Source organism: Carcharodon carcharias, chromosome 8 (assembly GCF_017639515.1).
Source record: "Carcharodon carcharias isolate sCarCar2 chromosome 8, sCarCar2.pri, whole genome shotgun sequence".
Taxonomy (NCBI): domain Eukaryota; kingdom Metazoa; phylum Chordata; class Chondrichthyes; order Lamniformes; family Lamnidae; genus Carcharodon; species Carcharodon carcharias.
In genome coordinates this window covers 76,931,533-77,003,621 of record NC_054474.1, presented here as the reverse complement: position 1 = coordinate 77,003,621, position 72,089 = coordinate 76,931,533, and the positions used below count along the sequence as shown (strand labels likewise).

The 72,089-nt window shown below is 44.1% G+C and overlaps 1 long non-coding RNA gene across 1 annotated transcript; it reads right to left on the bottom strand.

Annotated features, from left to right (window-relative positions):
• Window positions 1-36,498: 36,498 nt before the first annotated feature.
• LOC121280833 lies at window positions 36,499-70,716 on the bottom strand. Its single transcript, XR_005943719.1, has 3 exons — window positions 70,696-70,716; window positions 68,598-68,677; window positions 36,499-36,548 (listed from the first exon to the last, which is right to left on the bottom strand). It is a non-coding gene; the product is annotated as an uncharacterized LOC121280833 (long non-coding RNA).
• Between the last annotated feature and the right edge of the window lie 1,373 nt (window positions 70,717-72,089).

Here is a 72,089-nt window from a genome sequence, read left to right as displayed (position 1 = left end):
GCCTCTGGCTTTTTCCAGGGGTCAGCAGGGGATCTTTTTGGAGTCTCCCAATCAGCTGTCCATAGTTGCATCAAACTAGTGACAGAAGCTCTGGTCAGGTGGGCATTGACTTTCATTCACTACCGTTGAGACGAGGCCAGCCAGGCTGAGTGAGCCGGAGGATTTGCAGTGATTGCTGGGTTCCCCCGCATCAAGGGTGCAATAGACTGCATACATGTGACCATCAAGGCGGCAGCAGGTGAGCTGGAAGCCTTCGTGAACAGGAAAGGCTTGCACCCCATGAACGTGCAGATAGTGTGTGATCATAGGATGCAGATTCTGTAAGTCTGTGCAAGGGACCTTGGCAGCTCCCATGATGCTTACATCCTGAGGCATTCCTAAATGCCGAGGCTCTTCAGTGCTCCAATACCACTGGGTGCATGGCTGCAGGGTGACAAGGGCTATTCCCTCAAAAGGTGGCTCACGAGATCTCTACACCACCCAAGAACAGAGGCCAAGCAGCAGTATAACAGGAGCCATGCCTCCACAAGGGCGGTGGTTGAGAGAACCATAGGTTTTCTCAAGATGCGCTTCCGATGCCTGGACCCTTCAGGGGCCGTACTCCAACACCCCCAGATCATGTGCCACTGATAGTGGTTACATGCTGTGCTCTGCACAATCTGGCACTGGAAAGGGGGACCCAGTGGAGGAAGAGGATGTTGACGCAGCAGCACAAGCAATAGATGATGAGTCCAGTCGTAAGTCTGAGGATGAGCACAGTGAGGAGAACGCTGAGGGAATAGACACTGACCTGGGTAACCTCCAGGGAGGCAGGGACACCCGGGATGCTTTGATCCAACGCTCCTTCAGCTAACCCAGCAAATAAGAACCACCATCACATGCCAGTGCTGCATGCTCCATACTCGACCCCTGCCAGGACCATTTCCTTAACCAACAACATAGATTCTGTGCCTGTGCAATAAAGTTTCAGGAGACACACATCCAGCATTACATAATGGTCTTCCCTGCACCTACAGAACAAATGAAGCATACAGAGGCCAACAGCACAAAACAACATCTCATTTACTTGTGAATGTGAAACATTGCTGAAATTAACATTAACTGGTGTTTTCCATCACATCTTTAAAAATGTAAAGAGAAATGGGGGAACCAAGCGTCACCCGTGATAAGGCCATGTTGTGCTTAAGGTGCTTTAAGTTTTTGTTTGCGGGTGCTACGTCTAGGCGCTCCACCCTTGCTGGCACCAGCATTGGAGAAAGCCTGCTCACTCTGCTGTCTTATTGGCCGAAATGACCTTGGTGGGCATCCTCTGGCCCATGGAGCCTGTGCTGGCCCAGCCTATGAGGGAGCAGCCAGTGCAATGGTTAGCATCTCCCCAGTTGCTGCAGCTTCATCAGATGCCACGGTCACTGGCAGACGGACGGAGGAGCTGCTGCCCTCATCCAGAGCGCCCTGAGAGGAGTCCGCAGAGACAAGTAGCTTGTGCGCCAACGTGAGGTTGCATTGGCACTCCCTGCTCACCATTGATGGACAAGCACCTAGCTGGGATACAGGGTGCCCAATCCATCTCCCACATGGACACTGACCAGCTGAGGTCATTGCTCGTGTGAGGGCTTGCAGGTCCGAGTGCATCCCCAGGGTCCCCTGATTGAGCTCCTGGAGGAACCTCTCCATGTCTCCATGGAGGAGGCATGCGCTTGGTCCTGAGGGTTAGTGCGGTGGTCATGCTCCACAGGGATTCCTCCACAACAGACACCACGGCAAGCATTCCCTCATGTATCTCCACCAGATCCTCCTGCACACCCTGCTGGACATCCAGCATCTGTTGCCTAATGGATGACTCCAGAGGCCCATAAACAGCCATCGACTGAGCATTGTCCTGGTCTCCAACAGTCCAACTGCCGGCGCCCTGGGCACTCTCTTGCCTCCACCTGCACCTCAAGCGAGTGTGAAGTGCCCTCACCAATGTACACCGAGATGCTAGATGGCGATCTTATGCCCACCAAGGTGCTGGTATCTGCACTGGTGCCTGCTTGACAGAGAGGGTGTGACACAGGTGCATAATGAGACTGGTGATCTTCAAGGGTCAGGGGTGGGCCTTCAGGCTTCTCATAACAAACGGCTGCTGGTGAGCCAAAAAGGGATAAAAAGGACATGTCATTGGTTTAAGTCATGAAACTGTCACTGTGCATGCCAGGCACCCTGGTGAGACAGATATGCATCATGGTGCCCTCATCTTTCAATTATCAATGGGGAGTCTGGGTTCCAGGCTCACATCAATATAGAGACTACACTAGAATGGCTGCAATACCCAACATTCTCACCTCAGTGCACCACACTCTTACCTTCATCTGGCACCCCAATCTCACCTTGGCTGCTTGACCGAGGTGCATGGTGCCTCTTCAGCTCCAGGGCCTTCTGCTCATATTACGAGAGGATGAGGAGGTGTGGGGGTCCCCCGTTAGTCCGCAACCTCTCAGCATTGTTATGGCATGTTTTTCACTGAAAGGACAGAGGAGCATTGATTAGTCCATTCTATACCTGCAGCGCCATTGCAACCTGGCCAACCCCACCTGAGGAACACCTCACAGGGCTCAGCTGATTCATGACCCTGGAGCCATTGTGTGCTCAGTCCAAGCAGCCAGGGCTCACCCTCTTGGCCAGCTCCTGCCTCATTGACATTTGGCACTCACACTCTAACACCTCTGAGGTCCATGGGGTGGGGATGGAGGGGTGGAGTTGGGCAGCTCTTAACTGTTCTGCAAAGTGACCCATGCCACCATGGCATTCACCCTTCCCAATCGCAGCAGATCGTTGATCCGCTTCCGCCACTGGACCATGTGCGCCTCACCATGGCTGCTGACCTTGGATGCCACCTCCTCCCAGGCCTTTTTGGAGACAAGGGTTTCTCTCCTCGCTGCCACCTCCTCCAGGAGGGCTGCGAGGCACTCGTCCAAGAAACGCGAGGCCGACCTGCCCTCCTGCCTGTTGTGTCCAACCGCAATGGTTTCCATTGACCAGACTTCAGCGTCCTTCCATGACAGCCTTCCAGGGGCTGCTGAGGCTGCTTTTGAATCAGCTGCCGGTGAGGTTGGGGTGCCAGACAAAGGCAAGAATGCAGTGCACTGAGGTGAGAATGTCGGTTATTGCAACCATTGTAGTGTAGTCTCTGTATTGACGTAAACCTCGAACCAGGAGTCCCCATTGATAATCAAAAGACAAGGGCACCATGATGCATATTTCTGTCTCATCCAAGTGCCTGGCATGCACAGTGACAGTGTGATGACTCTCACTAATGACATGTCCTTCTTCTCCCTTTTGGACTCACCAACAGCCGTTCGCTCTGAGGAGCCTGAGGCCCACCCCTGACCCCTGAGGACCACCATGCTCAGCACGCACCGATGTCACACTCTCTCTGTCAAGCAGGCACCAGCGCTGATACCAGCACTTTGATGGCATAAGATCGCCGTCTAGTATCTCGGTGCACATTGGTGAGTGCACTTCACAATCGTTTGAGGTGCAGGCACAGCCAGAGAATGCCCAGGGTGCCAGTAGTCGGAGGACTGCTAAGGACCAGGACAATGCTCAGTCGGTGGTTGAAGATGGGCCTCTGGAGTCATCTATTAGCCAGCAGATGCTGGATGTCCAGCGGGGTATGCGGGAGGATCTGGCGGAGATACATGAGGGAAGGAGTGCCATGGTGTCTGTTTGGGAGGAGTCTCTGTGGATCATGACCACTGTGTTGACCATCATGGCCAAGAGCAATGCCTCCTCCATGGAGAGAGTGGCGACTCTCATGGAGAGGCTACTCGAGGGACACAATCAGGGGTCCCTGAGGATGCACTTGGACCTGCAAGCCCACATATCACCAAAGACCTCAGCTGGTCAGTGTCCATGTGGGAGATGGATTGGGTACCCAGTATCCCAGCTAGGTGCCTGTCCATCAATGGTAAGCAGGGAGGTCCACAGCTACCGCACGCTGGCGCACAAGCTGTCTGTTGTCTCTGCAGGCTCCTCTCAGGGTGCTCTGGAAGATGGCAGCAGCTCCTCCGCCCCTCTGCCAGTAACCGTGGCATCTGTTGAGGCTGCAGCGACTGGGGAGATGCCAGCTGTGGAACTGGCCACTCCTTCACAGGCTTTACAGGCCAGAGGACGACTGCCAAAGTCATCAAGAGCAACAAGACAGCAGAGTCAGCAGTCTGTCTCCAATGCCAGTGCCAGCAAGGAGGGAGTACCTAGACGGAGCACCCGCAAATCTAAATGTAAAGCACCTTAAGCACACGACAGACTTATCATAGGTGATATTTTGTTCCCCCGTTTTACTTTAAACTTTTTAATGGTCTGATGAAAAACACCGGTTTACGTTTATTTCAGTTATGTTTCACATGCACAATTAAATGAGATCTTATTTTATGCTTCATTTGTTCTGTAGCTGCAGGGAAGTGATGATGGATTGTGTCTCTTGAAACTTTATTGCACAGGCACAGAGTGTATGTTGTTGACCAAGGAAATAGCCCTGTCTGGGGTTGATTATGGAGCCTGCAGCCCCGGCATGCGGTGCTGGTTCTTATTGGTAGGCTAGCTGAAGGAGCATTGGATCAAAGCATCTCAGGTGTCCCTGCCTCCCTGGAGGTTGCCCAGGTCAGCATCTATCCCCTCAGCATTCTCCTCACCGTGCTCGTCCTCAGACTCAATATTGGATTCATCATCTGTTGCCTGTTCAGCTGCATCAAGATCTTCTTCTTGCACTGGGTCTCACTTTCCTGCGCCAGATTGTGGAGATCGCAACATGCAACCACTATTGGTGACAAGCGCTCTGGGGGGTATTGCAGTGCACCCCTAAATGGTCCAGGCATCGGAAGCGCATCTCGGGAAGACCTATGGTTCTCTCTACCACCGCCCTGTTAAACCATTGTTCGGACTCTGTCCTTGGATGGCAGAAAGACGTCATGAGCTACCTTTTGAGATGATAGCCCTTGTCACCCAGCAGCTATCCACCCAGTCAGGCTGGAGCACTGAAGAGCCTTGACATCTGGGAGTGCCTCAGGATTTGGGAGCTGCTTGGGTACTTTGCACAGATTTGCAGAATCTGTACCCTGTGATCACACACTAACTGCATGTTCATGGAGTGGAAGCCCTTCCTGCTGACAAAGGCATCTGGCTCACCCACTGGTGGCTTGATGGCCACATGTTTGCAGCTTATTGCACCCTGGATGCGGGGGATTCTAGCAATCTCTGTAAAGCCTGTGGCTCGCTTGGCCTGGCTGGCCTTGTCTGTAACGTAATGAATGAAAGTCAATGCATGCTTGAACAGAGCTTCTGTCACTAGTTTGATGTAGCTATGGACTTCTAATTGGGAGACTCCACAAAGATCCCCCAGTGAGCCCTGGTACGAGCCGGTGACCTTCAGAGCCACTGGCATGGGGTGTCCATCCACACAGCTGGAGCTGATCTCAGGGCCGATCCTCTGACAAATGGAGGTCACTGTCTCCCTCGAGAAATTGAGCCTCCTTTGGCACTGCACCTCAGATATGTTGAGGTAGCTGCATCGCCGCTTGTAAGCCCTGGCAGCAGGATAGTGCTGTTTTCTGTAGCCCCTTCGGCCTTGGACTGCCAGCTGGCCCTGCCTCCCTTGTGCCTGCACCTCTCCTCCCACAGGTCGCTTCCCTGGAAGCTGCACTGGGACGCCTGGCCTCCTCCCCCCTTCTGCCCCTCTCTTCCTCCTCAGAAAAGGTGCCACCAGCAGAAACCACAATCCCCATTACTAGGGTAATGGAAGGCTGCCTGATACCTGGAAGGGCTAAATCATTCGGGGGCCTGGAAGACAACAATGAGTCCTGAAATGAAGCCTAGAAATGCTTAGAATGCAGCGAGATGAAGCTGTCTCGTTCACAAAATCAATCAGCAGCACATGATCTCCAAATCTCCTCACTTCTCATATTGACAATGCTGCTGACCCTTTTTATCCCACCCGTGGGTGAGCTTTTGCAAATTGTGGCCTGCCCGCCTGCCCATTTTGCCTGTGTAACGGCTGAAAATTCACACAGCCTATGTAAACAATGAGAAAATTGGTGTGTCAAGAGCGTTAACTGGCCTCTTAATTAATGGCTGGTGCGCCTCCATCTCCATCACGCACCTGCCTAGTGAAATATCGCGAGAGTGCATGTTGACGTTGGCACGCTTGGCTGACGTCCACACACGTTATTTCATGCTCGAGTGGGTCAGGCATGCGTTCACACATCCAGTGAAAAATTCTGCCGTGTGTGTGTCTTAATTGGATTAAAGCCAGCTGGTCTAGAGGCTTTGATGTATAGAAAGAAGTAGATTTGAAATGGTAATTCGATAAACATGGGGAAGTTTAGAAACATACATGTCAAGGGGGTACTTTTGCATTTGTTGAATAAACCATTCAAGACTGTGGATGAAATCTTGTACCTATCTAGAAGATGCCAAACAATGTGTTTATTTTTTTCAGCTTACTAATAAAATTGGTGGAATCGAAGGATGTTATTGTTAGAAGAGGTAAAATTGAAATCCCAGTGATACAATGGAAAATTTCCATTCAAAGAGAAAGATATATATAAAGAAGAAAGGAGATTGTGTGTAAGGCAGAAGCATTGTAAGATTCATCAAGTGTGAGAAGCCTCCAGCCTGCAAACCTCAAGTCTGTCTGCAGAGACCCAAAGCTGAAAGAAACTCATTTTGAATGTGACTGTCCAGGTTGTGCTTTGTCAGGTGTCTCTTTAAATGTATGAGTTTTACTGCTGCCTTAATGGGGTGCAACTGCGGGTCAGATTAATTAGGAGATTTTTGTAGTTATTATAGTAGTAATTTTGCAGACATATGTTTGTGCTTACAATTTTTCTTGTATTAATAAATGTTTAATTTAGTTTTATTTAAAACCTCTTGTGACTCATTCTACTGAATTCAAAGCCTGCATCTCGAAACGTGCAAATTGCAAAACTGGGTTATGACAGTTGTTTCAAGTTTCCCTCTGGTACATGAGCAAGTCAGCCTTTACCGTTGGCTGTGTCATAATAACTGCAAGGCATGGAGAAATGAACAGAGGACCTGCCCCCTGGGCAGATCACTGCTGCTCTCTTAAATAAACTTGTCTTACATGATAATTCAAAATGTGGAATGAATCACTAAAAGGACCCAAAAACACAAAGCGCAGGATTTTAGGGTCAGTGGGCAGCCACGATCGATGACCCCGGGAGCGGCTGGGAAATGACTGCCACCTGTGATTGGCCCCTGACTGCAATTTCATGCTGGCCAATTAACAGTCAGCATGAAGCGCGCTGAAATGCTCAGCACTGCTGGGGAGAGGGCGGGAGGAGGGCGAGCGCTGAAGTCAGCACAGGCACAGGGGAGCGCTGACTGAAAGCTCCCTAAAGGCAGAGAGCTGCCTCAGGGAGGTGAAGAATTTAAATTCAATAAAAACAGTTTTAAAATTCCAGAAAAAATGCCCACGCATCAGAATGAGTCACGTAAACTTATGGATGCTGATATTTGTGTCCAAACATTTTTATCTTTTTTAAAATAAATCTCAGAAACTCATCCTGCCCTTGGGTGAGGTTTCCTGAAAGATGCAAAAGCTGCCTGGGAGATTTGCCCACCTACCAACTGTAACTTTGGATGGGCAGCGAAAAATCCCAGTTAATTGTGCCGTTAATGGGCTTAAGAGCCCTCTTAATTGTTGGTGGGTGCGCTGCCTACATGCTCCTGCACACTGAGCGAATAACTCTGGCCAAAGGCCCAAATTTTTGCTATGATGGAAAGGCTATGAAGGTCATGCTGAAAATCCTGGAAATGGCCAGAAATTCTAAGTCCCGCCCTGACATGGCATTTCTTATTTTCGCAGGGGCGGGATTGGAGTCAGGCTGGGGTTTGTGCATGCACAGTTTATGGAAGTAGCTGGCCATTTACATCACCAGTTGTCTTCACTGAAGTGGGATTTTGGTAGGCCAGGGATGTGAAACCTGGCCAGATAAGAGGAGGTCTGAACTTGGTGGATTCATTTGGATAGCCAAGGTACCCCTTTGGAGAGGTACTGTATCCTTTTGGATATGGTCCAGGGACATCTTTGGGAGAGGTAAGGCACCCTTTTGGAGAGGTAAGGTAGTCTTTGTTAAGAGTAAACATGATTATGTATAAAAGGTGCATAATATCATTGGAACTGTCAAGCTGTAAAAGAACTGACAAAACTGCCAAAGTTGTCATGGAACTTTCAAAGGATACCAGGTGAGTTGGCATGGAGGGAGGGAAGAGAAAAGGATGGGGGTTGGGGGCATGGGTTGGGATGTGTTGGAATGGGGGCTATAAAGGGCCATGTGGATGTGGGGAGCATAGGGGGTACAAAAAGTCAAGGGGTGGCTGGGGGCATGAGGTGGCATGACAGTATGAGGTCCATGGGGATGCGTACAGAGGCATGTGTTGGCATAGGCTAACATGGATGGTGCATGGGGAGTGTATGGGGGTGGTGAGGGGTGAGGGCTGGAGGATTGTTTTTTGTTTGAATCTTTTCAATAACTTAAACAAGTGCCAAAGCACATTGGCAGGCCTTCTGCCCAGCCTGCCTCTGCACCTGGCAGCCTTTGCACTCATTCTGGGGGGCCCTCCAGCCTGCTGCTACCCCCCACCCACCTCCCCCGCCGCCCCACCCCCGCTCCAGAACTAAAATTGGAATTGCGGGTGGCAATCCTTCGAGGTCAGGTTTGCAGAGCCGGGAATTCTCCTATCTCTGCACACCCAACCTGAGAGCGAAAATCTGGGACAAAGTGTCCTTTGTAAAAAGCTTTATTATTTCACTGTGAGATCAGAACTTTTTCCACATAATGTTTTGAATCAATAAGCTCAAAGCTTATGAATGTTTTAATTTAACGTAGAAAGTGATTTCCAATCATAGCCCTCTGGGGCTTCAATCCACTGAGTTTCATGCAGCCTAGTTTTAACTTACTTTATGTGCCAGACAGAGAAAATAAGATCCATCGAACCAGCATCTGGATCTATTTCTACCACAAATGCAACAAATGGAAAGACTTCATAATGAATTCAACAGCATAAAAAAATCCCAGAAAATGCTCCGAATACTTCAAACATATTATAATTCTACATAAATTGCAATTTGGTCACATAGCGGTAATGTTACTTGACTGGTAATCTGGAGGCCTTGACAACTGCTCTGGGGACATGCATTTAAATCTTGCCCCAGCAGCTGGTGGAATTTAAATGCAATTAATTAATAAAAAATTGGAATTAAAAAAATGCTAGTCTCAATATTGATCACCATGAAACTATCAGATTGTTGTAAAAAAGGCATCTGGTTCATTAATGCCCATTTAGGGAAGGAAATCTTCCATCCTTACTTGGTCTGGCCTTCATGAGACTCCAGGCACACAGTAACATGGTTGAATTTTAACTGTCCTCTTAAATGGCCTAACAAGCCACCCAGCTGTATCAAATTGTTACAAAAAAGTCCGTAAAGAATAAAACTGGTGGGAACCACCTGGCATCGAAATAGGCACCAGAAATGGCAAATGCACACCCTTCCCAGTCAACCCTGTGAAGTTCTCCTTACTAACACCTGAGGCCTTGTGCCAACATTGGGAGAGCTGTCCCACAGATTAGTCAAACAACATTCTGACAGTTATATTCATCGCACCACACCTTACAACCAATATCTCAGACATGGCCTCAGGTAAATAGGGACAAGGAAAACTCCTGCTGATTACCACCTACGACCTTCCCTCAGCTGATCAATTAACACTCCTCCATTTTGAACACCATGTGGAAGAAGCACTGAGTGTGGTAAGAGTAGGATGATAGACAATCCAGAGTAAGGAAAATTAACTGGACGAGAGCCGATTTCAATGGGGCAAGAACGGAGCTGGGCAAATAAACTGGAATGAAAGATTGGTGGGAAAAACTGTAGCTGAACAATGGGCTACCTTCAAAAATGAATTGGTTTGGGCACATTCAAGGTATATTCCATCGTAAGGGAAAAGGAGGGAAAACAAATCCAGAGCTCCCTGGATGAAAAAGGAGGTAGAAATTAAGATAAAGAAGAAAAAATGCGCTTATGACTGTTGTCTGGTGGAAAATACAATTGAGAACCAAGAGGAATACAATAGGTTTAGAGGGGAGGTGAAAAGCATATTAGAAAAGCAAAGAGGGATTATGAGAAAAGGCTGGCAGCCAACATAAAGGGGAATCACAAAGTCTTCTATAGACATATAAATAGTGAAAGGGTGGTAAAAGGAGCAGTAGGGCTGATTAGGGACCTAAAAAGGAATTTGCACATGGACAAAGGCACCATGGCTGAAGTATTAAATGAGTACTTTGCATACGTCTTTACCAAGTAGGTAGATGCTACCCAGGTCATGGTGACAAACGAGGAAACTCTATCTCTAGAAGGGTTCATAATTGATAAGGAAGATGTGTTAAATAGACTGTCAGTACTTAAATTTGACAAGGCACCGGGACTAGATGAGATGCATTCAAGGATTTCAAAGAAGTAAGAGTAGAAATTGCTGGGGCACTGGCCATAATCTTTCAGTCTTCCCTAGACACAGGGGAGGTGCCAGGGGACTGGAAAATTGCAAACATTACACCCTTATTCAAAAGAGGTTGTAATGATAAGCCCAGCAATTACAGACCAGTCAGTTTAACTTCAGTGGTGGGCAAGATTCTAAAAACAATTATTCAGGATTAGAATTAGTAGTCACATGGAAAAATATGGGTTGCTAAGAAAGAGCCAGCATGGATTTCTAAAGAGGAAATCATGTTTTAACTAACTTGCTGGTGTTTTTTGATGTGAGGTAACAGGAAAGGCCGATAAGGGTAATGCTGATGATGTGGTGTACATGGACTTTCAAAAGACATTTGATATAGTGCCACATAATGGACTTGTGAGAAAAGTTATTGCTCATGGAATAGAAGGGACAGTAGCAATGTGGATACCAAATTGGCTGAAAAATAGGAAGCAGAGAGTAATGGTCAATGGATATTTTTTAAGCTGGAAGAACGTTTGTAGTGGAGTTCCCCAGGGGCCGGTATTGGGATTCTCATTTTTTCTGATATATATTAATGATCTAAATCTTGGTATGCAGGGGGCAATTTCAAAGTTTGCGAATGATAGAAGCTTGGGAGTGTTGTGAACTGCAAGGAGGGCAGTGTAAAACTTCAAAAGGACATAGACAAGTTGGTGGAGTGGGCAGATAGGTGGCAGATGAAGTTCAATGCGGAGATGTGAGCGGTGATGCATTTTGGTAGGAAGAACATGGACAAACAATATAAAATAAGGGGTTAAATTTTGAAACGGGTGTAGGAGCAGGAAGACCTGGGTGTGTATATGCATAGATCATTGAAGGTGGCAGGACAGGTGGAGAGATAGGTGCATTCAATAAAGCATATAGTATCCTGGGCTATATTAATAGGGGCATAGATTACAAGAGCAGGGAGGTTATGCTGAATTTATATAGACACTCATTAGACTGCAGCTGGAGTATTGTGTACAGTTCCGGGTGCCATACTATAGGAAGGATGTGAACACATTGTAGAGATTGCAGAACAGGTTTACAAGAATGGTTCCAGGGATGAGAAACTTCAGTTACAAAAATAGAATGGAAAGGTTGGGACTGTTCCCCTTGGAGAGAAGAAGGCTAAGTGGAGATTTGATAGAGATGTTCAGAATCATGAGGGGGCTGGACAGAGTAGATTGGGAGAAGCTGTTCCTGCTCGTGAAAGGATCAAAAATGAGAGGGCACAGATTTAAAATGCTTTGCAAAAGAAGCAAATGTGATGTGAGAAAAAACATTTTCAGACAACGAGTGGTTCAGGCCAGGAATGCACTGCCTGGAAGTATGGTGGAGGCAGATACAATTGAGGCATTCAAGAGGGCATTAGATGATTATTTGAATAAAAACAATGTTCAGGGTTACAGGGAAAAGGCAGTGCATTGGCACTAGGCCATGATGCTCATTTGAGATCCGGTGTAGACATGATGGGCCAAATGGCCTCCTCTTGAGCTATTAAAATTCTGTGATTCTGTGAGTACAGAATGGGTTGGGGGGAAAACTTTCAATACCTATCACCAACCTTAGCACGTTTATACCAATACCGATTGAGCTGGGCAAGAACCGAAGGACATATCTGCCAGAATGTTTTGATAAAAGGTCACAGCAACCTGAAATCTTAACTATTTTTCTCTCTCCACAGATAGTGCCAGACCTGCTGACTTTTTCCAGCATTTTCTGTTTTTCTTTCAGATTTCCAACATCTTCATTTTGCTTTTTCACACATTATCATGACCTGGGAATATATTACTGTTCCTTCACTGTCACTGAATCAAAATCCTTGAACTCCCCTCCTCACAACACTGTGGGGGTACCTACATCAGATGGATTGCCTTGGTTGAAGAAGGTGGCTGACCACCTTCTCAAGGGCAATTAGGGGTAGGCAACAAATGCTGCCCACAAGTGAGTGACACATACATCCCATGAAAAAAATAGAAACCAAACTTTCCAAAGTTCCACTGCCTGCATCCTATGCTGCTCTAACTCCTGCACCCCTGTCCTCTCGCTTTCCATCAAGGCTGCGCTTGCTGACGCTGCAACTGCAGAAGGTGCACTCCCTGCACATGAACACATGCAGTGTCAGTGCCTGTGATGTCACTGACAGTGACGTCCCAGGCAGCTGCTTGTTGCTTGTTGGCGTAGATTAAACAAAGACAGAAAAGAACACACAACACTGTTTTGGTGCCCTCTCACTTCCCTGCTGTCTTAGCTGCTCCCTCTTGTTTTTCCCCACTCTGTTCACCTTGCCCCTGCTCTCTTTACCATTTCCTTCACTCTGCTGCTTTCTTCCACTTCAGCTGCTTCCTTCACCCTTTCCCCTTGCTGCTTCCCTCCCGCTCCCTTTATCGCTTCTGCCCAGCTCCCGGCTCCCTTTGCTACTTCCCCTCGTCGCACCCTTTCACTTTCTTCCCCACTTCCCCTCGCCATTTCACCACCCCCCGCACCCTTCACCACTTCTCCCCACTTCGCCTCACCCTTTCACTTCATCCCACTCCCAACCATCCATTTTGCTGCTCCCATCATTCGAATGGGAGGGAGCGGGGAAGGGATGTGGTGAGGGGGAGCAGTAAGGGGAGTGGAAGGGAGCAGGAGGAAGTGGGGGAGCAATCCCCTCCACCCCACGTGCTACTGCACTCCCACAGCCCTTCTGATTGGTCAGCTTCGAATCCCCTTCTGCAGAGCCTTAGGCTGCCTCAGCCCAACATTCAGCACCCCCCCCAAACCCCATTCGCTTGCTGCCTCTCTACTCTCCTTACAACCTACTTCTGTTAGCATGCCTTTGGATTTTTAAGCATATCTCTTATTATTGACTTTGTAAAAGACACAAAGCGATATTTGATGTTCTTTCCTTAAATATAACAGTGGCCACATTTCAAAGTACTTCACTAGCTATGCAGTGCAATGGGACATATGAGGCACGATACAAATGCAAGTTCTTTCTTTTTTAATAAGACACGTTAAATATAATGAGTATTCATTTATATTATTCTCTGTCTCTTCCATTTTCACACTAATGGCAATTGTTAAGATATTCAATTACTTCAGGCCCATTGTTCTACTTTTCTGTTCTGGAAATTGATTGGTATGAAATCAAGATCTCATTGCAATTATTATGTTGCAATTTGCCACTTTTTAAATTTTGTTTCAGTAGTTCTTCAGCAGTGCCTGAAAAATTACTTCATAAATAACAGTAATTTTCCACATTTGTTTTAGGGTCTGTTGTACACTCAATAGAACCAACAATGACGTTTTCCATTTTTATGTTAATTAAATGGCATCATGACTTCAAGGCTCACTAATACTTGCAGTTAGGCATATAAATAAAAATGTAGCAACTGGCCCTGCTCAAAATACCAAAAAGGTTTTAAAAATTATATTGGACACTTTATTCACAATAATAAATTACTACTACTTTATATACGGAGAAAAGCAAAAGACAATTCAGTACAGTGCTGAGACAATGCTGCCTTGTGGGATAGAGAACATAAAATTAGAGAGGCATTTATGAGAGAAATCATGGTGCACTTTTTCACACAAAAGGTGGTGGAAATCTGGTACTCTCTCCTCCAAATGGCTGTGAATGCTGGACCAGTTGAAACTTTCATGTCTGAGATCACCGAGTTGAATTAGGTAAGGATATCAAGGCATATGGAGCAAAAGTGGGTAAATGGAGTTGAGGTGCAGATTAGCCATGATCTAATTGAATGATAGAACAGGCTTGAGGGAGTGAATGGTTTATTCCTATGTCTATATTTTTACAAATGGTTTGTGAACAAATGCAAATGGCTAACCAAATGTTGCATACCGTTATAAGTATTAAATGAAGACTGGGAGCAAAACAAGGTTACACAGGGTCTTTAAATATTACAAAGTATTGGAACAGAAAGGGAGCACTGCAGGTTTTTATGCAAAATGCATGTAAAAGGAGAACAGAAGATATTCACTATAAGATCACCGCTGCCAACAGCTACCTTGAATACACCTCTTCCTACCCAATTTCCTGTCAGGATTCTATCCTATTCTCCCAGTTCCTCTGTCTCCTTTGCAATTGTTCTGACAATGCCACCTGCCACCTTTGGGACCCTACCCAAACAATATCCACATTCAGTGAATGGTCCTCCACCATTTCCATGCATGATGCTGTCTACAAGCACATTTTCCTCTTCCATCTTCTTTTGGCATTTCAAAGGGACCATTCCCTCCAAAATGCCCTGGTTCATTCCTTAATCATTCCAACACCCACTCCCCTCCGCATGTCACCTTCCCATGCAAGCATACGGTATGCAGCACCTGCCCTTTAACCACTTTCCTTTTGACCGTCTAGTATCCCAGTAATAATTATGGTTTTATTTAGTGTGCAGTGTACCTTTAAGAATAATACTTGGTAAGGAAGATTGCGTGATCTGTAGTAACCAAGTAGCACGGGCTACCTCTAGAGGCAGTGTAGAGATAGAGTTGGAATTGAAAGCACATGTGTAGTTGTTGTTGAGTACATTGTAAATAAACTTGATGTTTCCACCCAAGAAGTGTTTGCAGATCAACTCTATCAACAATAGTGACAACTTGGCCACCCTTACAACAAACTGGCAATGAGGATAAAACAGGACTGAACAGGAGGAATCAAGTTAAAAAGAAATCAGCACTGTACCTCGCCCAGTGATTGTAAGGAGCAAGCTCAGTTAGAATAGAAGAAGTTATCCCCTCTCAGAATGCCACTATTTGGGAGAATTGATCCTTCTGAACCAGCCACATTGGTCTCATTACATAAAACGCCCCATGTTATTTTTTCAAGCGAACAAGCTTACAGGGAAGAGAAGAGGTGAGCAATCCTCTCGAGTACTTGTAGGAGCAAAACCTACAGTTTGATTCGAAGGTTGATAGCAGCCAGTGCCCCAGATTTGAAGAATTTCGATGAATTAGTGGACCTTGTAAAGGGTCATTTTCAACAAAGCCCTCAGTCACAATGCAGAGGTTCAGGTTTAATTTGCAAAATAGAGCCCTGGGTGAGACAATTGCATGCAACATGGCAAACTTGAAGCAGCTAACAGAACATTGTGAGTTCGGTATGACTCTAAACTGCATATTCAGAGATTGTTTAGTGTGTGGTGTGGAAGAAGACTATTCAGAAAAGATTATTGTCTGAAGTGAATTTTGATTTGTGAAGATGCTGGAGATAGCACTGGCCATGGAAAGCACAGTAAGAGTTTCAAAAGCAATACAGGGTGTGCAAAATGGCGCCGTCCTCCACATTGGGCAGGAAACCCCAGCCAAAAAGGGCACAAAAATGCAAGACTCTGCCAAGAAGCGGGAAACAGCCCCTGCTAGCTGAAGAATAAAGAAAAATAACTTAGTAGCAAAATCAAAAAAAAAATTTAATGGAGATGGAAACTATCAGTCTTTTAGTGATTGGCAGTTTAAAAAAACCGAATGCTTCTATTGTCACAGAAATGAACATATGATGTGGCAATGCAAAGAAAGATTCAAACAGGCTTGTAAACAAAAGAAAAAGCCCAGTGAGATCCAAAATGTCGAAGAGCCTTAAACAATAAATTTAGACATTTACTCATTGTTTAATCTGAAAGTTGGAAAGACAAAACCAATATTTGTCACAGTGAAAGTAAATGGCAAACCTGTTAAAATGGAAGTGAATATGGGAGCTTCCACTATGGTAATTAGGGAACATATCTTTAGATATTTGAATAAAGGTGAACATCAATAAAGTTTAGAAGAAACAACTGCCAAACTCAAAATATATACTGGTGAAGACTTTCAAGTAAAAGGCATAAGCAGAGCAACTGTCCATTATGGAAGCCAATCAGCAAAGCTACCAGTGTTGGTATTGAGAGGCAGAGGACCAAGCCTTCTAGGGCAAAAAAGGAAAATTATCCTTGATTGGCCACGGAGAAGGAAGCTGGAAGTGTTCCTGTTTTGAAACAGGAATGTGTAAGGACTCAACAATCTGAAGAAATGCAGGCTGTCTGAAGCCAAAACCTGGAAGAACAGCAGAAGAAACCATAAGAGACCCTACTTGAAGACAGGGTTCGAGATAAAGTGAGCAACATTCACAGGGAAAAAGAAACCAATTGAAAGACCTTCACACACTACATGATGTCCTCAAGTCAAAATTTGTATCTCTGGAAAAGTATGAAGAGAAACAGAAAGAATTCAGAACTTTTCTGAACAAACTGAAGAATGAGTTGGCAGGGAAGGCACAACAATGTTCAATTTTCCAGGAGGCAGCAAACAAATACAAAAAAGAGATGGAAGAGCTGAAGAATCAGCTAAATGAAGCCAAAGAGGCTTTGGAAGCAAAAGTCTCAGAATTTTCCAAGAAGAAGGCAGATAATGAAGTTTTGGGAGACTCAGCTACTGAGCTCAGACAAGTTGAGCTTGCAACTGAGAGACATCTGGCCAATAGTAAAGTCAAAAAGAAGGCCGAGGTTAAAGTCTACGCTAGAAAGAAGAAGGCACGTAGAAAGAAGATACAGAAGGCAAATGGAATTTCGACTGTATTGCTAGGGGTTTGGAGATTAAAAATAGGGAAGTCTTTTTATAATTATACAGGGTATTGGGTGAGGTCACACCTGGAGTACTGTGTATAGTTTTGGTCCCCATATTTAAGAAAGAATATACTGGCTTTGGAGGCAGTTCAAAAGAGATTCACTAGGCTGATTACTGGCATGAAGGAGTTGACTTATCAAGAATGGCTAAACAGGTTAGGCCTTTATTCATTAGAGTTTAAAAGAATGAGGGGTCGTCTTATTGAATGTACAAGATTCTGAGGGGCTTGACAGGATAAATGTTGAGAAGATGTTTCCATTAGTGGGGGAACCTCGAGCTACAGGACATAGTTACAGAACAAGGGGACATTCATTCAAAACTGAGATGCGAAGGAATTGCTTCTCTCAGAGGATAGTGAATGTCTGGAATTCTCTACCTCAGGGAGGCTAGACCACTGAAAGTATTTAAAGAGGAGGTAGATAGATTTTTGAAATATCGGGGAGTTGAGGGCTATGAAAGAGGAGTTGGGGCAGATCAGCCATGATCTTAATGAATGGCGGGCAGGCTTGAGGGGCTGATTGGCCTACTCCTGCTCCTATTTCTTATGTTCTTATGTTCATAAATACTAATAGGGCTTTAATTCTGGCAGCGTACGAATACGTTGTCGTACATAGGCCTGACAATCAAATCGCAAACACCAGTGCCCTTAGTTGTTTGCCTTTACAAGAAAACTATGATAAGCACGTTCCGGTTCCACAGGAACTCGTTTTTCTATTAAATTTCTTAGAGTTCTTGCTGGTATGTGCTCGGCAGAGACTGGACAAATCAGGACTCCGTCTTATCTCAAGTACAAGAGCAAGTGCTGCATGATTGATCACAGGAACCGTAATCTGATTAAATGAAACTGTACTTCAACAGAAGACATGAAATTACCAGCCAGGATGGCATCTTATTTCGGGGTACGCGAGTGATGGTTCCTTCAGAGGGAAGGAAGCCCCTTTTAGTTGAGCTACACAATGCCCATCCAGGAATTTCCCGAATGAAGGCCATAGCATGCAGCTATCTATGGTGGCCTGGGATGGATGGTGAAATAGAGAGTTTACTAAAGCACTGTGTGCAATGTCAGCAACTGCAAATGTTGCCAGCGATAGCTCCATTACACCCATGGGAGTGGCCAAGTAGTCCCTGGGTGCGGTTACACATTGACTACGTTGGGCCTTTCCTGGGAACAATGTTTCTGTTTATTGTTGATGCCCATTCAAAATGATTGGACAAATATGAGGTGAAGTTACCCATGTCTACCGCTACAATTCAGAAACTACGTCAAAATTTTGCCATTCACGGACTATCAGAAATAATCGTTTCCAATAATGGCACGGCAGTTACGAATGTTGAGTTTCAACAGTTTATCAGCCTCAATGGTACCATACCACCTGTCCACAAATGAAGTGGCCAAAAGTGTGGATCAAACATTCAAGGCAGGCATGAAAAAGCTAATCTGTCGATTCCTTGGCAACCAAGCTAGCACACTTTCTTCTTTAGTACAGGACTACCCCACACACAACAAGTGTTACACCTGTGGAATTATTGTTGGAATGCTATCTCAGGACAAGATTGAGCTTAATTATGCCAAATTTAGAGGGGAAGGTGGAAGGGAGTCAGGGAAGACAGAAAACTAGACATGACTGGCATTGTTGCAAGAGGAAATTTACCGTGGGAGAGCCGGTATATGTGAAGAACTTCGGGGACTGACCAAAGTAGTTACCGGGTGAAGTAAGTGTGGTGACTGGACCTCTATCATACCACATGGAGGTGGAAGGCCAGATCACCCGTAAACATGTGGACCATTTAAGGAAGAGAGAGACAAATTACCAAGATTTGGTTCCACCAGTGATCATGACTGGGTCTGCGTTTCCTGTTGAAGCGACTCAACCCAGGACAGCCGTGTCTGATGTTCCTGTAAGAGTCAAGGATACAGAACTGCAAGTGCCCAGTGAAGCACCTGATGTTCAGGCAACTCCAGAAAAGGAGGTTCCTGACAAAGAATCTGAAGTTGTGGAGCTGCAATGTTCCACAAGTACCAAGAAACCACTTGAAAGACTGAACTTGTAAATTCCATATCCAATTATTAGAAATATTATGCTGCCTTGAAAAATTTGTACTTGTAAATATATGTATAACTGAATTAAAGGGGGAGGAATGTAGTAATTATGGTTTTATTTAGTGTGTAATGTACCTTTAAAAATAATACTTGTTAAGGAAGATCACATGATCTGTAGTAACTAATAGTAGAGTAGCGCAGACTACCTCTAGAGTCAGTATAGAGATAGAGTTGGAGTTGAAAGCGCACATGTTGTGGTTGCTGAGCACATTGTAAATAAACTTAATGTTTCCACTAAAGAAGTGTCTGCAGATCAACTCTATCAACAATAGTAGCAGCTCCGCCGCCCTTACAACAGGTCCAGTACTCCAACCAGACGAAACAGTGATTTACTTGTGCTTCTTTCAATTCAGTATACTGTATTCACTGCTTATTATGTGGTCACCAATACAATGGGGAGACCAACCACAGCTTGGGTGATAAATTTGCTGAACACCTCCATTCCATCTTCAAGCGTGACCCTGAGATCCTGCTTGCTTGTTATTTTAATTCTCTGCCCAACTTCCACTTAGACCTCTTTGTCATCGGCCTCCTACAATATTCCAATGAAATTCAACGTAAACCTGAGGAACATTACCTCGATTAGGCACATTATAGTCTTCCAGACTGAATTTGAGCACGACAATTTCAGATTATAATCTCTGTCCCCAGTTTCTCAGACAAAAGCTGTTGATAATGAGTCTACTATTCTCATTTAAATCTTCACTAAACCCATCTTTTGCTCCTTTGACTTGTTCCATTACCAATCAACGGATAAGTTAATTCAGTAAGAGACTGATTCTCTAATGCTTTATTACTCATTTCTCTATTGCACAGATTTGCATATTTAAACCATCCAGAAATATCCAGTAGGGATATTTTATAACTTATAGTTAATATCTTTTAAAGCATTGTGTGAATATCAAAAATTTTACTACCATTAGCATCCAAAGCTTTCAGTTATGATCCAAGCTGAGATTTCAATGCAGTACCAAGGGAAAGGGTTGGGAGGGAGGGAGGGAAGGTGGGGGTGCAGTGGATGGAATTGTATACAAAACTTTGAAACAAAAAAAATACTTTTGCATTAGTGTCAAGGGAAATACAATAGCACCTACAGCCCATATGAAAATCGAGCCCTATGAGTGCAGGTATCCTTTTTTGTATACAGAAAGTAAAACAGCATGAAAGCAATGTTTTTGCAACAACCATGAAGGGAAAACACAAGCACATCAATAAATGTTGTGGTTTGAAGCTTAGTCATCATAGATCACTCAGGCATAATTGCTTTCTGAATGTCACACAAATGTAATTCATCACTTAAATGAACACCTTTGTTCTGGTACTCTGACAGCACACAGTATCTCACACAAAAAAACATACTTAGACTTTGTGTAATCATTTTGGATTTACTTAATCTGAATGCTTCAGTCACTTTCTTGTTTAAGACCTTGTGGGAAGCCAAGGTTAACACTAAATTCAACATCAAAGGACTCCAATGACCCATTGCATACTTAAGCCAACTGAAGTAGGAATAGATTTATAGAGCAGTTCAGACTGAGTTTTCAAAGATCTTTACACTAATTTAGTTACATTTACTGAACACAGGTGTTTTCGAGAGGCAGGGGCTGCACAGAGAATAGTTTTAAACCCAAATTAGATTAGGAGCAGATACTTTCAGGTTGTTTTTCCACAATGTATCATTAATGGATTCATCATTATTAAAATACTTGGTGACATTGGCCTAGATTTTCGGAAAGTGATGGAGACTCCATAGTTTATCCAAAATGGAGCTAAGAAGCAGGATACCAAAGTCCACCTTCATTACTGACAGATCCTATTTTTGCCAGTAGGGAATAGGGGATGAGACATAACTCACACATGGGGGAAACCTGGGGCGGAATCATCCTAGATTTGCATTAAGTGCGGTAGCAGGTGCATAAAACAATGTTTTACCCATTGGCCACAATGGCAGCTTCTCATGCCGTACTGTCCTAAACCCCCCACATTAATTATGTATTCCCAGGATACACACTGTTTCCTTGATGGGCAGGTTCTCATTCACCTGCCATGCCATCTCCTCGCTGCTTCGTCATGCCGGGCGTCATATTTAAAGTGCAGCCGCATGCACAATTGTCAGTGCTTCCAGGCTACAACTGCTGCATGGAAGACATGGCCCCAAAAGGCAAAGTGACTGCAGTCCCCAGGTTCAATGATGAATCCCTCAGGCACCTTTTGGGCTCAGTGGTGGCCCGCTGTGATGTCCTCTACCCCCATTCTAGCTACATCATGGGCAGCAACATCACTAATCCAGCTTGGGAGGCAGGGTCAGCGGTGGTCAGTGCCAACATTCTGCAAAAGAGGAGAGCCACCCAGTGCCACAAGAGGATGAATGATCTCTTCCATTCTGCCAGGGTTAGTCACTCTTCTCATCACTCTCAACTCACACACTCACAAACCCATCGCACATCCACATGGACGTCACTTACGTGCTGTTGAGGGGGGTGCTTAAACTAATTTGGCAAGGGAATGGGATACAGAGTGGAAGTACAATAGAGGGTGATGTACAGCCAAATATAGAAGAGAAACTAAGTCAGTCTGGAAGGCAGAACAAATATAGACCTGTTAAGGCATAAGGGAATATTGCTAGACTGAATTGCATCTATTTTAATGCAAGGAATCTTACACGTAAGGCAGATGAATTGAGGGTGTTGATGAACAGATGGGAATATGATATTGTTGCTATCACAGAGACATGGTTGAGGGAAGGGCAGGACTGGCAGCTCAATATTCCACGGTATAGAATCTTCAGGCATGACAGGGAATGTGTAAAAGAGGAGGCAGCATTGCATTATTGATCAAGGAGTCAATACTGCAGTAAGGAAGGATGGTATCTTCAAAGGTTCCTCAAATGAGGCCATATGGGTAGAACATAAAAAACAAAAAGGGTGCAATCACTTTGCTGGGAGCGTACTATAGGCCTCTAAACAGTCAGGGGGAGATAGAGGAGCAGATATGTAGGAAAATCTCAGAGAGTGTAAAAATAATTGGGTAATAATAGATTTCAACTTCCCTAATATTAATTGTGATGGTCTTAGTGTGAAAGGCTTAAGAGGGGGCAGAATTCTTAAAGTGCATTCAGGAGAGCTTCTCGAGCCAGCACATAGAAAGTCCTACAAGAGAAGGGGAAGTACTGGACCTAATTTTAGGGAATGAAGCCAGACAAGTGATAGAAGTGTCAGTGGGGGAGCATTTCAGGGATAGTGACCATACCCTGTAATATTTAAGATAGTTGTGGAAAAGGACCAAGATGGACTAGAAATAAAGGTCATGAATTGTGGGAAGGCCGATTTCAATATGATAAAATAGGATCTGGCCAAAGTGGACTGGGAGCAGCTACATATAGGAAAGTCTACATCAGTGGGAGTCATTCAAAAAGGAAATAGTGAGAGTTCAGGGCAATCATTTTCTTGTAAGGGTGAAGAGTAGGAGCAACAAGTCCAGGGAACCCTAGATTTCAAGGGATATAGAGGATTGGATCTGGAAAATAAAGGAGGCTTATAACAGATACAGAGGGCTGAAAACAGTGGAAGCCCTAGAGGTGTATAGAAAGTGTAGTGGGGTACTTAAAAAAAGTAATTAGGAGAGTGAAGAGGAGGCATGAGAAAACATTGGCGGGCAAGATAAAGGAAAATCCAAAGGCATTTTATAAATTTATTAAGGGCAAAAGGATAACCAGGGAAAGACTAGGGCTCATTAGGGACCTAAAGTGACAATCTGTGCATGGAGCTGGAGGACATAGATGAGGTTCTAAATGATTACTTTTCATCTGTGTTGACTATGGAGGAGGACAATGTGGATGTATGAAACAGGGAGGGGACTGTGATATACTTGAACAAATTAACATTGAAAGGGAGGAGGTATTAATGGTTTTAGTGGGCTTAAAGTGGATAAATCCTCAGGCCCAGATGAGATGTATCCCAGGCTGCCTAATGAGACAAGGGAGGAGATTACAGGGGCTCTGATACTAATTTTCAAATCCTCTCTGGCCACAGGAGAGGTGCCAGAGGACTAGAGGACAGTGAATGTGGTACCATTATTCAAGAAGGGTGATAGGGATAAACCAGGCAACTATAAGCCAGTGAGTCTAAAATTAGTGGTAGGGAAACTATTAGAAAAATTTCTGAGGGATGGGACTAATCTTCATTTGGAGAGGCAGGATTAATCAGGGATAGTCAGCATGACTTTGTCAGGGGGAGATCATGTCCAACAAAGTTGATTGAATTTTTCAAGGAGGTGACTAGGTGTGTAGACGAGGGTAGTGTAGTTGGTGTAGTGTACATGGACTTCACTAAGGCTTTTGACAAGGTCTCGCACGGGAGACTGGTCAAGAAGATAAGAGCCCATGGCAATTAAGATCCAGGGCAATTAAGCAAATTGGATCCAAAATTGGCTTAGTGGCGGGAGGCAGAGGCTGATGGTTGAAGGTTGTTTTTGTGATTGGAAACCTGTGATGAATAGTGTACTGCAGCGATCGGTGCTGGGACCCTTACTGTTTGTAGTGAACATTAATGGTTTAGACGTGAATATAGGAGGTATGATCATTAAGTTTGCAGATGACACGAAATTGGTGGAGGAGGAAAGCCTTAGACTACAGGATGATATAGATGGGCTGGTAAGATGGGCAGAGCAGTGGCAAATGGAATTTAATCCTGAGAAGTGTAAGGTCTTGCATTTTGGGAGGACTAACACGGCAAGGGAATACACAATGAATGGTAGGACCCTAGGAAGTACAGAGGATCAGATGTACCTTGGTGTACATGTCCATAGATCCCTGAAGGCACAGGTAAATAAGGTGACTAAGAAGGCATATGGGATAGTTGCCTTTATCAGTCAAGGAATTGAATATAAGAGCAGAAAGGTTATGATGGAGCTGTAGAAAATGCTAGTTAGGCCACAGCTGGAGCACTGTGTGCAGTTCTGGTCACCATACTATTGAAAAGATGTGATTGCACTGGAGAGGGTACAGAGGAGATTCACCAGGATGTTGCCTGGGCTGCAGTGTTTCAGCCATGAAGAAAGACTGAATAGGCTAGGATTGTTTTCCTTGGAGCAGAGAAGGCTGAGGGGGGATCTGATAGAGGTCTACAAAATTATGAGCCGCATAGATAGGGTAGATAGGTAGAAACTTTTCTCCTTAGTGGAGGTGTCAATAACCAGGGGGCATAGATTTAAGCATAGGGGCAGAAGTTTTAGAGGGGATTTAAGGAAATATTTTATCACCCAGAGGGTGGTTGGAATCTGGAACACACTGCCTAAGGGGGTTGTAGAGGCAGGAACCCTCACAGCATTTAAGAAGTATTTATATGAGCACTTTAAATGCCGTAGCATACAGGGCTATGGGCCAAATGCTGGAAAATAGGATTAGAATGGTGCTTGATAGCCAGCACAGGCATGATGGGCCAAAGGGTCTGTTTCTGTGCTGTATTACTCTATGGGCAGAATTTTCTGCCTACCGGGCGGGCGGACCTGACCCAATCTCCGGCGGGCGGGGAGCCGATCCCTACCGGAGAAGTTGGCCCCGCCGCCATTTTACGTGGGCGGGCCAATTAAGGCCCGCCCAGTGTGACGCCTGCCGGAAAGCGCTTTGCGCTTCCTGTGCGGGCAGGGGGGGGATTCCCCAAAAGCGAGAGTGTGGTCTTTCACGCATGCGCACAAAAGAGCACACATCTCCCTGAGGCTAAGTGCAGCCTCAGGGAGATCACTGACAGTTCTAAAAAGACTAAAAATAGAAAACAAAATCCTTAACATGCCCTTCTCATGTGACAATGCCACATGAGATGGGACATGTTCATAAATTACACTAAAACTTTATTAAACTTTTTAAATCCCTACATGAAACCTCATCCTGCCTGTGGATGAGATTTCATGTTTTTTGTATTGCCCGCCAGGGCTCCAGGCCTGCCCGCCAATCTTATTTCAATCATCCTGTCAATTGCCTCAAATGGCAGGTCGGCGGGTCTGCAGCTGATTTTGTCTCAGCTGCAGTGGAATGGTCACTTTATACAAGGCTTCCGTATAGCATGGCTGCTTCCCTCCCCCCAACCCCTCACGTGCTTGTGCACTACCTTCAACCGGAGGGCAGCCCTTTCCCCACCCTAAAGTCGCCTCAAATGCAGGGCAGTCCTTGTCCCCACCCCCAAGCTGCCTCAGCCACAGGGCAGCCATTGCCGCCACCCCCCGGCAACGCACTTCGACTTTGAAGTCCAACAGGAGATCCAGGTGAGCGCTGTGCAATGTTACTGTGCTGTCATCTCCGAGTTCCTCTCAACGTGCAGCCCGCCAAGTGCTTGCCTTTTATATGCCGTTGTGAACCATGTCGGCGCGGGCAGCCGATCCAGCGTGGAGGGATGATTCCGGCAGGCTGGCCTTATAATGATACGCAGATTTATTAGAATGAGGTTCCCGATGTCTGATGGCGGGAATCGCGGCCCACCAGCGACGGGCTGAGTGGACAATCGCAAACTGGCTTCATGATGTTGTCAAACTGATTTCTGGCATTCTCACCATATTGTTCACTCCACTCATGCCGCCAAGCACGCCTGTTGCCAGCTGGCACGGAAAATTCTGCCCCTGAACTCAGCAGGGCCATTTGAATTCATTGCTGAGTTCAAACAGTGCCCATTTTTACTGGAGCGGGCACCTTTTCCCGCAGTGTGTGAGTTACGAATTTTTAAAGTAGATGTAAATGTTCGTAAAGGTCTGCAAAATCGCCTTTTTCCATTCCAACATAAAAATCTATCCCCACCTATATCTAAAAAGCTGTTCTGAAGTAAAGCAGTTGGAGAGGCATAAATTATTATTTTTCTTTGCCTTTATAAACACCTGGCAGATTGTTCTGGCAATGTATCCCCTTTGTTGGATTCATCAACAATGAAATACAAAGGAGAACAAAAGCCTCTAGCAACTGTCACCCTAAATCAAATGAGAAACTTAATCGCAATTCCGAGCCAGAAAGTGTTGTAAGTATTTCGAGGTGTGCACATTTTGAAACATGGTTAGTTTGATCTTAATTTGCAATAAAAGAACTTAAAATACATCAGGCAGCAGGATTCAATCTGAGCCCCACTAACTAATTACAATTCTTGCCTACACTGTTATGCTGAATGGCTGTTGGGTTGACTGTGTTAAAAGACTATTACAAAAATAAAAGGTTTTTCAGAATGGAATGGAAGGGGAAAGTGGAGTTGAAGCTGGAGATCAGCTATGATCATACTGAATAGCCAAACAGGGTTTATGGGCCTCAGCTATTTCTTGCGTTCTTCCCCTGGTTAAACAATATGATGTTGAATAAAATAAATTTGGAAAGATTAATCTAAACAACAGCAAAATACTGCAGATGGTGGAAATCTGAAATAATAACAAAAAATGTGATGACCAAAGGCCTCTCCACAGGTTCTACTTGTCCTGTAGAATGTTTTTCAGCATTTTATGCTTTTATTTCTGCCCTTTGGAATGATGGGTTAACCATCTTATTTAACAAAGTTTAACGGTATTCTTCAATAGCCACAAAATAGTCTTGGCTTAGAGGATAAGAGATATTTAAATAATCTTGTTAAACCTTAGATCCAAATAAAATAATTATTTGATAAAAACTTGGAACTGACATCAGTCAACTGCAAAATGTCACTAATTGTTTGCATCTGACCCTCATAGATGACATAGTGGATGTTGATGTTAATGATCAATAGGTATAAAATATAATGAACAAAATCCTCATTGCTTCCTCGGTCCATTGGGTAGAAATTCGCTTTAAAACTTGTATTACAATAAGTATGGCGTGCTGCACTTCTGCTACTTTAATCTTTATATAGTTTCCTGAATTTTGACCTTGATCTCTGTATTTTTTAAATACTGTATTTGCATCAGACGTTTCCCATATTTTGATGTAACACAAATACAAAAATAGCCCCAATGTTCTAGGTTGGGGCAGCCTATCATTCTGTACATTCCATAAGTTGAGTGGTAACAAAATAGAAGTCATTGATACATCCCCATTCTCACTAAGAGCGTATTTGATCCAACAGGACTGTCATTGATTGATAGATTTGGAAAAAAGATATGCTTGTTATTGAGATCAGCCAGGTAAGCACAAGCCAGCAATAAATGGTGATGTATGAAGTGAACCAGGCTCTAGAACTCTGTGCAAGGACTCTACTCTCATTGCTCGAGATGTTAGCTATCAGGGTCAAGTGGAATAGAACTAGCAATAAAATCATCATTATAGTTTGTTGAAATATCAATATACTAAATTTGTATTCACTTTGTTAGCCCAAAAAAGCAGCAGTGAACTACAACTGATTGGTTCTGAAACACTTTGGGGTGGCATGAGGACAAGAAAGGCACTATGTATATGTAAATTCTTTATTTCTTCCTATGTGGATCAGAAATTAATTTAATAGCCTATTAATACTAAAAAGTCACCATCATCTCCTTGTCTATTGGATAGAAATTGTATTGAAAATTATATTAAAATATACATGTGAAACACTGCATTTTTGTTACTTCAATCTTTATATATTTTCCTGAATTTTGATCTTGCTGTCTGGATTTTGTAAATACATTTACTACTGCATCTGCATCAAATATTTCCCTGGTTCTGATGTAACATATTGGGACTGAAGCTGCACTTCACAGCACAGTGAATGAGATGGTCCTGTTAGAGGAGAAGATTCTGCACATTATTCACTTTGACAATTCATTCAGTTCTGGTATCTGGTCATCTAATGTAAGGAATGTCAACTGGAACGGAGATGATTGACCTACATGTTTTGTATCTGTATCCAAAGCTGTGAGGGCTAAAACAAAAAGGGCATCTGAACCAATTTATCTACCTTGAAAGTTAGGCTGTTTTGTAGAAACCTGAAACTAGAATGATATCCCTTAAATCTTAAGATGGCTTCAGAGGGAAGCAGATTTTGGCAGAAAGAAACTACTAATTGGCTGGAGAGTGGGCAGCCAATTAGCAGCCGCAGGTGCGGGATGGAGGTGGGATTGCTGAAGTGTAGGCCTGATTTAAAAGCACCACAACAGCCATTACTGAGGCAACCAACTGAAGGAAGAAATACAAGAACCAGGTGTCAGAAGGAGAGGCAGAGGTGTGGCACCCAGGACATGGCTGCCCTTGCTTCACAGATGCTGACTGTGTGGTCCTCCTGGAGGCTGTGAGGGAAGGGAAGGGGGGTCTTCTGCTCACGTCCTGTCATGGTACCAAGGCCATTGCAAGAAATCAAGTCAGCAGAGCCAGCACGGTCACATCCTACAAGTGCACATGGTGTCATATCAGAGGGTTTCTTTTTTGCTCTTTTCTTATGCATTCATGGGATGTGGGCTCCACTGGCTGGGCCAACATTTATTGCCCATCTCTAATTGCACTTATGTGGTGTGAATGTTACTTGCCTCTTGTCAGTCCAAGCCTGGATATTGCCCAGGTCTTGCTGCACTTAGACATAACTGCTTCAGTATCTCAGGAGTCATGAATGGTGCTAAACATTGTGCAATTATCAGTGAACATCCCCACTTCTGACTTTATGATGGAAGAAAGGTCATTGATGAAGCAGCTGAAGATGGTTGGGCCGAGGACACTACCCTGAGGAACTCCTGCAGTGATGTCTGGAGCTGAGATGACTGACCTCCAACAACCACAACCATCTTCCTTTGTGCTAGGTATGACTCCAAACAGTGGAGAGTTTCCCCCTGATTCCCATTGACTCCAGTTTTGCTAGGGCTCCTTGGTGCCACATTCGGTCAAATGCTACCTTGATGTCAAGGGCAGTCATTCTCACTTCACCTCTGGAGTTCAGTTCTTTTGTCCATGTTTGAACCAAGGCTGCAATGAGGTCAGGAGCTGAGTGATCCTGGTGGAACCCAAACTGGGTGTTATTGCATTATTGTTAAGCAATTGCTAATTGATAGCATTGTTGATGACCCCTTCCATTACTTTACTGATGATTGAGAATAGACTGGTGGGGCGATAATTGGCTGGGTTTATTTGTCCTGCTTTTTGTGTACAGGACATACCTGGGCAATTTTCCACATAGCCGGGAAGATACCAATGTTGTAGCTGCACTGGAAAGCTTGGCTAGGGGCACAGCAAGTTATGGAGCACACATCTGCAGTACTATTGCCGGAATATCGTCAGGGCCCATAGACTTTGCACTATCCAGTGCCTTCAGCCATTTCTTGGTATTACGTGGAGTAAATCGAATTGGCTGAAGACAGGCTTCTGTGAAGCTGGGGACCTCTGGAGGAGGCCAAGTTGGGTCATCCACTCAGCACTTCTGGCTTAAGATTGTAGCAAATGTTTCAGACTTTGCACTGATGTACTCGGCTCCCCCATTATTGAGGATGGGGATATTTGTGGAGCCTCCTCCTCCAGTGAGTTGTTTAATTGTCCACCACAATTCAAAACTGGATGTAGCAGGACTGCAGAGCTTAGATCTGATCTGTTGGTTGTGGGATCGCTTTGCCCTGTCTCTCATTTGCTGCCTATGCTGTTTGGCATGCAAGTAGTCCTGTGTTATAGCTTCACCAGGTTGACACTTCATTTTTAGGTATGCCTAATGCTGCTCCTGCATGTGCTCCTGCACTCTTCAAAGAACCAGGGTTGATCCCTTGGTTTGATGGTAATGGCATAGTGGGGGACAATCGTGCTCCTGCAGATAGCCCACAGCACCTCATGGATGCCCAGTCTTGAGTTGCTGGATCTGTTCAAAATTTATCCCATTTAGCATGGTGTTAGTACAACTCAAAGCGATGAAGCGTCTCCTTAATGTGAAGGCGGGACTTTGTCTCCACAACAACTGTGCGCTGGTCACTCCGAGCAATATTGCCATGGACAGGTGCATCTGCAGCAGGCAGGTTCGTGAGGATGAGGTCAAGTATGTTTTCCCCTCGCCAACTGCTGTGGACCCAGTCTAGCAGCTATGTCCATTTAGGACTCAGCCAGCTCGGTCAGTAGTGGTGCTACCGAGCCACTCTTGGTGATGGACATTGATGCCCCCTGCCCAGGATACATTCTGTGCCCTTGCCACCTTCAGTGCTTCCTCCAGTGGTGTTCAACATGGAGGAGCACTGCTTCATCAGCTGAGGGAGGGCAGTGCATGGTAATCAGCAGGAGGTTCCCTTGCCCATGTTTGACCTGATGCCATGAACTTTCATGGGGTCTGGAGTTGATGTTGAGGACTCCCAGGGCAACTCCCTCCTGACTTTATACCACTGTGCCACCACCTCTGCTGGGTCTGGTCCTGCTGGCGGGAGAGGACATACCCAGAGATGGTAATGGTGGTGCCTGGGACATTATCTGCAAGATATGATTTTGTGATGATGATTATGTCAGGCTGAAGCTTGACTAGTCTATGAGACAGCTCTCCCAATTTTCGCACTGGTCCCCAGATGTTAGTAAGGAGGACTTTACAGAGAAGGCTGAGTTTGCTGTTATCGTTTCCGGTGCCTAGGTCGATGCCAGGTCGCCTGGCCGGTTTCATTCCTTTTTGAGACCTTGTAGTGGTTTGATACACTGGGTGGCTTGCCAGATCATTTCAGAGGGCATTTAAGGATCAACCACATTGCTGTGGGTCTGGAGTCACATGTTGGCCAGAGCAGGTAAGGACAGCAGATTTCCTTCCCCAACAATTGACAATGGTTTCATGGTCATCATTAGACTTTTTATTGATTTCAAATTCAGCTGAATTCCACTCATTGAATTCAAATTCGAGCCCAGGTCTCCAGAACATTACCGTCTGTCTCTGGATTACTACTTCAGCGACAATACCACTACTCTATTGCCTCACATACAATTAGATAGGGTGGCACTGGGTGAAGATCATACCTTCTCCAATTCTCAGGAAAATGGGAAGCAGGAACAATGACTGGAAACCAGCTATGTCCATAGGCACTAATTTTCTCACACACCTGCCTCAGTGCACTCTCCCATTGAGGCCTAAAAATCCTGTCCCTGGTCTTGAGTACATGATCTTGGCCAAGACTTCAGTCCAGTAGAGGAAGTGTTGCATTGTCAAATCTCTTCAGGTTGCATTAAAGATTCCTTGACTCTATTTTAAGAAGAACAGATAGTTCTGCTTGTGCTCTGGCTAAATTTCCACCTAAAACCATGCTCACCAAAATCAGATTGCCTGGTCCTGCATCCCATTTCTGTTCCTGTGAATTTATGTTCAAAATAGCTTCTGTGTTCATCTACAGAAAAACAATAAACTACCACATATCAAAGTAAGTTGCTCTACGTGAAGAGTGTACAATATTGTAACTTTGCTGGGATTTTCTGTGCCTGCAGGTGTTGGGCGTGAGTAGACAATAAGGCACAATCGGTTTCATGACAGCGTGAAACCAGTTCATGATCGTCTGCTCAGCCTGCTGATGGCGGGCCACGTTCTCTGCCATTGGACGTCAGGAATCTCATTGCAATAAATCAGCATATCATTATTAGGCCAGCCTGCCGGAATCTTCCCCTTCCCGCTGGATCTTCCACCAACATTGGCAGGAAAACACAACAGCACATAAACGACGTGTACTTGATGGAATGCACTTCGCTCAGGACTTCAAGGTTTGTTTGCCTATATTGCTTCAGTCAGCACTCGCAGCCATCAGTGCCAGGCTTCACAGACAGCACCGCATCACTTTTAGGGGGGCTCACAGCAGGTTTCTACCCATCAGATCAGCCATATGTGGGTGGCTTTTCAATAACTATAGGGCTGGGGCTTACTTGGCAAAGGGGGACAGGCGCCTCAGGCAAGGGAAGAAGCCTCAGAGCGAGGGTTGTACTGGGAAAGGAGGGTGTGTATGGGGGCACATGCTGATCTGTGCAAGTGGCCTCAAGATGGTGATGCCTGAGGAGGCAGTCCCCAGAGGAGATGGACATGTGAAGCCAGCTGGACATGTGAAGATATGTGTGTGAGAATGGGTGCTGATGTCCCTTGAGCTGTCAGTAAGTGAGATGCCAGTGAATGTGTGATTGGTTTGACTGTGTGAGTTTCGAGCAATAAGATGGTTGCCATACCCTGGCTGCATGGACGAGGTCATTCATCCTCTATCTGCATTGGATAGCTAACCTCTTCTGTGCAGCATTGGCATTGATCGCCACTGCCATCACCTACCAAGCTGGACTGGTAATGTAGCTGCCTCTCCTGCGGCCAGAGCAGGGGTAGAGGACATCACAGTGGGCCTCCACCCTGTTCAAAAGGTGCTCGAAGGCTGCAGACTTCTTGCCTTTTGGGGCCATGTCTTGTTTGCTGCAATCCTGGGCTGGAAGCACTGAGCACAGCTGTACTTTAAATGTGGTGCCTGGCATGATGAAGTGGTGAGGTGACGGCTTGGCAGGTGAATTGGAGCCCGCCTGCTATGGAAATGGCGTGTTTCCTGGGAATGAATAAATAATGTGGCGGATTTGGGACGATGCGGCGTGAAAATCCACCATCACGGCCAGCAGGTAAAACATTGTTTTACCTACCGCTACTGCATTAAGTGCAAATCTGGGATGATTCTGCCCTTCGTGTCCATAGTTAAATACAGGAATTTGCCTAGCTTGTTCCTTCTGGTCCAGAAATATTTGTATGATTGACAGATGCAGATGGTGCACTGAAAATGGCTGATAAATAACGCCACGCTTTGAAGTTTTGTAATTCTCTGAGTTATGATTAACTGAACTGGATAACAATTACTAAAAGGTGTTGAGATGTTATCAGAGATGTCATTAGCTTTTTTGTGAGGCGTTCAACACTGGCTGAGAGTTTCCTCTGTGTTCTCCTGATTGTGTAGTAACTGAAGGTATAGCGTCTCCTGCTTTCTATCAGGGGGTCACGTGATGTTCTGGGAGGCTGACCAATGAGTCCTAAGCACGGGGAATCTGGGGGTGCGGCTTCCTGACGAGACTCCTGATCGAGCATGTAGCGCTTGAAAAGTTCTCTGTGATAAAGTTTACCTGTTTCTTGTTGAAACCTGTCCACCCCATCGAGTCGTTACATTTGGTGTGGAGGGTAATATAGCTCTGACTCTGCGCCTGACCTTGTTAACGTGACTACATCAAATCTTAAGAAAAAGAAAAGACTACTCAACAGACGTTCCACCCTTCTGCAGAATCAATCCTTACAATGCGACTATGGAAGACTAGAGCCAGTATGTAGAGCGCCTTGGATATTATTTTGCAGCGAATGAAATTACTGTGGAGGAAATGCAGAAAGCCATACTTTGAGTGTATGTGGAAATAAGCCATACAATCTCATTCGCAATCTGATGGCTCCAAGTGAGTCCTATAATGAATTAGTAGACCTCATGAAAATGTACTTCCAGCCGAATTCATCCATAATAATATAGAGGTTTAAGTTTAATTCCAGAATTAGGGCCCCGGAAAAGTCCATCGCAAAATATGTAGTGAACCTTTTAGCATACATGGCCTACCTGAAATCATTGTTTCTGATAATGGTACAGCCTTTACCAGCACAGAGTTTCAGAAATTCATGAATCTGAATGGAATCAGGCATATTAAAACAGCCCCTTACCATCCCTCATTGAATGGCGTGGCTGAGAGAGGTATACAAACTTTCAAGTCAGGTATGGAAAGGCTATCAGAAGGTACTCTAGAATCTCAACTTTCCCACTTTCTGATCAGTTATTGTACAACGCCACATTTGACTACAAGTTCAACACAATCTGAATTATTGATGAAATGCCGCCAATGTATACGGTTAAGCCTGGCGTTTCCAAATTTAGAGGGGAAGGTAGAGTGGAATCAGGGTAATCAAAAATTGAACCATGATATACACAGCAAAGCTCGCACATTCAGCGTAGGTGACACTGTATTCATGTGAAATTTCGGAAGTGGAACCATTGTGTCAGAGACTGGTCCATTATCTTTCCAATTATAAGTGGAAGATAGAATCATTCGTAAGCACATAAATCATAATCGTGCTAGAGAGGCATTCCAAAAATCAACTATTTTATCTGTGATTAATGTTGAACCGTCAATTCCTGAGGTGACAGATTGACATAAAATAGACATGCCCAATGTCTCTGTGGAGTTGCCAAACCCAGAACTGCCACTTTCTAATGATGTGTCTCATGTTGCTATTCTAGATCCTGTTAATCCTGTTGAGGAACCTCAAGTAGTAGAGCCAAGCCACTCTAGCTATATAAAGAGAACACCTCAGAGACTTGATCTTTAATCACCTGAAGTTGTGTATATATGCATATGCTGTTGGATATTCAAATGTTTCCCTGTAAATAGAAATTGTAATAAAAACTGAAGAGGGAGGAAATGTAGTAACTGAAGGAATAGCATCTCCTGCTGCCTACCAGGGGCCACGTGATATTATGGGAGGCTCTTACCAATGAGCCCTAAGTGTGGGGAATCCGAGGGTTGGGGCTTCCTGACAAGAGTCTCGATCGAGCATGTAGCACCTGAAAAGCTCTCTGTAATAAAGTTTATCTGTTTCTTGTTGAAACCTGTCTGCTCTATTGAGCCATTACATTATGGCTACCATAGCTCTGGTGGAAATTAAACCAAATTAATGGAGTTTCCACCGATCTTCCAGCAAAATTGCAGTGACCAATTAGAAGAATCCTTGAGAAAATTCCTGACTGTGGGTGCATTGGTGGAAAAAGTTTCTTTCTCCAATTCAAACAGCTCTAGTGAGCTCCAATCCTGGGGGCAAACAAGCATTGTGTGTTTGAGTATTCCATACTTACTTACTGTTACAATCCTAAGGCTTTAAATTGAGCTTATTTTGCAAATGCTGCATGAATAAATTTCTAAGATTGTCAATGATAATGCGTTGTTATTGCAATAGCTGGCAGGCAATTTGATGATTCTAATAAACAGTCTAACTGCCAGTCTCTGCCTATATGGGAACACCGTGGATAATTTATTTTGTTTCTCACATATGGATTGCTCTTATCTTTATGCTTCGCCACATGCACTACAAATGACCAGAGGGCAAAACACCATTTTGTCAACACTGGATGTGAATTTGGTTGTTTCAGCATGAGGTACACACTGAGATTTTTCCAGTAAGTGCCAAACATTGATGTCAATTATTGTATGTAGTCAAAAGAATTATTTACATGTAAATGGGGGATATGCCTTGGGAGCTATTTGGATTCTAACTTGTGTCCTACATAAGTGGAAAGTAATAACAAAAAAATAAGCTTAACTGATTAATAAGGAACAAAGTTAATAATGGACAGAATTTTCTATGCCCACTGGCATTGGGCGTCATGCCAGGTGTGAGTGGATAATATGGTGAGAAGACCAAAAATCGGTTTCATGACGTTGTGAAACCAGTTTGCTATCGTCCGTTCCACCTGTCAATAGTGGGCCATGTTTCCCTCCACCGCATGTAGGGAACTTCATTGTAATACATCTGCATATCACTGTGAGCCCAGCTTGCCAGAATCATTCCCCCATGCTGGATCATCCGAGCACGTTAGCTTGATTGTATGTCAATGTATTTCACAACTGCATATAAGCAACATGCACCTGGCAAGCTGCATTTCCCTCTGGATTTTGAGGTTTGCTTGCTTTCCATCCTGGTTTCGGACAGCACTTGCGGTCATCAACGCCAGGCTTCGCAGGCAGCACTACATCACTTTTAGGGGGGTTCAGAGGCAGGTCTCTGTCTACCAGAGCAGCTGTAAGGTGGGGGTGGCTTTTCATTGGCTGCAGGGTGAGTACTTGCTTGGGGAGGGGGGAGAAGTGGCCTTAAGCAAGGGAAGAAGCTGCAGGGTGAGGGCTATACTGGGGAAGGAGTAGCCCAGGGTGTGTGTGGGGACACATGTTGATCTGTGCAAGTGGCTTTGATGGTGAGGGCTGAGGATGCAGTCTCCAGAGGAGATGAGGCAGATGGAGATGTGAGAGTGTGTGAGAGAGAGTGAATAGTGATTTCCCTTGAGCTGGCAGTGAGCGAGATGCCAGTGAATGTCTGATGGCCTTGTGAATATGAGAGTCTGGAGTGATGAGATGATTGCCTTACCTTGGCAGCACGGATGAGATCATTCATTCTCTTTTTGCACTGGATGGCCAACCTCTTCTGTGCAGTGTTGGCACTGATCACCATTGCCACCATCTCCCAAGTTGGAGTGGTGAGATTGCTGGATGTCCTGCGGCCAGAGCGGGGTGGAGGACATCACGGCCGGCCTCCAAAAGACATTCCAGTGATGGGTCACTGAACTCTTCTTGAATTTCAGGTCCATGTCTTCACTGGAGCAGTCCTGGCCCAGAAGCATTGAGAACTGTGTTGGCAGCTGCAGTTTAGATATGGCACCTGGAGTGAGAAAAAGATGAGGTAACAGCAGGGCGAGCGATTCAGAGACCACCCAGCAGCAAAGCGATGTGTTTCTGTGGCTGCATAGTTAATGAGGTGATATTGGGATATTATGGCACAAAAACCCGACATTGCAGCCGGCAGGTAAAAAGTCCTTGCAACCTCAAATCTGGGACAATTCCACCTAATGAGTTTGTATAAGTCTTATAGAATCATAGAATAGTTACAGCACAGAAAGAGGTCATTCAGCCCATTCTACCAGTGCTGGCTCTCTGCAAGAGCAATTCATCTAGTATAACTCCCCAGCCTTTTGCCCATAGTCCTGCAAATTTTTCAGATGATGACCCAATTCTCTTCTGAAAGCCACGATTTAATCTGCCCCCACCACACTCCCAGGCGCTAACCATTTGCTGCATAAAAAGTTTTTCCTCATGTCCCCATAACTTCTTTTCCAATCACCTTAAATCTGTATCCTTTGGTTCTCAATCCTTCCAACAATGGGAACAGCTTTTCTCTTTCTCTGCTCTGTCCAGACACTCATGATTGTGAACACCTTTATCAAATTTCCTTTCAACCTTCTATTCTCCAAGGAGAACAACCCCAGTTACTACAACCTATCCACGTAACTGAAGTTCCCCATCCCTGGAGCATCCTTTCTACTGTCTTCACAATCTTCCTAAAGTGTAGTGTCCAGAACTGGACACAAAACTCCAGTTGAAGCTAAACCAGTGATTTATACAGGTTTATCATACCTTCCTGGCTTTTGTGTTCTATGCTCTTATTTATAAAGCCCATGATCCTGTATATTTGATTAATCACTTTCTCAACCTGCTCTGCCACCTTCAACGATTTGTACACAACCCCAGGTTCCTCTGCTCCTGCACCCCCTTTAGAATTGTATCTTTTAAAAAATATTGTCTCTCCATGTTCTTCCTACCAAAATGAATCACTTCACATTTCTCTGCATTAAATTTCATCTGCTACTTGTCCACTCATTCAATCCACCAACTTGTCCATGCCCTTTTGAAGTTGGACACTATCTTCCTCATAGTTCATAATGCTTCCAAGTTTTGTGCCATCCACAAATTTTGAAATTGTGCCCTATTGTGTCTAGGTCATTAATATATATCAGGAAGAGCCACGGTCCAAACAGAAACACCTGAAGAACCCCGCTATATATCTTCCTCCAGTCAGAGAAACACCTTTCACCATTATTCTGTTTCTTGTCACTCGGCCAATTACGGCACCACCTCCGATGCAAATATATCCTTTCCTAAACGTGGAGGCCAAAATTGCACACAGTACTCCAGGTATGATCTCACCAAAACCCTGTATAATTGTATTAGGACTTCTTTATTCCTGTACTCCAATACCCTTACAATAAAGGCAAACATGCCATCTACCTTCCTAATTCTTTGCTGTTCTTGCATGCTAACTTTCTGCACTCCTTGTACAAGCACACCCAAGTCTCTTTGAACATCAACACTTACAAGTTACCCACCTTTTGTAAAATATTCTGCTTTTTTATTCTTATGACCAATGTGAATAACTTGGCACTTTCCTACATTATGCTCCATCTGCCATCTCGTTGCCCAATCACTTAACCTGTCTATGTCTCTTTGCAGCCTTCCCATGTACTCCCTACAGCCTATCTTTCCACCTAGCTTTCTATCATCAACAAACTTTGATACGTTATTCTGTGTTTTCATCTAAGTCATTAATATAGATTGTAAATAGTGGAGGCTTCAGTGCTGCTCCTTGCAGCACTCTACTTTTCACTGCCAGCCAACTTGAAAATGCTCCATTTATGCCCACTCTGTGCTTCCTGTCCATTAATAAGTCCTCATGAGCCCTTATCTTGCCTATTAACCTTTGGTGTAGCACCTTATTGAATGCCTTTTGGGAATCCAGGTATATTGCATCTACTGGTTCCTCTTTATCTACCCTACTAGTTACACCCTCAAAAAACTCTAAGAAATTTGTCAAACAGGATTTCCCTTTAGTAAAACCATGTTGACTTGTTCTAACCATACAACGCTTTTCTAAGTGCATTGTTAAAGCTTCATTAATAATATATTCCAGCATTTTCCTAATGATTGATATTAGACTAAATGGCCTGTTGTTTATTGTTTTCTCTCTCCCTCCTTTCTTGAAAAGTGGTGTGACATTTGCCAACTTCCAATCTCATGAGTTGTTCCCATCTCTAAGAATTTTGGAAAATCTTAGCTGGTGCATCAATTATATCTGCAGTGTTGGGTTCCCACAACACAAAAATAAACCCAACACTATATATTTAAAAACTATATCCTTATTGCTATTTGATTTTACAATGGTCATTTTTGAACAAAGAAAATTCAGATGGCAGCTACAAATCATGAGATTGGCTTTCTGTCTGGGAGCTATCCCCAGGAGTTTAAAGAACAAAATAATTCTTTTCTCAGTTTCTGGAATACCACATCTCATTATGCCTAGAAAGCTACTAGCAGACTCACATCACGCCTGGGACTATTCAGACTAATTTCAAAGGGAGTTACGGGGATGTCATTTGCACTTGATAAGCCAACCTTGCTAGTGGAATCAATGGGTCTGCTGAGACAATGGCTTCCCAAACTCCAGACCTCAAGATAGATGGCATCCTTTTCAACAACAGATAACATAAGACATTATTAACCCTGAAGCCAAACCAATTCCAGATGTTGGATAAGCATCTGTTTTGAAGTCAGTATGGAGAAAGAAGGTCACATGACCCAAGCTACTGACCTTTTGGACAGTTTAGTATTACATCTTTGGTCTTCACAGCCAGTCTGCTGTTTTAAAATCAACTGGACAGAATTCCAGCAGCCAGGCTGGGTAAACAGTCTTAACTCCACAAATCCTGGGTGATTCAAAAAGCCTCTGATCAATCCCCAACAAGTGGCCGAAACACAGAAAAGCTCAACGTGCAGCAGCAGCATTCACTTCAAGGATTTTTGTTTCAGTTAACCAACTAGAAACTCATCAGGATGGAATGCCACCATGAGGGAAACACCCTCTGGACTCTAACTTTGGACTCATGTGAACTAATATTCATTTTTCTATGATTGTTATGCTGTAAAATTCCTTTTCCTAACCCCGGGCAGAATTTTGCCCTTGGTGGGCTTGCGGGCCCCACCTGCTCGGTAGCGGGTGGACAGCTGACCCCCACCACCGAAACTGGGCCCACCGCCATTTTGAGTGGGCGGGCCAATAAAGGCCCACCCAGCAGCCCAATGAAGGCCCGCCCAGCTGCCTGCCTGACAGGAAGTGCTATGCGCTTCCTGTGCAGGAGGGGGAGGGAACCCCCAGCTGTCAAAGTGCGCTCTTTCGCACACTGCTCCCTGAGACAAAATGCTGTCTCAGGGAGATTACTGACAGTCCAAAAAACTTTAAAAATAAAAAAATTTAAAAATTATTAACATGTCCCCCTCATGTGACAATGTCACACAAGATGGGACACGTTAATAAACATCACATAAAATGTATTAAAGTTTTTAAAAACGGACATGAAACCTCAGGATGAGGTTTCATGTATTATCAGAAGCCCATTGGGGCTCCTGGCCTGTCTACCAGCCTTAAGGTTGGACGGGCAGGTCTTTAATTATCTTAATTACTCTGACAATGGCCTCAATTGACCATTGACAGGTCGGCAGGCAGACAGCTGATTTTGCTGTTCACCCGCCTTCCTAAAAATTTAAAGGGACTGGGATGACATTGGGGGTTCCTCCCGACATCATCCCTTGTTATTTTCCCATTAGCCTGCGGGCCCCGTGCCCAAATCACCAACGGGAGAATTCAGGCCCCCCTTTTACCATGTGAATCTGTGGAGTTGGAAGTGGCGAACGCTCCTTTTTTCTGAGTTTTGAATATGAAAAATAAATTAGCCTTCTGAGTTAATCCTAGCTGGAGTTTGCTGTGGATTATTAATAAAATTGGATCTTACAAAAACCAAGGGATTGAGGAAACATGCCACTGCCTATTCTATTAAAAACTAATTCAACTTAAAAACTTATTTTGCTTATGGACAGGTGGTAAGAGGAAATCAGTGCAGGTTGAATTGCCCCTCTCCTGTCTGTAACAGCAGCTATCTCTTTTAGAACCCTAGGATGTAGGCCATCAGGTCCTTGGGATTTTAGTCCTTTTAGTTTCTCCAATGCTTTTTCTCTGCTGATACTAATTTTCTAACTTCTTCACTCTTTTTAGCCCCATAGTTACTGTCAATTTCTGATATAAAACTAGTGACTTTTTCTGTGAAGACAGACAACAAACATTTATTCAATGACTCTGCCATTTCCTCATTCCCCACGATAATATCTCCTGCCTCTGCTTCTAAAGGGCCAATGCTTTTTTTTAGCTACTCTTACTTTTCATATACTTAAAAGTTCTTATAATCTGTTTTTATACTTCAGATTAGTTTACTCTCATTTTTCAAATTTTCCCTTTTTATCAACATTTTGGTGACCCTTCACTGGTTTCTAAAACACTCCCAATCCTCAGACTTGCTATTAATTTTTGCAAGATTGTAAGTCTCTTCTTTCAATCTAATACTATCCTTAACTTCATGAGTGAATCGTGGATGGGTCTTTTTTGCTGAGTTTTTGTTTTTCAATGGAATGTATTTTCGTTGACCATTTTAAATTCTTTCTTTAAATATCTCCCATTGTTCACTTACCTCCATAACTTTTAGTCTTTTTACCCAATTAACCTTAGCTAGTTCTCCCCTCATACCTATGTAATTGGCTTTGTTTAAGTTTAAGATTCTTGTTTGTGATCGGAGTATGTCACTTTCAAACTTAACATGGAATTCAATTGTATTATGATCATTATTTCCCAGTGGCTCTTTAACTATGACATTACTCATTAACCCTGCCTCATTACACAATACTAGATCTAAGATGGCTTTATCCCTAGTTGGTTCCACAACATATTGCTCCAAGAAACTGTTACTAAAACATTCTACAGATTCATCTTCTAGACCACTCTTGCCAATTTGATGATCCCAGTCTACATGAAGATTAAAACCCCCCACAGTTACTACATTTCCCTTGTTACAGGCTCCAATAATTTCTTGTTTAATGCTCTGACCAATGGTATAACCACTGATGGGGGTAGGAGGGTAATATATTATCTACTCCCATCAGTGTTTTCTAACTCTTGCCATTCCTAATTTTCACCCTTATTGATTCTACTTCATGATCTTCTGAGGCTAGGTCCTTTCTCACTAACATCCTTATTTTCACCCTTACTGATTCTACTTCATGACCTTCTGATGCTAGGTCCTTTCTCACTAACATCCTTTACTCTCAAGGCTACCCCTCTTCCTTTGCCATTCTGTCATTCTGAAATATTGTATACATGGAATATTTATTTCCCAACCTTGGTCACCTTGTTACTTTGTTTCTGTAATGGCGATTAGATCTAAATCCACTTGTGCCACTAATTCATCCAGCTTATTGCAGATACTTTACGGATTCAGATAGAAAAAACATTTAATTTCATTTTTTTACTTCTGTTTCCTACAATAACCTATTTGCTCATGTATAAGTTTTGTTTAATTCTCTGTCCCTTCCTGTCCTCCTTTGCTCGCCTTTACCCATATCTTTACACTGTACCGATGCTTCGACCTTTCTCTTTGGATTTTTAAATCTCCCTTCACCCAAGCCTAGCTCTCTCTCTCTCTCACTGCTTCACCTCCCGGATGCTCCCTGGTTTGAATCTCACTCTCTCTCCCACAGCATCACCTCGCAGACCCTCCCTGGTTCAAGTCTCATGCTCTTTCGTACTGCTTCATCTCCTGGACTCTTCCTGATTTGAGTCTCACTGTCTTTCCCGTTGCTTCACACCCCAAACTCTCCCTAGTTCAAGTCCCGTGCTCTGTCTCACTGCTTCACCTCCTGGACTCTTCCTGCTTTGAGTCTCGCATGCTCTCTCACTGCTTCAACTCTCCCTGGTTTGAGATTTGCACTCTCTCTCTCTTGCTGCTTCACCTCCTAGCTTCTTCCTGGTTCAGGTCTTGCGCTCTCTCTCACTACTTCATGTCCTGAACTTCCCTAGTTCAAATCTCACTTTCTCCCAAAGCTTCACCTCCCAGACTCTCCCTGGTTTTCATCTCACTCTCTCACTCTGCTTCACCTCTCAGACTCTCCCTAGTTCAAGCTTTATGCTTCTTCTTGCTGCTTCACCTCCTGGACTCTCCCTGGTTTTAGTCTCATGCTTTCTGTCTCGCTGCTTCACATCCTGACTCTCCATTGTTCGAGTCTCATACCCTCTCTCTTTTGCTGTAGCTGGGCTTATCCTTGGATTTTTTTTGAACAAGAGTATAACATTTGAAATTCCCTGATCCTCTGGCATCACCCCTGTATCTAAGGAGGATTAAAAATTATGGCTAGTACCTCCGCAATTTCCACTCTCACTTCCTTCAGTGTCCTTGGATGCATCTCATCTGATCCTGGTGACTTATCAACTTTAACTACAGACAACTTATCCAATGGTCCCCACTAATCAATTTGAACTAGTTTGAGCTGCCTCCTCTTTCACATGACTTGGGTAAAGACAGATGCAAAGTATTCATTTAGTACCTCAGTCATGACCCCAACTTCCATATGTAAATCCCCTTATAGGATTTAATCCATAATCAGCCACACTCTTCTTTTTATAACCCTATATACCTATAGAAAATTTTTGGGTTTCTTTTTATATTATCTTCCAGTTTCTTCTCATACTCCCTCTTTGCTTCTCATATTTGTTTTTTCTATTCCTCTCTGAACCTTCCATATTGAGCCTGATCTTCAATTATATTATCCACCTGGCATCTGTCATATGCACCATTTTACTGCTTCATTTTACTCTCTAACTTTCACCAACCAGGGAAATTCTGGATTTGTTTGCCCTAGCTACTCTCCACGTCAGAATGTACCTTCACTATACCCATTGTTTCTCTTTTTTAAAGGCCGTCCATTGTTCAGTTATAGTTTTGCCTGCTGACTTTTTATTCCAATTTATCTGGGCCAGGTTCATTCTCACCCCACTGAAGTTTGCCTTCCACCAATTAGTTATTGTTAATCTGGATGTCTCCTTTGCCTCTTCCATAGCTAACCTAAATGTTATGGATAGAATTGTACGTGGCCCGATTGGGCACATGGCTGACTTGAACTTGCGTGAAATAGCACAACAAAACATCGGCCATGTGTCCCAACATCATCTTTGTGCAATATCACAGTTGGCAGGCATGCGTGGGATTTGGAAGCACACCAGCCAACAATTAAAAGGGCATAAAAAAGTGCTTAAAAAGCCAATCATTTCGAATTTTATGTAGCCCATGTGATTTTGTGGCCAGTGTACTGGCCACATGAGTAGGCAGCCATCCCGTTTTTTCAAGCAAACTCGATCCAAGGTGGGATAAAAGGCAACCAGAGCCATGGCTCTGTCAGGAGGTAGGAGTTTAGATGAGAATTGGTTGCAGGTGATTTTTTGACAGTTATTAGCACTTTGTGTTTTTTGCAGGACTCTTTGGCTTCCAAGCTTTCTTAGAGGCTTTCTTCTGAGTATGCCTTTCAGGGCACTATCCTGTGTTATCTATATTCCAGGAAATGGGGATTGTCTTCTCAGCTGGAGGGACCTCTTCCTCTGAGGGGGATAGGACCAGAAGGGAGAGGAGGGCTGGTGTCCGCAGGCGGTGCCCCAGAGAGCAACCTGTGGAAAGAGAGGCACAACCAGAGGGGGTGCGGGGCCAGCAGGAAGCCCAAGGTGGAAGAGTCAATAGAAGATGCCGTTATCCTGCAGGGAGAGTATCCAGGCACCACTCCAGTTACCTGGACATGTTGGAGGTCCAGTGCCAAAGAAGGCTCCACCTCTCTAGGGAGACTGTGACCTCCATATGGCATATGATTGGACACAAGATTGCCTCAAACTGTGTTGGAGGCCACCCGATGCCAATGGCTCTTAAGGTGACAGTGACCCTGAACGTTGTTGCCTCTGGTTCCTTCCAACGGTCAGCAGGAGATCTATGTGGTGTTTCCCAGTATGCTGCCCACATCTGTATCAAGCCGGTCACCTATACTCTGTTCAGACAGGTGATGAACTTCATTCATTTTCAGACCAATGATGTAGCCAGGCTGAGCAAGCCAGAGGCTTTGCTGCAATTGCTGGCTTCCCCTGAATCCAGGGTGCCATAGGTTGCACTCATGTGGCCATAAAGACACCAGCAGGTGAGCCGGATGCCTTACTTAACAGAAAGGGCTTCCACTCCATCAGTGATCAGATTGGGCGCGACCACACGACACAGGTTTTGCAGCTGTGCCCCAGGTACTCTGTGTACATCCTGTGGCACTCCAAGGTGCCAAGGCTCTTCATTGCTCCAGCTCACTTGGATTGTTGACCCCTTGGTGACAAAGGCTGTTACATGAAGCGGTGGCTCATGACGTCACTCAGACGCCCAAGGACAGAGGCGGAGGAGATGTACAATACGAGTTATGCCTTTATACAGTGGTAATTGAAGGACCATTGGCGTGCTCAAGATGAGGTTTCACTGCCTGGACCAATCAGGGGAGCACTGCAATATCCTCCACAGCACATCTCACTTATTGTCATTGTATGCTGTGCTCTGCACAATCTGACTCTCCCAAGGGGGACCCATTGGAAGATGAGGACAGCGAGGCTGCTCCCCAGGCATAAGAGGATAACTCAGCCGATGGGTCTGATGGGGAGACGGAGGAGGCCCAGGGTGAGGATGTGGCTGTAGATGTGATGAACCTTGTGGTAAGCAGGGAGACCAGGGGAGCCTTGAATCTCCGTTCATTCAGCCGGCCATCCAAGGCTTGGCTTGAAAGTGAGGGCAAGGGTAACACTTGCTTGCTGCACATTCCTAAAGAGGCCATCCTATGACCCCTACGTTAATGAACTGCTTCTGAATTAAAGTTTGCAGCCCTCCTCATCCCTCACAATCCGCTCCCATGCCCAACCTCTATAAGAAACATAAAAGCACATTCAGACCATGAAATATAATACCATCTTTAAATGGTGATCATGTTTACACAATTTAAACATAGAACACATTTCGACTGAAGTTATATCACCTGTGACAACCCATCTTGTATTTATAGTGCTTAAAACTTCCACTTGCGAGTGTTGCATCTTGTTATGTCCCCCTCACTGGCAGCGGCATTAAAGGCAGCCTGCTGACTGTGATATCATGTCAGCCTTGATGACCTTGGTAGACGTCCTCTGGCCGGCGCTTCCTGTGCAGTCCCCACTGGGAGGGAGCATCTAACTCCATGACTAGGCACTCCTCAGTCATCGTGGCCTCATGAGATGCCATGGGTACTGGCAGAGGGGCAGAGGAGCTGCTGCCTTCCTCCAGAGCACCCTGAGAGAAGCCCACAGATGCGACATGCAGCTGGTCCACCAGCATGAGGTAGGTTTGAACCTCCTTGCTCACGATTGATGAATGGGTACCTAGCAGAGTCATAAGGTGCCGCATCCATCTCTCACACTGGCAGTCCTGCTGAGGTCACTGCTGGTGTGCAGGAATGCAGGTTAGAGCACAGCCGCAGAAACCCCTGATTCTGTTCCTGGAGCAGCCTCTCAATGAGAGTCGCCACTGTCTCAATGGAGGAAGCTATGCGCTTGGAGCTCTAGATCGCAGTGCTCATGCTCCACGTGGACTACTCCAGGACAGAGACCACGGCACGCAGACCATCAGGGATCTCCGCCAGATCTTCATGCTCACCTCACTGGACATCCAACATCTGCCGCCTGATGGATGACTCCAGAGGCTTGTCATCTGCCTCGGACTCAGCATGGTTCTGGTCTCCAGCAGTAATCTGACTGCCGGCACCCTGGGCACTCTTTGCCCCCACCAGCTCTTCATGCAAGTGTGATATGCCCTCACCACTGTGCACTACAAATGGAGCCGATGCACTATAGCCCACCAAGGTGCCTGTATCTGCACTGGTGCTCGGTACAAAGAACGGATACATTGCTCGCCGGTTCCTCCTTGGGTGTCAAGGGGAGGGTCCTCAAGGTCAGCTGCATGTTGTGAGGATGGTGCTTCTGAGGGAGAACAGAATATGTCAGTTAAGAACATCATCAATAAGTGTCTGTGCCAGCACGAGGGTTGCTTGCCAAAATGAATACATGCCTCACTGAGGCACTGTGAATGGCCAAGCAATGGGTACTCTGGATTTGAACTTATACCACGATCCTGCCTTTCTTGCACACTCCCCAGTCTCTCATTTTCCCACTGCACTCTTACCATCCTTCAAGACCCCTGCCTCTCCGAGACCTGTGGACCTTGCTCCTTGCTCACTTCCATGTTCAGGGCTTCCATCTCAAACTTGGACAGGATCAGGATGTTGGGCATCCCACCACCCATTCATGTGTGCTCCAAACCATTATGGCTTCTCTTCTCCTGAACCTAAACAAGTACATTCATTAGTCCATCATCTACCCGCAACAGCATTCCAGTGTTACCACCCACCGCCCCCCCTCCCGCCTTCTCAGGCAGCCAGCTTGAGGTGCCCTTCACATTAGCACGCCTCACCCTTCTATACATACAAGATATGCGGGTACATCTCCCACCCTTGGCAGACACAGGGATATGTGCCATTTGGCACCACGCATCTTGTACCCCTGAGTGCTGCAACTTATGGCCACCCAGCAAGACATCTATACTCAGTTCCATGCCAACTTGGTACTCACCCTTGTGAGGCATTGAACCATTACTGGCACTGGATCCATGTGCGTGCACAACATCATGCCCGCTCACCTGGACAGCCAACTTCGTCCAGGCCTTCTTCATCTGGTGGCGTGACCTCCTCTTGCCATCCCGCGGCAGGAGTATTTCACACCAGGCACTCACTGACTCCATTGGAGCGTGCAGGCAGTCGCCTGAGAATCGTGGGACAGAGTGCCCAGTGGCATTGCCCTTGCACTTGCCATGCCCACTGGATGCTGAGGCCATCACTGCTGCAAAACATTTGAGTCTCTCTCCTCCCCAACTCCTGGCAGGCTTCAGCAAGTTGCATGGGCTCTTTTTATACTGCCATCCAGATCACCATTTGATCCGGCACTCACCATACTCCTGCACCCAACCCTGATGGCAGCACTGTGCCAATGTCAGGGCTTATTTCACACTGGCTGGCTTTAATTGGTCAGCCAGTGTGAAATCGTGTGTCAAATGCGATTGCTGCTGGAAGTGGACGTTGCGGCCGGAAGCAGATATTGTGTCCACTTGCGGGCCCGCTGAACGTGTGTGCATGATGTGCGCAAAATTCATGCCTATGTTTCAGTGACCCCTGTCCCCTAAATGTTCCCCTATTGACACTGGATCCACTTGGCCCACCTCATTCTCAACAACCAGGTCCAGAAATGCCTCCTTTTGTGTTGGACTGGAAACATACTGATATAGAAAATTCTTCTAAACATGCTGCAGGAACTCTAGCCCCTCTCTGCTCTTTACGTTATAACTATTCCCACTATAGTAGAATAATTAAAGTCCCCCATTATAACTACTCTATAATTCTTCCTTTTCTCTGTAACTTCGCTGCAAATTTGTTCCTGTACATCTTTCTCACTAGGCGATGGCCTATAGAAGACACAGAACAATGTAGTAGTATCTTTGTTGTTTCTTAACTCTAGCTAAATAGATTCTGCCTTTGGGATATCCTCTCTCTCCAGCACCACAATTTTCTGCTTAATCAATGCTAGCACCCTCCACTCATTCATTCCTTCCTTATTCTTTCTGAACAACTTGTATCCAGAAATATTTAGTATCCAGTCCTGTGTTTTTTTTGAGCCAGGTCTCTGTTATTGCTACAACATCATATTTCCAATTGCTGCAGCCCATCAAACTTATTTATCACATTCAGTACTGGTGAAAGAGAAAGCTGCATGGTTGGGGTGGCCTTTACCTGAACAGCGCTGGGAGCAGTGTCTTGGCGAGTCATATAACTAGGGCTTTAAAATATATATTGGGGAAAAGGATCCAGCCCAGACTGAGGTGAGAGAGGAGGTAACTGTTACAATAGAAGAGCTTACAATTGAAAGGGAGGAGGTGTTGGAAAGGCTACCTTTACTTAGAATGGATAAGGTACTCGGACCGGATGAGATGCATCCAAGGGCACCGAGGGGAGTGAGAGTGGAAATTGCTGGGGCATGAGTGATAACCTTTCACTATTCCTTCAACACACGGGATATACCAGATGACTGGAGAACTGCAAATGTTACACCCTTGCTCAAAAAGGTGTGCGAGGATAAAGCTGGTAACTGCAGACCAGTCAGTTTGACCTCAGTTGCAGGGAAACTTCTGGAAACTATAGTACATGATAAAATCATTAGGCACTTAGACAAGTGCAGGATAATTAAGGAAGGCCAGCTTGGATTCATTAAGGGAAAATCATGTTTAACTAACTTGTTGGAATTTTTGACGAGGTAAAAGGGAAGGTTGATAAGGGAGGTGTTGTTGATGTGGTGTACATGGATTTTCAAAAGGCGTTTGATACAGTGCCACACAATAGACTTTGAGCAAAATCTAGGTCATGGAATAAAGGGGAAAGATGGCACTTGAATAAGAAGTTGGCTGAGTGACAGGAAACAGAGAGCAGTGATAAATGGTTGTTTTTCACATTGGAGGAAGGTTTGTAGTGGAGTTCCCCAGGGAGAGCTTTCTCCTACTCAGTGGAGGCTGTGTGGGGACGGGTGGGCGTGCAGCTGATCGGTGCCCCCGATCGGCTGGACACCACCATTTTACTTGGGCAGACCAATTAAGGCCCGCCCCGCATGATGCCCAGAAGCGCTGTGTGCTTCCTGTGTGGGCGGGAAGGGGTTGCCTGAGTCGGGAATGTGCTCTTTTGAGCATGAACAGAGGTGCCTCAGGGAGATTAGTTTTAAGTTTAAACAGTTTAATAAAGTTTTGAAAAAAATTTTATGACGTCCCCTCATGTGAAACTCTCACATGAACTGGGGCACGTGCATTAATCTTAATAAAAAATTTTCTGAAAATTTCAAATCCTTCATGAAACCTCATCTCGTCCCTGGATGAGGTTCCATGAAAAATGCGAAGGCCACCTGGGCTCTTCACCTGCCTGCCAACCTTAAGGTTGGATGGGCAGCTGAGCTGCTTGCCTTAATTGCTTTTGAACAGGCCTTAATAGGCCTTTGACAGCTTGGCGGGTGCGCAGCCAAGTCGGTTTTGTGCCCGCCGAAGTGAAAATCCAAAAATCACGCGGTCATGTCAGGATACATACCTGACGTCACCCCATGTCATTTTACACCTCAGCAAGCAGGCCTCACCCATGCTTGCTGAGCCAAAGATCCTGCCCCAGGGGCCAGTGTTGGGACTCTTGCTCTTCCTGATAAATATTAATGACCTAGACTGTGGTGTGCAGGGCATGATTTCAAAATTTGCAGATGATACGAAGATTGGAAATGTTGTCAAGTGTGATGGGGCTAGCCTTGAACTTCAAAGGGACATAGTCATGTTGGTGGATTGGGCAGACAATGCATAGAAGTGTGAGGTGATTCATTTTGGCAGGAAAAATATGGTGAAAAATATAGTATGAAATAAAGGGAGAGCCTCTAAAGGAGGTGCAGGAACAGACAGACCTTGGTGTATATGTACATAGGCCATTGAAGATGTCAGGGTATGTTGAGAGAGCAGTTAATAAAGTATATAGTACCTTAGGCTTTATTAATAGGTGAATTGTGTGCAAGACTAAGGAGGTCATGTTGAACTTATATAAGACGCTAGTGAGGCCTCATCTGGAGTACTGTGTCCAGTTCTGTACATCATACTTAAGGAAGGATGTGAAGGCATTGGAGAAAGTACAGAGCAGATTCACAAAATGATTCCAGGAATAAAGAACTGTAACTATGAGAGTAGGTTGGAGGTGTTGGGATGCTTTTCCTTGGAGAAAAGAAGGCTGAGAGGAGACTTGATAGAGGGATTCAAGATCTTGAGGGGTATGGACAGGGTAAATAGTGAGAAGCTGTTCCCACTCAAAAGAGCATCAAGAACTAGAGGGCACAGATTCAAAATAATTGGCAAAAAGAGTAAATGGTATGTGAGGAAAAGTTTTTTCACCCAGAGGGTGGTTCAAGTCTGGAGCAAACTTCCTGAAAGGGCGGTGAAGGTAGGTTTGATCAAGGTATTCAAAAGGGAATTGGATTGCTACCTGAAAAGAGAGAATGTGCAAAATTACAGGGATAAGGCAAGGGAGTGGGACTAGGTGGAATGCTCTTTCAGAGAGCCAGTGCAGACTCAATGGATGGAATGATCTCCTTCTGCACTGTAAATATATTGTGATACTGTGAGGGGGAGGGTGGGGTTCACAGGAGGGGAGGTTTAGAAAGTTAAAGAGACAGGACAAGGCAATTGTGCAGGGTAGTGATTTGGGTAATGATAACCAGTGTGACAGGAAGGGACAGAGCATACAAACATAACAGTGCACCAGCAAATATGGTCGGAGTAGGGAAAAATTGTTTCAAGCTAACAGAGGGGGAGGATGGCTTGGGTGAAGGGCACATTAGAATTCCAAAGGTAAAAATTGAGGAAATAGAAAAGCATATCAATCCGGGCAAAGACAAGTTGAGTGGGACAGGAACAGGGTTTAACTGTATTAGTGCATCAGAGATTAAGGTCCATGCAGGGATTAGTAGTAACAAAAATAACATTGAAGTAGCTTTATTTGAGTGTGAGGAATATCCACAAATAGGTAGTTGAAGTAGTGGCACAAATAGAAATAAATGGTTTAGATCTAATCACCATTACAGAGAGATTGTTACAAGGTGAACAAGGTTGGGAAATAAAAATTTCCGGGTATACAATGCTTCAAAAAGACAGGCAGAATGGAAAAAGAGGAGGGGTAGCTCTGATAATAAAGGGTGATGTAAGGATATTAGTGAGAAAGTATCTTGGCTCAGAAAATCTGTAAGTCCAATTAGTATCCATGGAAATTAAAAATAGCAAGGGCCAGAAAATGCTTGCAGGATTAGTTTAAAGGCCACCTAACAGTAGTTAGACCATTGGACAGAGCATTAAACAAAAAAAAAATGGAGCTTGTAACAAAGGCAATATAATAATTTTGGGGACTTCAAACTTCATGTAGACTGGTACAGTCAAACTGAAATATGAGTTTTGCTTTTGTGACAGTTTCCTGGAGCAGCATGCTATGGAACCCCCAACTATGGATAACACTATTTTAGAGCTACTAGTGTGCATTGAGGCAGGATTAATTAGTAATGTTGTAGTAACAGATCCATGAGGAGATAATGATTATAGTAAAATTGAATTTCACATTAAGTTTGAAAATGACATATTTCAATCACAAACAAGAATTTTACAAAGATAAAAGCAAAAAACTGCAGATGCTGGAAATCCAAACAAAAATAAAAATACCTGGAAAAACTCAGCAGGTCTGACAGCATCTGCGGAGAGGAAACCAATTAATGTTTCAAGTCCGTATGACTCTTCAACAGAATTTTTCAGGTATTTTTGATTTTGTTAAGAATCTTACAAAGCTAATTACACAGGTATGAGGGGAAAGGTAGCTAAGGTTGATTAGGTAAATAGACTAAAAGGTATGGTTGTAAATAAAACATGGGAAACATTTGATGAAACAATTCAAAATTTTCAACAAAAATACATTCCATTGAAAAATTAAAACACAGCAAGAAACAGCCATCCATGGATTACGAAGAAAGTTAAGGCTAGTATTAGATTGAAAGAAGAGCCTTATAATGCTGAAAAGAATGGTAATAAATTTGAGAATTGGGACTGTTTTAGAAATTAGCAAAAGACTGCCAAAAATTTGCTAAGAAGGGAAAAACAGAATATGAGTGTAAACTAGCCAGGAACATAAAACAGATTGTAAGAGCTTTTATAAGTATACGAAAAGGAAGAGAGTAGCTAAAGTAAATGTTGGTCCATTAGAAGTAGAGGCAGAAGAAATTATCATGAGGAATTAGGAAATGGCAGAGATATTGGTTGGGATTTTCCAGATACATTGTGGCGGGGGATTCCATGGGATTCCGTTGTGCCATGGGAGATTCGGCGGCCCAGCCCAAAAGTCCATTGGCTTTTGCCAGGACTGGACATCCTGGTGGTGGGTGGGGCTGGAAAATCCCACCCATTGTGTCTGTCTTCACAGTAGAATATACAAAGTACATATCATTGCCCACATCTTTGGATTCTAACAGAGACAGCTGTGAAGTTAGTGAATATGCTGGCTATGATTTTCCAAAATTCCCTCGATCCTAGAACAGTTCCTGCAGATTGGAAGTTACCAAATGTAGCACTGCTAACCAAGAATGGAGGGAGAGAAAACACCAGAACTACAGGCACTACAGGCATCAGGAAAGTGCCAGAATATATTGCAAAGGAAGCCTTAACAAAGCACTTAGAAAAGCATAGTATGATTAGAACAAGTCGATATGGTTTTATGAATGGGAAATCCTGTTTGACAAATTTATTACAGTTTTTTGAGGAGGCAACCAGTAGGAAAGATAAAATGGAACCAGTGAGTAAAGTATACTTGGATTTCCAAAAATCATTCAATAAGGTGCCACATAAAAGGTTAATACAAAAGATAAGGGTTCATGGATTTCATATTGATATATTACCATGGAGAGAGGATTGGTTAATGGATATAAAGCAGAGAATAGGGATAAATGTGGCATTTTCAAATTGGCAGACTGTGACTAGTGGTGTGCCGCAAAGGTCAGTGCTGGGGCGTCAGCTATTTACAATTTACATTAATGACTTAGACGAGAGTAATGATCTTAGTTTGCTGATGATACAAAGCTAGGCAGAAATGAAAGCTGTGAGGAGGTCAAAGAGAGGCAGCAAGGAGATGAAGACAGTTTAAGCAAGTGGGCAACATGATAGCAGATGGGGTGTAATGTGAACATGTGTGAAGTTATTCACTTTCGTCTCAGTCCTAAATGATTTGTCCCCTAAGAATAGAAAAGCAGAATATTTTTTCAAAGGTGTAAAACTTGTAAATTTTGATGTATAGAGAGACTTGGGTATGATCATATAAGTAACGCTGAGGTGCAACAAGCAATTGGGAAGGCAAATGGCATGTTGGTCTGTATTAATAATGGATTGGAGTAAAAGAATAAAGAATCTTGCTACAATTGTACATGGCTTTGGTGAGACCACGGATGGAGTGCTGTGCGCAATTTTGGTTTCCATATTTAAGGAAGGAAATACACAGCAAAAGTTCACTTGATTGGTCTCTGGGATGAGAGGTTTGTCCAATCATGAGAAGATGAGTAAATGAGTCTATATTCTCTGGAGTTTAGAAGAATGAGAGGTGATCTCATTGAAACATTCAAGATTCTGAAAGAGCTTGACAGGGTAGACATTAACAGATTGTTTTTCATGAGTTGGAGAGTCTAAAACACAAGTCACAGTCTCAGCATTAGGGGACAAATCATTTAGGACTGAGATGAGGAGATATTTCTTCACCCAAAGGGTTGTGAATCTTTGGAATTCTTGACCCCAGAGGGTTGTGGATACTTCATCACTGAATATATTTAAGACTGTGACAGATCGGTTTTGCTCTCTCAGGGAATCAAGGGATCTGGAGAGCAGGCACAAAAGTGGATTTTAAGTCCAAGATCAACCATGATTCTATTGGCTGGCAGAGCAGGCTCGATGGCCAAATGGCTTGGTCCTGCTCCTATTTCTTGTATTCTTGTGTAGTGGGATCAAGACCAGTCCAGATTCTTGGGCTTATAATTAAGGACCTTCTCCCATTCACTGGCATCTAACCAATGGTGGGAGGAGGTCCTTGTTGTGATATTACTTTGTAGTACATGTAGCTTATTGTACTGATTAACATACTGCTGAATATATAAATGGTTTGGTGTACATCATCACAAGAAGTAGTGCAAGTTAAAATGTGGTATAATAGTTGGAGCAGTGTTGATCAGTAGGTAACACATGTATGAAGAGCTCTCCTGACACCTTGTTAATCTTTAATTTAAAAATTCATCATTTATATTACCAATCATTCTCAAGGGCCTGAATTTTCACACAGATGGAGACACTTTCTGTCTATGTGAAAATGGCTTCGGAGGCCTGGATCTGGAAGTCCTGCCCCCAAACTCAGATTCCACCATTTTCACAGGATGGGCAACGGGGTGGGTAAAATTTTGCACATCCGTGGTTAACAGCTGTTATTTTTGCAAGAAGAGTGCATGACTTGTGCACATTAGAGCTGGTAGAAGAAAGTCTAAACTTATCAGAATTCTTTGGAGTGGTAGGGCACTGTTTCAGAGGGGTACGATTCCTTTTTGGATATGGTCCCAGGATACCTCTGGATGAGGTTAGGTGCCCTATGGGATTGTTTAAGTGGACACGAAGGTGCACAAAAAGTGGATAAACTACAATGGAACTGTCAAGCTCATTGGAACTGTCAAAGGAAGCAGTCAAAGGGGATTGCCAAGCTGTCAACGCATTTTTATCTCCTGGACTTTAAATATTTGAAAAAAAAATCAGTGCTTGCTATTTCACTCTGTCTGTTGACATAAGCCTGAAGATTACCATTACAGGATCAATGCTGCATGACTAATTCAACACCTATCATTATCACAATAGGGTGCCTGTCAGTTCACTGTTTGATTGACGGCTTCCAGTGCTTATAAAGTATTTGAAGTGGGACTATAAATTCAGATGGTTGTTCTTACAAAGATAAAAGGAAGTTAAATGTAATGAATTTTTTTTTAACAATTTATGTTTTTTATTCAATAGTGAATTCATTGATAGACACTTAAGAACTTTATTTAACATCAGCACAGGTCCTGAAGTCTGCCCTTGTTAGATACTTGGTGAGTTGGCATGGAGGGTGTAAAGGCAAATGGTGGTGGGTGGGGAGGTCATGGGCTGGCATGACTTGGTACTAAATTGCAATGGAGAGTATGAAGGGCCATGGGCGTAGGTAGAGGGGCATAGGTTGTCACAGGGGCTATAAAGGGCCAGGGGGAGTGGGTGGTGGGAGAGCAACATGGGGAGACATAGAGGCTATGAAGAGCTTTGGAGAGTGGGTAGGGTGCATGGGTTGGCATGGATAGGGCATAGGGATTGTGTGTTGGAGTGAGGGGGGTAAAAGGGGTGAGGACTGGAGGGCTGATTTTTGGTTTCATTCTTTTGTTCAAGGTGTCAGAGCATTGAGGTGGGCCTTTTCACTCAGTTCACCTCCATGCCTGGCAGCCCGTGTGCTGCCTCCAAACACTCTCCAGGGGCAGCAAGCCTGACTCCTATTTCACCCCGCCCACCCCAGAACAAAAATTCAAACTTCTGGGGCACTTTTTCCCGGGTGGGGTTTGTGGAGCCGGGAATTGTCCTGACTCTGGGTTCCCGATCTGAGAGCAAAAATTCAGGCCACAGTGGTACATTTGTGTTAAGAACTAATCACACATTGGCCACAATCCCTAATTGGCCACTTAAGTGGCTCAATTGGGCTCTGAGCTTGAGGGTCATCTGCCACCTTCCCCGTAGTTGGCAAGGTGACATGGCAGTGGGAAGAAAACGGGCCCCTGCGATTCCTTGTCATATTATCACCAATCCCTCTCCCCCCACTCCCCCCAACCACCATGTCTCTAACCTCACTCTAAATGGCCCAGGAACTTCTGGCCACACCTTCAGCAGTGTCTGGTCTTGGCATGAACGAGTTTTGCTCTGTGGCTTCACTCTCAATGTTTGTGATGCAACCTTTCAAACGATAGAAAACAGAAAAAGGCTCTTCTTTTCCAAAAAAAAATCATTTTATTTATGCTTGTTATATAACTAAAATGCTTGTTATTTTTTCTCTTAAAAAGGTGGCTGCTTGAAGGATTTCAAACATTTAATGAGATCTGTTCATCTTTTATTGCAAGTGTTCATCATGCTTTCAATTAAGCAAGGTTTGCTGGAAGCAAGGAAATGTTTTCTTGATTTGTAATGTAAATTTGTAGGGCAAAATCAATCAACTAAACAAATCACTAATTTCAGTATCCAAATCTGACTTTTTTGAAAGAAATATTGTTTGCATTAGGGAGACAGAACACAAGTGAATGTTATACTTCATAAGTTGTTACAATTAATTTTGAGGAGAAAAATACTTTAAAAATTATATCTGCATTATTTGTTGCACTGAGTTGAAGTTTTTACAGATTTGATTTAAAAACATGTGCGCAAATAAGAGTACAGTGGCAGCAATTGTGCATTGTTCACACAGCCCATTTTGCCCTAACATTGAAAACTTATTTTGAATGATTAATCATATGGCAAGATGGGGGTGTTAATTTAAATATAAAATTATTCCAGCTTAACATTTTGCAAAGATTAATGAAAATTAAGTTTTTTGTTAGTTTATTTTTAATCTGCACATTTACAAAAAAAAATGCAATCATTATTAGTGAAAATTGAAAAGTAGGCACATTAAATAAAATTTGGCTGGAAATAAATATATTACTGTTTTATAAGTCACTTCTTCCATAACTTTGTCAGGCAAAAGCTGTTTGAAAATGCAAGCTACTCATGAACTGCGCTTTGCCATAAGAAGCACTTAATGTTTCTGAAGAATACCCTTTGAGCTCATATTGTGAAGCACACGTACATAAAAACAGGGTACTATTGCAAAATGCTATTCAGATTTAACCTCCAAACACAAGAATATTGTAAAATGCAGGATATTTTCCATTTGAAATTCACATGTGTTGCATTTTATTCAGCTGTAAGGGATGAAGACCGCAAGGAGCAGATGGCCGCAGCTTTAGGGAAAATGTGGATCAATGCAACCAGTTTTGTAAACCACACAAATGTCAAATCCTGGGAGGTCGCTCCTAACTCCAAAAGAATAAAACATGCATGAAATGCTACAAAGAGTTCATGATAAGACAAAAATATCTCTTATTTTTTAGTGAAAATCTGATGTTGACGCTTATTTATATTAATGGCTGAATTTCTCTATTTGTTTGAAGGCAAAAGATGTACTTCAATTGAAAATTCTATTTTTAGCCTCTTCTTAGTTAAACATTATAAGCTATTTCCATGCACCTGAACATCAGTAGCATTGTGTGACTTCCATTTTATAGATACACTATTTGGAAGAAAAAGCAATTCTCTCCAACTATGATTTTTTTTACACAAAAGCTAATAGCAACCACCAGAATCCATTTGTTCGAATGCTGCTTTTAGTGGAGTAAATGAGATAAAGCATCCCACTACATCAAATGGTGAAATGTAAATTCGATAAAAATCTGGAACTAAAAGTCGAATGATGACCACGAAACCATTGCCGATTGTTGTAAAAACCCATCTGGCTCACTAACGTCCTTTAGGGAAGGAAATCCGTCAGCCTTACCTCATCTGGCCTACTTGTGACTCTAGACCCACAGCAATGTGGTTGGCTCTTAAATGCCCTCTGAACAAGGGCAGTTAGGGATGGGCAATAAATGCTGGCCTAGCCAGCTATGCCTACATCCCAATTAAGAATTTTTTAAATTTTGCGGACAGTGTTATGAATTCTGTTCTGTTGTTACATGTTAGGATGCTCCAGTTGATGGGGCAATGAGAATCCTGTTTTTACAGCATTCGTCTTTTGTCTGTCATCATTGAGAAAATTACTTTTGATATAAACTGGTGTTATTTATCAAATGGAAACATTTCAATGCTTGGGCATTAAATATTGCCTGGGCTGAGACATGGAATGGAAAATCTGGTGGGGAAGCTGATCTTCCTTCCATTAAATTGACTGGAAGGAGCCTCCAACAAGTTCTGAAGGAATCCTGCAATACTCCACACAAGATTTTCCTTTCTGCACTCCTTCCAAGGAATAAAGATGAAAATCTACCTCATTGTGTTTTAACAAGTTAGAGATATATCAAGCTGAACGGTTGTTTTGAAAACTACAAACGACTGTCTCTTTAACATTGAGGATTGAATGACAGTCACGGGCCTTGCTGCTCTCCGACCTCATTTGTTTCTTTAACTCAGAAGTACTACTTATACTGCAGTATACTACAGTGACTCAACATTTCATTCAGATTTTGAACTAACTGAGTGCAGGATTTTTCTTGCAGGATCCTGCACCTGTTGTCAGGCTCCAATGGGATCAGAAGGCTGCACTGTGTGGGGTGTAGTCTTTCATCTGTGATTTTCCCTGAGTTGGCCCATTAACAGCCAGAGGGCTGTCTTGCTATCGAATCTGGCGGGTGGGCTCGTGAAGTTGGAGAGCCAGTAGGAGGCATTCAAGGTAAGCGAGGGAGAGGGCACCTGACAATCGAGGTGCCCTCTCTTCAACATTCTCATATTTAAAATAAAAAAGGCCTCGAGCTGCCAGGGTATCACATGGAGTTGGGGGGTGGGGGAGGAAATCCCCTCCACAGGGTGGCTCATGGCTGCTGCTGAATCCAGGCCTGCATGGAATGCTAGTCCCTTCCAGTCTGCCACCAAGAAGCCACCTCCAAGTAGCTACACTCTCCCCATTGCCTGGGGTTACCTGGAGGTAGACTGTAACATTTCAGTTGGCCACTGACAATAGACCTTGAATTGGATAACAGGTTACCAGTTGCTTGTGAGCAGGCAGACCTGCTGCCCTTCCAACTTGCCTGTTGTGGTTTATGAAATTTGCAGAGATGATACGCCTACTTCTGTGTGTATAACTGGAGTTTTATTCAATGCTTTTAAATGTTTGGTCTCTCATGCTTACAACAGCTTGCCTCAGTTTAGTTTATTTTTCTAAATAACCACAGCAAGGCTTAACTAATCATACACAGTGAGCAGTCAACAGACACACATAATTAAACACCAAACATTGAACACTACACCGTCTCCAGGGAAATGGTCTGAGGGCGGAATAGAACCGGGGAGCTGGCACACAGGTGGCGCAATATTTCTTACCTGCCAGCCTTCACTCCCACCCCTGGCGGGAGCTACAATCCAGCCCCAAAAATCTAATTTACTTGCAAGATAACAGAAAGCAAACATTCTTTAAATAAAATATATCCTACAAATAATAATTAAACATTGATGAGGTAAAATTGAATTACCTCCAAAAACAGGAGCAGGGCTGCTCCATGCAGCCAGCTCCAAATATGCAGTTAAATGGTTGCGCGGCACTGCAAGGGACCCAAATTTATGCAAAGCTATCACAACGCAACCTAGCATCTACTTAAAGCCAACTTGCACCTCTTAAAGGGGAGGTGCATTCTGACTCGTGCAGGTGCTGGAATCATTTGTGAAAGAGAATTCAAGCAAGAAGAAGGGTGAATTATGGCTCAACACTGGGGAGACCGTGTTCCAAAGGTTCTCGGATGCTGCACTAGATACCTTGGTGGATGAAGTGGAGAAATGGAGAAATGGCTCCATCTGCAAGGAGCCAGATGACACTCCAGAAACACATGGTGAAGGCTGTGGGAGCAGAGAGCAGTGGAGGGCAATGCCTGGCATCCAGCCCTAAGGATCTGAATGCAGTGCTGCAAAGAGTTTAATGGCCTCACACAGGTGGTCAAAATCGGTGAATGTATCTTCAAATTCCATGGGGTGAATTTTACTGTGGTTGGGGTTGGGGGTGAGGTGCGTATTGCTGGACTCCCAGTAAAAACACCAATCTTGAGCCTCCTGACTTTAAAAATGGCTGCCCCACGGCGATAATGCGCTGAGGGCAGCCTTAGCAAGCTGAGAGTGGGACTTCCACTGCTCAGGGAAAGGAAGTCCTATCCTCGAAAGGTGCTGGCCAATCTGATTGCTGGACCTTCAACCCCATGAGGTAATAACGGGGATGGCAACTTCCTGCCTGACCCCACCGCGAGAACTGGCAAGCTCCGTGCAGATGCATATGTAGTGAGCACACCCCCCACCCCAATAGGAGGTACACCCCCCAAACTGTTTTCAACCTTTTAGTCCAAGTTGCAAAAGCAACAGGCTGATTCCTTCGTTCAGCCTCCCCCAGCCACACGTATTATTGCTGCAGAGGCAGAATGAGACCCTTCAATGATCATTAGTTGGCTGGTTAAGGGCCTCAATAAGTTTAAGGGTGGGTGGGCTAGCTGATGCTTTACACATTTCCCCCCCAGCCCAGGGGTAGGTGGGAAGGCGGTGGGCTAGCCACCCATTTTATTTTATGTGCTAAATATGCTGGCGGAGGGCTGTAAATTCCCACCAATATCTTATCAACTGAAACCCACTAGCCTCGGATATTGCTTACTGCACCACAACCCCATCACTCACCTAGCAACAATCTCCATCAATCACAACTGATACATAACATTCATAATTTCACCTCACCCTCATACACTTAGCACTGTTGCAAGCCTCAATTCCATATCTCACAGCTTGCACACACAGCCAGCTATCAAACAATGATGGCCACATTATCCAAACACATTGCCCCATGCTCATTCACATACTTCCCTCTCTCTTGCAAACAAATGCATAGTCAATAGCATAAGGAACAAATTGGTAGGAGACAGGCACAGTTGCACGTCTACCCCGATGGAGGAGATTGTGCTTGCCATCATTGGAGCGGCACTTGCCGAGGCCATGGCCAGCAGTGAGCCTGACAATCATTGAAGCTGATGCTATCCTCATACCTCATCCTCGTTCTCATATCCCACTTCCCCCTCATTCCATAATCTCTTCTGATTTGCAAGTTGCTGATGCACCTCTTGCTATTCACTACTCTCCTCTCCACAACCACGCAATCGTGCCTTTCTCTTTTCAAATACCTGAGAACCATAACTTGGCCAGCCTACTGTGGAAAAGCAAGAGGTGGATGAATAGGAAGACAGTGATGAAGAAGAAACATCTCCACTCACTTACGCACTCACAAGCACTATCTCAGATAATGACGCTGGGCGTAATATAGAGAATAACCTGGAGGTGGAATCTGTATGTGGTGAAACACTGGGCATGAGTGGCCTGAAATAATTAAGAAGGCAAATGGAACTTTGGCCTGTATTACTAGGGGTTTGGAGTTTTAAAATAGGGAAGTCTTGTTACAACTGTACAATGTGTTGGTGAGGCTGCACCTGGAGTACTGTGTACAGCTTTGGTCCCCATATTTAAGAAAGGATAAACAGGCAGTTCAAAAGAGATTCTCTAGGCTGATTCCTGGGATGAAGGGGTTGACTTAACAAGAATGGCTAAATAGGTTAGGCCTTTATTTATTAGAGTTTAGAAGAATGAGGGGTGGTTTTATTGAAGCGTATAAGATGAGGGGCTTGACAGGGTAGATATTGAGAAGATGTTTCCACTAGTGGGGGAGTCTCAAACTAGGGACATAGTTACAGAATAAAGGGACACTCATTTAAAGCTGACATGCGAAGGAATTTCTTCCCTTAGAGGGTAGTGAATGTTTGGAATTCTCCAGCCTAGAGAGTTGTGGACACTAGATCACTGAAAGTTTTTAAAGTGGAGGTAGCTAGATTTTTGAAATATTGGGGAGTTGCGGGCTATGAAGAGCTGGCACGAAAGAGGAGTTGAGGTTGGGGCATATCACCCATGATTTTATTGAAAAGCAGGGCAGGCTTGAGGGGCCAAATGGCTTACTCCTGCTCTTATTTCTTATGTTCTTATTCTTGTGTATGAAGTCTGGATGAGGGACAAGGACAGCACAGGTGCCAGCCTGCCAGAAGCTGAAGCTCTGGCTGTATTCTGCTGCAGAGGACTCAGATGAGCAATTTGATGGGGCTAGCTACAGAAGAGAGTTCATGGATATGTACAGTGAAATGTTTGGTGCCAGAAAGCCAATGAGTGAAGTCAAGGGGCATGGAGGAGGCTGACACTAACTTGGCACAGTGTTTCATGCAGAGCTTGGAACCCATCCTTTCCAGCATGAAGTTGGTGGCCAACTCCATAAGCACACTTGTGGCCCAAACATGATGCAGTGCCAGTCCATGGTTAACCTGTTAATAGCACTTCAGTATCACAAGAAGGACCTTCCTCCTCTCAGCATGATTTTCTCCCCTTCTACAGATCATCTAACCAAGTTCATGTTGATGACACAAGCGCCTAAGGGAAATTTCAACCTTGGCCTTAGTTGAGCTGAACTCTCTAATCAGAAATCCATCCATTAAACATCACAGCCACTGGGTTGCATTCTTACAAAATACAGCTGATTTTAATAATGCAGCCAGAAATAATTAAATTAAATAGCCTAATCATTTAATAAATCAAGCACGGCAGAGTTTTCAAAATAAATCTCCAAAGCTGCAAATGGAACTGAGCACTCATAGCCTGTGGCAAACATTCACAAAGGGAGCTACTATTTGTACATATGAAACTGCACAACCACCGTTCCCAAAGTCACCCACTCTATTCCTCTCCCAGGCCACTGTCTGAGGCTGAACCAGACCATTTCTAGCATATTTGATTCCGCGATGAACTTCCTACCACATATCCATTACATCAACAAGACCACACAACCTCTACACTGGTAACTTTGCATGACGCCGCTGCTGCTTGAGCTCTTCTGCTGCTGCAATTCTATCCAGGCCTTGGCCACTTCTAGATTTGATTATTTCAATGTTCTCCTGGTCGACCTCACTTCATCCAAGCTTCGTAAACTTGAACTCACCAAAAGCTCTGCTGCCCATTTTTTACTTGCACCAAGTCCCATTCACCCATCATCCCTATGGTTACTAACCGACATGGCTCTAGGTCCAACAGCACATCAATTTAAAAATTCTCCTGTTCAAATCACTCCATGCATGTATATCCCTGTAAACTCCTCTAGCCCTACAACCCTTCAAAGATATTAATGTTCCATCAATTCTGGCTTTGTAGTCTTCATTGGTTTGTTTCATCTGTGTTTGATTATTCTAGTCTAGTAACTGATCCTTGTACACTTGCTTAAACCTGTGGGTGGAGCTCATGGGTTAAGTACTTATACCACACAGGGAACGTTCCAGAAGGGATCTGGTCTCTGTGCTGTGATCATGAGTGTGTTGAAATCATATAAGTTCTGAGATGCTTTAAAGTTCTGTAAATGAACAGTTTGGATTTAGAACTCGAGTCAGCTCTGCATTGCTCTGGGATGAATAAGATTTACAGCAATCTGCTGAATACATAACATTGCACACCCATGACTTTTTTCACTCCACCATTAGCAGCCATGTCTTTGTTGACCTAAGCCTTCTTTAAAACACCCTTAAAACCTATTTCTTTGACAAAGTTTTGTTGTCACCTGTCCTAATATGTATCTCCATATGTGTCTTGGTGTCAAATTTTGATAATGGTCCTGTGAAGTACTTTTGGATGTTTTACTGTGTTAAAGATGCTTAATAAATATAAGCTATTGTTGTTAAGCAACATAATATGCAATAAGAATACATATTAAACTTGAACCTTTAATATTTTAGGTAACAATGAGGTTATGATTATGACCATTGAAATTAAGTCCTCAGAAATAATTTCTTCACTTGTGCCGTACACATTAGTGTCATGCATTTTTGAGTGGTAAATGGCTAGCTCTGAATCATCACAAAGAAAAAGTACTCCACTGCAGTGCTGAAGACCATTGCTGGTGGCCTCTCTTTTGATTGTCCCTTCTTTTTTGATCATTGCTATCTGCTTCCAATCACCCTGAACCCTTCCTGATTGTACCTCTCCAGATTGCCCCCTCCCTTCTGACTTGGACTTGAGCATAGGAGGCAACAGTTCAAAGTTGCAGATGAAATAACAACTTGAAAATGCAATTCACAGTGAGGAGGACAATAGCAGACTTCAGGAGGACATAGACTGGTGAAATGGGAAGACTAATGGCAGATGAGATTTAGTACAGCAATGTTTTGAAGGAAAAATGAGGAACCACAATACAAATGATACAATTTCCTTGGATTCACCTAGTTCTGTTGAAGGGTCATAAGGACTTGAAACGTCAACTTTTTTCTTCTCCGCCGATGCTGCCAGACCTGCTGAGTTTTTCCAGGTAATTCTGTTTTTGTTTTGGATTTCCAGCATCCGCAGTTTTTTGTTTTTATTAGAGATGATCAGTGTCTATCACACATCTTCCCTTTTGTTCTTCACACTCCCTCCCACTTTCCCTTGTCTCTATACTTCCTTAAAACATGCTGCAACTTCTAACTTTTTTTCCAATTCTAATGCAAGGTTATCGACCTGAAGCTTTAATTCTGCTCCCCCCTCTATCGATGCTGCCTGACTTGTTTAGTATTTTCAGCATTTCCTGTTTGCCTTTCAGATTTCTGTGCTGTAGTGTTCTATGGTTCTTTGAAATGTATTCACAGTTGTACTGTAGTGACATAGAACAGGCAATCTGTGCACAGCAAGGTCCTACAGACAGCAATGAGACAATGACCAGATCATTTTTTAAAATGGCTGAGGGATACGTAATGGCCTGATCCATTCTCCTGAGTTGGGGTGTGGGGATGAGGGTGGAATCCCACCATTGTGTCTCAGGGGAAATCAGTGGTGCTGGAGCAGGATTGTCTCTGCAGCACCAGAATGATATTCAGGGACCTTAAAGGGGTAGAAGGGCCCAGTAATGAACATATGCACCAGCTTTGTGGGCCTTGGCTGAATCAAAACTTACAAATCTAAAGGTCCTTTCCCCCTCCAACACCCATGAAAAGATTTTGATGCATTCTATCCAACTTTCCTCTATTGAAGAGAGGCAGATGGAAGGAAAAATCTCGTGCCCTCATTCACATGCAGCAGACAGAAGGGCAAAACCTTTGCTGCAACCTGACACTTATTTTCAAAAACTATTTAAAAAATTCATTCTCAGGATGTAGGCATCACTGACTGGGCCAACATTTATTGCCCATCCCTAGTTGCCCTTCAGAAGGTGGTGGCAAGCTGTTTTCTTGAACCGCTGCAGTCCATGTGGTGTAGGTACATGCACAGTGCTGTTAGGAAGGGAATTCCAGGATTTTGACCCAGAGACAGTAAAGGAATGGCGATATAATTCCAAGTCAGGATGGAGAGTGACTTGGAGGGGAATTTCTAGGTGGTGATGGTGTTCCCATCTATCTGCTACCCTTGTCCTTTTAGATGGTAATGGTCATGGGTTTGGAAGGTGCTGTCGAAGAAGCCTTGGTGAATTCCTGCAGTGCATCTTGTAGCTGGTACACACTGCTGCTACTGTACATCGGTGGTGGAGAGAGTGAATGTTTGTGGATGTCGTGCCAATCAAGTGGGCTGCTTTGTCCTGGAATGTGTCCAGCTTCTTGAGTGTTGTGGGAGCTGCACTTATCCCGGCAAGTGGGAAGTATTCCATCACACTCCTGACTTGTGCCTTGTAGATGGTGGACAGGATTTGGGGAATCGGGGGTGAGTTATTTGTTGCAGGATTCCTAGCTTTTGATCTGCTCTTGTATCCACAGTATTTATATGGCTAGTCCAGTTCAATTTCTGGTCACTGGTAACCCTCAGAATGTTGATAGTGGAGATTCAGTGATGGTAATGCCATTGAACATCAAGGGGTGATGGTTGGATTCTCTCTTGTTGGAGATGGTCATTGCCTGACACTTGTGTGGTGCAAATGTTACTTGCCATTTGCCAGCCCAAGCCTGGATATTGTCCAGGTCTTGCTGCATTTGGACATGGACTGCTTCAGTGTCTGAGGAGTCGCGAATGGTGCTGAATTTTGTGCAATCATCTGCGAACACTCCACCTCTGACCTTATGATAGATAGAAGGTCATTGTTGAAGCAGCTGAAGATGGTTGGGCAGAGGACACTACCCTGAGGAACTCCTGCAGTGATGTCCTGGAGCTGAGATGACTGACCCCCAACAACCACAACCATCTTCCTTTGTGCTAGGTATGACTCCAACCAGCATGGAGTGTTTCCCCTAATTCCCATTGACTCCAGTTTTGCTAGGGCTCCTTGATGCCACACTTGGCCAAATGCTGCCTTGATGTCAGAAGCAGTCGCTCTCACCTTGCTCTTTTGTCCATGTTTGAACCAAGGCTGTAATGAGGTCAGGAGCTGAGTGGCCCTGGTGGAACCCAAACTGGCAGGTTATTGCTGAGCAAGTGCCACTTCATAGCACTGTTGATGACCCCTTCCATTACTTTACTGACGATCAACAGTAGATTGATGAGGCGGTAATTGGCTGGGTTGGATTTGTCCTGCTTTTTGTGTGCAGGACATACCTGGGCAATTTTCCACATTGCCAGGTAGATGCCAGTGTTGTTACTGTACTGGAACAGCTTCGCTAGGGGCACAGCAAGTCCTGGAGCACACGTTTTCAGTACTATGGCCAGAATATTGTCAGGGCCCGTAGCCTTTGCAATATCCAGTGATTTCAGCTATTACTTGATTTCACATGGAGTGAATCAAATTGGCTGAAGATTGGCATCTGTGATGCTGGGGACCTCTGGAGGAGGCCGAAATGGATCATCCACTCAGCACTTCTGGCTGAAGATTGTAGCAAATGCTTCAGCCTTATCTTTTGCACTGACGTGCTGGGCTCCTCCATCATTGAGGATGGGGATATTTGTGGAGCCTCCTCCTCCAGTGGGTTGTTTAATTGTCCAACACCATTCATGACTGGATGTGGCAAGACTGCAGAGCATGGATCTGATCCGTCGGTTGTGGGATCGCAGAGCCCTGTCTATCACTTGATGCTAATACTGTTTGGCACACAAGTAGTCCTGTGTTATAGCTTCACCAGGTTGACACCTCATTTTTAGGTATGCCTGGTGCTGCTCCTGGCATGCCCTCCTGCACTCTTCATTGAACCAGGGTTGATCCCCTGGCTTGATGGCAATGATTGAGTGGAAGATATGCTGGGCCATGAGGTTACAGATTGTGTTCGAGTACAATTGTGCTGCAGCTGATGGCCCACAGCATCTCGTGCCCCGTTTTGAGTTGCTGGATCTGTTCGAAATCTATCCCATTTAGCACGGAGGTAGTGCCACACAACACAATGGAGGGGACCCTCAGAGTGAAGGAGGGACTTCGTCTCCACAATGGCTTTGCGGTGGTTACTCCTACCAATACTGTCATCGACAGATGCATCTGCAGCAGGCAGGTTGGTGAGGATGAGGTCAAGTATATTTTTCCCTCTTGTTGGTTCCCTCACCACCTGCCACAGACCCAGCTTTGTCCTTTAGGGTTCGGTCTATAGGTGTGTTACCAAGCCACTCATGGTGATGGACATTGAAACCCCCACCCAGAGTACATTCTGCCCCCTTGCCACCCTCAGTGCTTCCTCCAAATGATGTTCAACATGGAGGAGCACTGATACATCAGCCAAGAGAGGGCGGTACGTGGTAATCAACAGGAGGTTTCCCTGCTCATGTTTGACCTGATGTTATGAGGTCTAGAGTCAATGTTGAGGACTCCCAGGGCAACTCCCTCCCCACTGTGTACCACTGTGCCACCACCTCTGCGGGGTCTGTCCTGCTGGTGGGACAGGGCATACCCAGGGATGGTAGCGTCTGGGACATTGTCTGTAAGGTCTGATTCTGTGAGGATGACTATGTCAGGCTGTTGCTTGACTAGTCTGTGACACAGCTCTTTCAATTTTGGCACTAGATGATGACCCAGTAAGGAGGACTGAGATTGCTGTTGTCGTTTCCAGTGCCTAGGTCGATATCAGGTGGTCCGTCTGGTTTCATTTCTTTTTTTCTGACTTTATAGCAGTTTATTACAACTGAGTGCCCATTTCAGAGTCAACCACATTGCTGTGAGCCTAGAACCAGACCGGGTAAGGACGGCAGATTTCCTCCCCTAAAGGGGTGAACAATCAACCATGGTTTCATGGTCGTCAGTTGACTTTTAATTCCAGATTTTTTATTGAATTCAAATTCCACCTTCTGCCGTGTCAGGATTCGAACCTGAGTCCCCAGAGCATTACCCTGCATCTCTGGATTACTAGTCCAGCAACTACGCTATCGCCTCCCCATAATATGCTGTATGCTGCTGTGTTTTTTTGATTGCTTTTGAATAATAGTTCTGCCACATTCTCACAAACCAAATGAAATAAGATAAGGTTGTGGAAATTCCAAATTGAAAACAATGTTCTTTTGCTTTATAAATCAGCAACATTGAAATGATCTCTGGCACTTAAAGAATTACTCACCGAGCCAAGCACATCACAGTGTTCCACATGCATACACAGCTCATTTATCTTATAGGACAGATTGGAATGAGAAGCTATAGCTGTAATACATTAGAAGAAAAATTACAGAATGGTTTCATATTTTATAAGTCTTTGTTTTGGATTAGTATGTGCAAAAATGAATCTTTTGAAATTAAGGGTAGTTATCCCAAATGATAAATGTTACAATCTTCACAAAATATACAACATTGCAGGTTTTTATATTAATGGCTAAGTCCGCATGCCTTTTACAATAATTCCATATATAGTTTAAATCAAGAGTGTCCAAGCCCCTGCCTTTTAGGCTGCATACATGCATAACATGGAGCCTTGTGGCTCAGTATAAATCAATGTCCTAATCATCTCAAGTCACAAATACAAATTGATCTTGGTGTCCAACTTAGAACTAGAAAAGCACTAAAGACTACAAAATTCAAAATAGTACAAATCAGTAAGAAACGTAAGGACTAATGTTCCTAGATGCAGTACCCCAGGTGAGCCTTATTAAGTGATGCAAACAGTTGACTAGAAACCCACTGTGTGTAAGAAATCGGGGTCTTTAAAAAACTGGTATTTCCTGTATAGTTCAAACTTTTATGATATGAGCGAAAGAACTTTGATTGTCTCTCTGGAAAGACAATTTCTAAACTCTCCAATGTCTAAACAATCCCTGGAAACATCAGGGTCACTTAGTTCAGGGTGCCATGTTGACATTCTTAAATTGGTAGGATTGCGTCTTGTGTACCTCATTATCTATGCAAGTCTTTAGAAAGGTCCAGGAAATTACCTTCAGCATGATGTAAACTAAAAGGATGACTCAGCAGGGTGGTGAATGAGAGGAGGTAACCTGACATTTTGGGTACCTGCCCTGTATCCATTGGCCAGAAGGGTTTGAATAGATTGATACTGGGTAAGCTACCAGCCTCCAGAAGAAAAGGTACATTAACAAATGCTCAGGGACAGGGGCCAGGTGCTGGTGAGGCGGCAGTGCTCATCAGGCAGCTGCATTCTTCTGATGGAAGACAAAGAAGAAGAGGTGGAAGAAGACCGAGGGAAGAGTTCCCAGACACTTCAACTAGAGAGCATAATGCTGTTATCATAAGCTACTGAGATCAACACACTCTGTGCCAACCGTCCATTCATCCTCTGGGATCAGTAAACCGCTCTCAACTGTCAGGGTCATATACTTTTTCTGTCTAATTAATTAATGCATTGTTTCTACATGGTTGTTTCTTGATAAACTATCTTAAAATTGCTTATGAATAGTTGACTGCCTATTTTGGGTATCTGTGGTCCCGAATCCAAGAATCTAGAAATCTGATTATTGGACTGGCCATTAATAAACTATTCTAAATTGCGAAGGTCCTCTCAAAGCTGCACCTGAATAAGATGCAGCATGTGTGAGAACCATTATTCCTAGCTTTTTCTAACTAGCCCTGGTTTGCTCCAACCATACACATCTTGTAATCTCTCTGCTATTCTGTCTGTATATCTGAGTATTGATAGACACCACAACAGGATTAATGTAGTTAGCTAATTGAGAAGGTTTAAGTTGATGGACAACTCAGGATCTTAGTTAGGCCCAATGCCTGCCTTGCTGTTCAATTTTCAATATATAAACCAGAATTTCATACTCTCCCATTGGCAGGTTTTTAGGCAGGGGGAAAGTGTGAAATTGAAGGAACAGGATTACTTCCATGTTCCTGCCTGTCCCAACCACGCAGTGATTTTATGCTGGGGCATTAAAAGAGAAGACTGCCCTTGCCCAATTGAGGCCCTTAAGTGGCCAATTATTGGTCAGTTAAGAGTTGTTTCCCATCCAGCCTCAATGTTTAGGCTGACAGGAGGATTGACCTGACATGGGGTAAGCCCAAAAATTAACAGGCCAAGATCTCGGGTGGTAAGGGGGGCTGCACGTCCATCAGAAACCCTCCTCTGTCTGGGGGCGTGCCCCCTTCAGGTCCAGTGGCCTCTGGATTGCTCTCCCCCACTGTGGCCTCTCCCCGACACCCGATCGCCCTCTTCCCACTCCCCCAAGGCCTTCCCTACCCTCCACACCCTAGGACCCCTTAAACTTTACCTTGGCCTTCGCTCCCTGCACTTGGGCTCCGACGTCTTCCTGAACTTCCTCTTCTGTCCACTGCAGCGCTGTTGCTGCAGGGACTATAGAGCTGCCAGCCATTCAGATTGCTGGCAGCTCTCTAAGATGGGACTTCCTGCTGAGCGAGGGGTGGAAGTCCCGCCTGCAGCCAACTGATGCTTATTCAAGCATAAATTGGCTGCGGGGCTCTCAGAGTTGGCGGGGATGTGTTCCCTCTTCAGATGGCACCAAGGGAGACCCCACCATCCAAACTATTCAGGCCATAGTATATTATGGTCATTAACAGGTTCAAACAGAGTGCTAGATATGATCCATTAAGACACAATAGACCAGCAAAGATTACACCCCATTATACTTGGCAAACAACAGACCAGCAAGGCACAAGATAACAAAAAATAGATAAATACATTATTTTACAGAAGATCAGATTTTCTCCTGTTAGAATCAAACAAATTTGATGCTTCTTATTTAGTAGCCTCCAGATTAAACAACATGCTCTTTGCAAACTATTGTTCCATTTGTTAGCAGTGCAAAATCACAAGGATGCTGCTGGTATGAGGAAATACAAATACAAAGAAATATTTGAATAATTGAGCCTGTTTCATTAGAACAGCTGAGGGTTTTTGAGATATGTATTTCAAATTATGAAGGGATAGGGCATAGTGATTGAGCAGTTTAGATCAAAGGGGTATTGATTTAAGACTGAATGTAAGGGATTTGGAACAGTGAGCAAGCAAAGCCTTTTATTTACACTGAGAGTTATGAGGCTATGGAATGCACTACCAGAGTTAATAACTCTGGAAGCAGGGATCATGTTAACATTTGGGGAGAAAAAGGATACAAGAACAAGACATGTTGGGATTTGGACTCTGCATTTAGAGGACAATCACCAACATAGATTGGTATTGCAGAATCTGTGGAATCCTATCTATTAATAGATATATATTCTTTTTATAGCAACATGATATTATTTTGCCATACTCCTTACAAAGGTGCTTGGGTTAGTTTATCTTTATTTTAGAGATTAAATGAACTCAATTAATCTTAATTTTCAAATATTTAGTTTAGCTATTTTGGAAGTTTTTGTACAGTTTTTTAACCTGAACTTCCTACTCTTAACTTTTCTGAACTAATATATTGTCCACAAATCACAACATATATACACCGCCACCAGGGAAATGTAGTTTGTTAATCACATTTGGCATAAACATTCATAATAGCCTAGTAGTGTAACTTTGCATAAACACATTAAATAGTGGAAACAATTTGGCCATGATCTCTCATTTATCCAAGATTTGGCCTTAGTCTCATGTGTATGACAGATTTGGCCATATAGTCTCTCATTTATTCATTTCTTCCCACACCACAATCAC